Source organism: Tursiops truncatus, chromosome 21 (genome assembly GCF_011762595.2).
Source record: "Tursiops truncatus isolate mTurTru1 chromosome 21, mTurTru1.mat.Y, whole genome shotgun sequence".
In the NCBI taxonomy this organism is placed as follows: Eukaryota; Metazoa; Chordata; class Mammalia; order Artiodactyla; family Delphinidae; genus Tursiops; species Tursiops truncatus.
In genome coordinates, this window is record NC_047054.1 from 15750707 (window position 1) to 15822795 (window position 72089).

A 72089-nucleotide genomic window follows, 5' to 3' on the forward strand; every position below is an offset into this window, starting at 1 on the left:
TTGTATCTGAAAAGTCATCGCCATAATTAAGTCATGTAGGTTTATCCTATGTCATTTTCTAGGAGTTTTATGGTTTTGCATTTTACATTTACGTCTACGATGCACTTTGAGTTAATTTTCGTAAAGTGTGTAAGGTCTTTTTCTAGATTTATTTATGTGTTTATTTTTGTATGTAGATGTTCAGTTGTTCTCCACTTAGAATTTTGAAGCCTTCAAATGCAGAATGTTTAGCAAGAACTTTAATATATTTAAATGCTTCTGTCGCTATTTTATGCTGGATTTTTTTCCATAGTGACTAAATTTGTCAGAAGGTCACTAACTGTTTCATAAATGGAAAGCAGAGCTTCCAAAAGTTCATTGATGAGCTTGACACACATTTTGTCTCATTTTCAAAGAAATGAACAAAGGCTACAAGAAGCATCTTACTTTTTTCTGTAAAAAAGCAGAATAAGCTATCATCTTTTCTCTTGTTACTTAATATATTAAATATCTTTCTAGTGGCACTGGAAAAGATATGATTTAGTCACGGAGTTTCAAATGATGTTTTATCCAGTTAAAATCATTTAAATATGAATCCTATATGTATTCTATCAAAGTGCATGGCTACAAAAAATAAAGCCAAGTATTTTCACTAACATTTTCAAATAAAGAGAAAATCCTAACTGTATAATTCACCCCAGATTCTAATTTTGTACCCCGAAGTACATCATAATTTCTTCCTTACTATTACTATATGTAGTTGTGTTAAACCATTTCTAGGCATTAGATTTATCTTTAACGTTAGAGAAAGCAATACATGTTACTTATGAAAACATTTTCCACGCAGTATTAAATATAGCAGGTGTACAAACTGGTGTGTCACTTCCATCCGGCTCTACTTCTGCTCCCCCCCCAATCCCACCAGCTTCCCAACAGGATTTCCATAATGTGGCTTATTAGAAATTTTAATTGGTATGCAATTAATTAAAAGGTTAATTTGGGCACAAATGACATCTTTACAATGTTGAATCTTTCTCCCTCTATGGACAAGGTATAGCTTTCCATTTATCTGAGTCTCATTTTATGTCTGTCAGTACAGTTTTATAATTTTTTGATATAAATTTCAAGAACTTAAAATCATTGCATTATTATCTCTAGATATTTTCTACTTGTGACCTTGATGAGATTTCATTGTGAACTATAGAAAAAGAGATACTTATTATCAAGAACTGTGATGAGTCTGAGAGTTTACCCTGCTTACAAGGTAATAATTTAGGCTGCTTCAGTTTCTTGAACGCTGCTGGACATGAGGCTCTTGGTCAGAGACCAAGAACAGTTTATTACTCGAAGCAAGAGCCAGAGCCTCAACACTTCACTCTAGTTCCCTGAAATCCAATTTCCACAGGGTGCTGTGAAGAGGGCCAGGTGACACCTGTGTACGCAATTGATTGCATTTCAGCAAAAAAATGAGATTTGGAAACCCCTACTTCTTATTGCAGGGCATTAAGCATTTCTGTTGTTTGCTTTGGAAGGAGGCATTCTCCTTTCAAGACTGTAAACAAACCTCTCCTTTGCTTGGAGGGAGTTGTTACCTCTGTCTTTCAAGGCTATACAGGCTAGACAAATATCCTTGAAGAGATTTTCCAGAATGAAGTGCAAGGTAGTATCTTGTACGATGTTCAGAAATGTGAGTTTAAGTAAAATTTTCTAAATCATGCCACAGAATCATGATATACTAAAACTTTTAGTGTGTTATTTTCCATGTGTGAAAAGATTTTTTTTTCTGAGTAGAAGTGGATTGTGCAGGCAGGTGTATATTAACCAGATGAAGCGAGGAACTGAGGAATCTTGGTAAAGCAGGAATATTTGTCTTTCGTTTACTTCTAAATCCCTACTATCTATTAAAGTGCCTGACATATAGTAAGCACTCAAATATATCTGTTGCATAAACACATGAATCAAACAAACTATTCATTGTTTTTATCTTCCTGATTCCTCCCTTTTTACCTTTAAAATGTTTGTTTTCAGGAAAAAACAAAGGATTTTCCTTGAATTACTTGTAAGTTTGGAGGGAAAAAAAAGCTTTTCCAATGACCCAAGGCTCAGGGTGTCTTTCACGACTTCATTATAAACACATACACACATGTACACACAAAAAACATAATGAAGGGTGTTTAACCAGAACAATCAAAGCTGGAATGAGTATCTAACATATCATTGTAACACCATAATCTTATAGCCTGTAATTACTGAATAAAGTGATCTTTGTCAAACAAAAATTTATCATCTCATTGCTTTACTGAAACTTTTAGAGGGATGTTTATCTTTAGGATAATTTTAAAAATCTAGGTCATGCGATTCATGATCTAGCTTCTGATGCCACTTTGATAAATAGTCTATGATAAACTTTTCTTTATCTTTATGATAAAAATAAAGAAAAAATTCCTTTATTTTTAATGATTTCCCTCCATACTAATTCCTCATTCTGGCCTAGAATTCCATCAAAAATATGTCTGTTTCAAACTTATGGTTCTTAGGGGGTTATGGGTGGGGGAGGATAAACTGGGAGATTGGGATTGACATATACACACTACTATATATAAAATAGGCAACTAATAAGCACCTACTGGATAGCACAGGGAACTCTACTCAGTACTCTGTAATGGCCTATATGGGAAAAGAACCTAAAAAAGAGTGGATATATGTATATGTATAACTAATTCATTTTGCTGTACACCTGAAGCTAACAATAACATTGTAAATCAACTATACTCCAATAAAAAATAATTCTAAAGTAAAATATGTTCTTAAAAATATGTTTGTTTCACCTTGATAGTGTTTACAAAGCACTCAATGTAGTTTTAAATACAAATATCCCTCTTCACATTCATATCTCATTTATTTATACACTAAGTGTACAATTATATATAATAATAAATACAGAGCATAAACAGGCTTGAGAACATAACCAATTTACACTAACAATGCACCGACACAATATGCTGTTCATTAACTTTGTCATCTCAACTTCAGTAGGGGAAGGAGAAAGACAAAATACTATTTTTTAATAAGCAAAACCAACTGTCTCATCATGATGATCGTTGAAACAGCTTTCTTCATTGATAAAACTGAAAGAAGACCATAATGCCCGGTCAATTACATTGTCCTATTCTCGAGTATGTGCTTTGCCCCTAGTAATTTATACTTAGATATAAGTATTTTGGTTAAGTTTTTTGTTATTATAATGTTGAAAATAATTAGTGGCTTACCATGTTTTCTCTAAGATCTTATGGTAACAAGCACTTTTTCCCTCTATATTAAGCTTATTAAATTTGCTTTAATTGAAATTTCACATATATATATATATATATATATATATATATATATATATATATATATATATAGAAGCTGCATTATTTCATCATCACAAGATTCAACACTGAATGAAGAAATACATAATACTGGTTAAAATTTGTAAATGATAATAGCTATCATTTATTATTGAGCCCCAGATATTTAAAAATATTATTTCTAATCTATCCAGCAAATCTGCAGGAGGGATGTAAGCACTCTTATTTTGTAGGTGAAAAAAGTGGGAAACAATTTAGTTAAATAATTTAAGTGGATCACATAGGTAGCTGTTTGCAAATGCTGTTTTGAATCTAAATTCTGTGTTCTATATTTTCTGCTAAACATGACCGCCTTTTGAAAAGACTTTTAAGCAGAAATTTAGAGGAAAACAAATCAAACAAATCAGAAAATATCAAGGCAAACAAATTAAATGAGATTATATTGGAAATAACTGAACACATTGTGGAGACTTCTGCTTCTCCCCATGAAAAATTAACAACTATAGGAATTGCTGAGAGTAAATGACTAGACACCTGGAAAAAAAGATATGAAACTGCTTTCATTGCATTCGTCAAACTTTGAGAAGTTGTGTTTTCCTTTTCTTTTAGTTCAAAAAAATTTTTTTTTAATTTCATTGAGACTTTTTCTGTAACCTTTGTGTTACTTAGAAATATACTGTTTTGTCTCCAAGTATTTGAGAGTTTTCTAGCTATCTTTCTGCTATTGATTTCTAGTTTAATCCTATTATAGTCTGAGAGCAGACAATGTATGATTTCTATTCTTGCAAAGTTGTTAAGGTGTATTTTTTGGCCCAGGATGTGGCCTATTTTGGTGAATGTTCCCTGTGAGAGTGAGAAGAATGTTCTGATTTTCTGTGTACTGGACTGTCCGTTTCTCAGAGGGCTGTCATAGTCTCTGTAATACTGGATTCATCTAGTTTTCCTTTATCTATCTATCTATTGGTCTCACATATTTGGACACTTTCCTGTTAGGTGCACACACAATAACAATTGCTAGTCTTCTTGGAGAACTGATCCCTTTACCATTACATAACCTCCCTCTTTATCCCTAATAACTTTCCTTGCTCTGAAGAAATTAATACAGCTACTGTTGCTTTCTTTTGATTAGTGTTAGCATGGTATCTCTTTCCCCATCCATTTACTTTTAATCTATATGTGTCTTTATATTTAATGTGGGATTTTGTAGATAACATATAGTTGGCTCTGGTCTTTTTTTTTTTAATCCAGTTGATTAATCTCTGTTTTTTAATTGGTGTCTTTAGATTTGACATTTAAAGTGACTGTTGATATAGTTGGATTGATATCCATCATATTTGTTACTCTTTTTTATCTGTTGCCCTTGTTCTTTCTTCCTATTTTTGTCTTCCACTCTTTTTCTGCCTTTTATGGTTTTAACTGGGTATTTTCTATGATTCTATTTCCTTTCCTTTCATAATTCCATACAAATTATACTTATTTTTACATTTTTCAGTGGTTGCCCTAGAGTTTGCAGTGTATTTTACAACTAACTCAAGTCTACTTTCAAATAACCCTATTAACACTTCATAAATTGTACAAATGCCTTATAGTAACAAAGTGTTCCTAATTCCTCTCTCTTGTCCTTTTATCGATGTCATTCATTTTATTTATACTTAAGTGTATATATATGTATTATATATATATAACTGCATAGATTGTTGAAATTATTCTTCTTAAGAAACTGTTATCTTAGATCAATTAAGAATAAGACAAGCAAAAGTTTTTATTTTACCTTTACTTATTCTTTCTCCAGTGCTCTTTCTTTCTTTATGTAGACCTGAGTTTCTGACCTATGTCATTTTTCTTCTCTCTCAAGAACTTGTTTTACATTTCTTACAGAGCAGATCACTGGCAACAAATTTTCTCAGTTTTTGTTTATCTGAGAAAGCTTTTATTTCTCCTTCACTTTTGAAAGATAATTTCACAGGGTACAGAATTCTAGGTTGGTGATTTTCTTCTCTCAGCACTTTAAACATTTCACTCCACTTTCTTCTTGCTTGCATGGTTTCTGAGAAATCAGAAGTAACTGTTTTATTTGCTCCTTTATAAGTAAGGTGTTTTTGTCCTCTGGCTTCTGGTACAGTTCCCAGAGATAAAGCTCACAAAAATGCAGGGCTCCTCCTGTGACTGGCTCCCCTGGAGGTTTTCATTTCCAGACTTGTCCACACTGAGCCCCCAGCCATACTTTAATTACAATGTAGTCTTCCTACCTGGGGAGGGGTTCTCACACAAGTTTCTGTTCAGCAGTTTCTGCTCATGTTGGGGTTCTCTGTGTCTGCCTGTCTGTCTCTCCAATTTTGGGGGCAATGATTTGCCCTCTGGCCTCAAGTCTCTGACAGATCTTAGAAGAGCTGCTGATTTTTCAGTTCATTCAGTTTTTTACTTGTTAGGCTGGAGTGATGACTTCTGAGCTCCCTACATGCCAAACCAGAAACTTAAAGTTATGTGTGTTGTTTTAAGTTGCTAAATGTGTGGTAATATTGTTTTGCAGCAACAGATAAATTATTAACAAATTAAAACACAAACATATGACTATCTTAATAGTTATAGTAAAAGGAACAACAAAATTAAAAACTACTTTCTGTTAAAAACTCTCTACAAGCTAGCAATAGAAGGGAATTTTCTCAGTGTGTAAAGGGAATTTACAAAAATCCTGTGGTTCAGAAACGAGGCGAGTATGTTTTCCCTCTCCATTTCTATTCAACATTATATTGAAAGTTATGACCATTGTATAAAAGCAAGAAAAAATGAAATGCCTGTAAACAAAAAAGAAAGAGAAATAAACCCCGTCTTACAAAAGGAAAAAAAGTTTTTTTTTTTAACTTTGTAGATTTCTAAGCAAATGGGTAAAATTTCTCACTAAATTGCTCATTTTCAGCCTAGGCAGAGGCATACATAGATATATCTTATTTATCTCCAGAGTAGAGAAACCAGCAATGAAAGTTCTTAGTCCAACAAAAGGAACCAAGATAACCAGTATGTGAACTCATGGGATGATAGGAAAAATAGACCTAGCTAAGATAAGAACAAGGATTTGACTCACTTCATAATAATCCAGGGTGGAATTTTAGAAAGAATATTCTCTTTAAATATCTGAACACACATAAGCCCTGCTCCCTTTCAACCCTCATAAAAAGCAAACAAAAAAGCAAACAGAAAACACCAAAACCAGTTGAGAAACTCGGTGTAGACACAAACATTTCAAAATCAATTCCAGACAAAGCTCAATTTATAAAAATACGTAAAATGTGACATAGAATTATATTCTCATGATGAATTAGAATTGTTTTCTTCCCCTTCATGATTCTTGTCAAGATACAAAAGGACTGTAAAGAATGTGAATGTGGAAATAAACAAACTTTCTCTTTTCCTTGGCAGCATCCTCAATCCAATTAGAAGGAAAAGGAAGAAAGGAAAGGATGAAGTTTTTTACTTACTCTTGATAAAAACAGCAGGAAGGAGATTGGCATCAGGGAAGGTAAGTTTGGACTTAACAAGCTGATGCTCACTGCTATAATTACCTACTGTGTCTATTTTTGATCCTGCCTACTTTGAGATACTTGATATCATAATGAATTGTTGATTGTGTTTACGAACATTTCCAAGGTGCTCATTTACTACTTCTTTTCACGTGGAAATGCTGTTTTGTGTACTGAAATAGCTTGACCAGCTGAAAATAATTCTATATCATTTCAATTTAATAGAGATAGACTTTGCCTAAACTCAGTTCTATAGAGGTTTGTTGCAACTTGCAAAACCATATCCTGGAGAAGAGGGAAAAAAATCCATATTGTGTATATAATTCCCTTCAAGCACATACTATCCTGATACATTTGTTACCAGAAACAACTTTATGATTTGTGATTGGTAACCACATTTTGAAAGAAAAATGATTATCCCCCGAAAATTAGCAATAAATTTTTATCCTAAAAACCATAAAAAGCTTTGCAAACAATATATCAAACTCTGTAATATCTTCTTAATAGACATATACTGAAAAAACTAAAAATGAATTTGTACTCAAGAAGTTTTTGTCCTATTCTCTCCTAAGAAAGCCCAAAATTGAACAGAATAGGCAAGGTTCCAGGACTATTATTAAGCAACTATTACGAAGCAATTATTACCTTAGATGAACCTCTCAATAAATAACCTTTTTTTTTTTTTTTTTTTTTTGGTACGCGGGCCTCTCACTGTTGTGGCCTCTCCTGTTGTGGAGCACAGGCTCCAGACGCGCAGGCTCAGCAGCCATGGCTCACGGGCCCAGCCGCTCCGTGGCATGTGGGATCCTCCCGGACCGGGGCACGAACCCGTGTCCCCTGCATCGGCAGGCGGACTCTTAACTACTGCGCCACCAGGGAAGCCCTCAATAAATAACATTTATTAAACAACATTAGGCTGTGTGACTTGGAGAAATGCTTAGTTGTTTTAAATTTATCTATAATGAAAATTAATGGAATTAGCAATGATTGATCATCTGCTAGACACCTGGTCAGCATAAACTTCTTGTTGATAATTTTATTTCTCCCTCAGATTTTGAGGGGAATCTATTATTATCTTATTTTCACAGGTTAAATAACAGGCTCAGGGAGATTAAGGAATTTAACCAAGGTCACAGAGGTGGTCAATGGCAAAAACAGGATTTGAACAATGGTTTATCTGATAATACAACATACAGCTCTTCTTGTACACTGTATTTCCTTTTTGCCCTAAGATACAGCAAATACGGTTTCAAATTCGGCAGGTCTAACTGGACATTTTCATCAAGGAGAAAATTCCAGAACGTTTGCTGTTACACTAACTTGATGGTCTGAGAAGAACTTCATGTTGAGAGCCAGATCTCCATGTCCCAGGTTCAGCTCACTCACAAACAAGCCCTGTCCCTGAAAGGTAACTGCTGTGTTCAGTCTGCTGTTTAATGCATCCAGTGAGGTCTCACTTTTAGTTGTTTGTATCTTTTTGGTTCTAGAATATCTGTTTGTTTCTTCCTTAAAAGTCCACTTCCATATCACAGTTATTCCTTATTTATTTATTTCATTTCCTCTGTTATTTAAAATATTTAAAATCATGATTTTAATTATTTTAGATATCTTGCCATAACTCCAATATTAGAATCATCTGTAGGCTTACTACTTTTGTCTCTTTCTTTTCTCTTTTGATTATTGGTCACATTCTCTTGCCTCTTCACATGTATGGTCATTGATACTTTTTATTTTAAACCTACAGTGTATATAAAAGACTGTAGATTATTTTATTTTCTCCCGAATGGTCCCCTTTCCTTTGTTAAGCAGAGAGGATAAGAAGCTGATCACCAGGACACAATTAGAAACCAAGCTGGATCTGGGCTGGGTTACAATTATCACTACTACTCAGTCTATTTCTAGTTTGTTTCTAGTCTTCGTATGTGGCCCTCATGAATTTTTTATTGAGAGCCTGGCAGGTGTCTGTCCCCTAAGCCCCAAAGATTGCAAGACATTCTTTACTGCCTTTTTTGGGGGGTTTTCACTTAACTCTTGAGGTTTGCACCCTCACAGCTTTAAAATCTTACAGGTTATTATGAGGAGAGAACTGGCTATGTGTTTGAGGAAGGGCCTGTTCTAATTATGTCAGACCAGCTATGGCCCATCTGGTGAGAGTTTATTGATTATGTAATTGTGGTTTTATTTCACATTTTTCAGTTTACGAAAGAGTTGGCATCTCTTTACAAAATGTATCATCATTTTATTGTTCTCTCAACTGTGATATCCTTATTTTATTTTGCACATTTAAAATTATGTTTCTTGTCTTTTCCTTATAGATTGAGAATCTCTATATATTTTGAATATCAGTCCTTTGTAAGAGATATCAAATGAAAATATAATATTTCCAATTTCATGTTGTTCTTTCATTCTCTTTATCACAGTCTTTGATAAACAGAACTTCTTAGTCCTGAATTAAGTGTTCATATTAATTAATTTATTGGCTTTTTATTCTTTCATTGTTTTACTATTAACTTTTCATTACCATATTATCATAATTGTCATTGCTTTATATTATATAAATATGTGATAAAGCAACCCCTCTCACCTTGTTATCATTCCTCAAGAGGACCTTGATTTATTCATGAATGTTTATACTTACTTAATATATCTTTACATATTTAGCTTTCAAATTACACTGAAATCCTATTGGATTTTGATTGCATTGCATATAGAAACATTTGGGGAAATTTGAAACTCATTTATATAACCTTTCAAACCATGAACCTAGTATATCCTCTTATTTATTTAGAATAGGTCTTCTTAGCATCTTTTAATAAAGTTTAAAGTTTTTGTAATTTTAAAATACACACTATATTTTTAATACTCTCATAAATGGAATCTTATAAAAATATTTTTGTTGCTTTATAAAAATACATACTTATATTGATTTATTTTCACTAGTCTTTCTAAAAATTATTATTATTTTAATAAACTGTCTAAGATTCCTTTGGATTTTCTATACTGACAATTATGTCATATTTAAAGAAAGACTGTTTCTTCTTTCTAATCTTTCATACTTTATTTAATGATTTGATTTTATATTATTCCTCAAATATTTGATATACCTCACTAGTACAACCATCAGTGGCAAGAGATCTTATTCTTCTTAAATCATCTGCTCTAGAAACTTATCTATTTCATCAAAATTTCATATTTATCAGTTAAAATTGATGGGGTCAGTTTATTATATATGTTCTTTTTTCATTCTAATATTGGGCTCTCAACAAACATTTGTTAATATGTTAGTTTATTCCTAACCAATTTTTATGTCCTTACTGATTTTTGTTGTATTGTTTCTAACCTATAACTTTCTTTTTCACATTTCTTAAATTGCATGCTTAGTTCATTGATTATCAGTATTTCTCCTTTGATAATATGCAGTTGATACCATAAATTTCTCTCTGAGTACTGTTTTAGCTGCATACCATGAGTTTTTATGTTTTGTATTGTCTGTTTAAATATATATATATATATATATAAAACCTAGCTCTAGATTTGTTCTAATTTCATGATTTTTTGAATTTGTGAATCATCCAGAGGTATGGTATTATCTTTCTGTTACAGAATTTAGCCTAATTTTACTGGTTGTTACTGAGAGAAATCAATTGACATTTGGCAAAATTTGTTTATAGAATATCTTTTGTCAGGTTTCATGAGTGATTAAAAAGAACATGTATGATTCAACCATTGGGTGTGATAGCTTTTTGATCAAGTTAGCTAATTCTGTTGTTTAAATATTGTATAATCTCTTTTTCTTTTGCTTGACCAATCATATACTTAAAAGGCCATATACCTTCACTGAAGACAATTTGGGAAATGTAATAAATAAAATGCAGCAAAAATATTACTTGTAACTCACTATCCGGTGATAACATTTTAATTTTATTTTTTAATTAATCACTTAACCCCTTTTGAAATGTACTATATTATACACAGATTTCAGATACACACAGAGATAGAGATGGAGATAGAGATATAGACCACTAACCTCATCCCGTGAAAATGTGCCACCACAGCCTTAGCCAAAAGAAGTCCCGCCTGTATGTCTCTAAATTTTAGTACCTTGTCACTCTACTATTGATGTTTCTAAAACGGCTACACAGTCACTAAAGAAGACTAGTTCTCCCTATTACAGTACTTGCTTTCTGCCCGGGCAATGTCTGGATAAAGATGTAAAGTGGAACCAGAGGTTTTGGTAAACCCTATGCATGACTTCAATGAGAAACTCATCAAAGGAAAAAAGGTAGAGGTCACAATCTCTTTCTTAGTTTGAAGTCCTTTTCCCAAACAAACACGCTCTTTTCCCTTAGAGACTAACTTTGCACACCTGTGTAAGAGGCCACCTTGTTCAAATAGCAAAAGGTGTTTTTACACCTTCCCTCACTAGCAATGATTACATTACATTTGAATAACTTAAAGAGGACTCTTCAAGTTATTACTGTCATTCTTTGTCTGATGTAGATTTTCAAAAGCGAACATTTTATTAATTGGCTTGCTATCCAAAAGTAAGTTCTTTTTTGTTGTTGTTGTTCCTGTTACTTCAGTGGGAAAACATGGTTTTCCTGTCAAATTCTCACTTAGTCTCATAATAAAAGCGTTTTGTGCCATTCATCTTAAAAACCAGGTTGCTAATAAAATTCAGAATGATAAAGGATTAATTAGCACCTGTCTGAATCCTAAAGAGATTTTTATGAACCATGTTGATTTCTCTTTAGTAAGTTTGTGATAAAGCTAATGAGATGTTTTGAAGAAAAAAAATTTATTCTGACAGTTGGGAAACATAGTAAAGAAGACTTCATTCAAAGGGACTACTACAATGGGGGTTTTGCACTAGGGGAGAGAGATGGGGCTCAACTCCAAATACAGCAAGGAAAAGTGGGGACTTATAGCAGAGGGCATATTTGGGGGGATGGAAAATTACCAAAAGGGTAGGCTAATTCTTGCTAAACTGTCCTAACAGGATTCTTACTGCAGGCAGGCTAGACTGATCAGACATCACCTGGGGGATGGTGGGGAATGAGGAATTTGGTCAAGAATCCGGGATGATCAGACATCAAGAGTAGGGATTCTCTCTAAAGTGACTTGACAGGATTTTTGCTAAAACTGGACTCTACAGGGACAGAGACTGAAACCTGAGGTTGGGCCTAGTGGAGCAGAGAGCTCAGAGGAACCGAACCAAAGTTTGATCAAAGGAGAGAATTTCTGTCAGTGTGATAGTTTTATTTGCATAGAGATTGATGGCTAAGCTTGCTCCTACCTGATGTTCCAAAGAATAGTGTAAGCAGAATAAATTAATATAAATGTGAAACAGTTAAAATTCAGTTAAGACAATGACAAAATAAAAAGCCACATAAAATGGAGGGGATAGTTTTAGCAAGATTCTGTTGTATATTTGTATAATCTAGAATTGTAATGTGATAGTCCTAAAGAGAATGCTAGGGTTCATAAACTCATCCTTTGCACTTTCAAAGCAAACAGTGTTGTGACTGGATTAAAATCTAAGTTATTCAGTTCCACAGGCTACTACTTTTTATACAATAGCTGGTTAATCTTCTGTTTTCAGTCTGGCTTATTTATAACACACTGTAAACTTCAAAACATTGGGAATTATCTTTGAGCCACTCTTTTACCTTGACAGACATATACAGACATTCTTCATTGGCACAGAATTTAGTGTTGCAAATTTTTGAGAAAATATTTTTGGTAATAATTTTAAGTAACACGGATATTAGAGTCAGACAGATCAAAGTTGAGCACTTGAACTGTAATTTATTTGGTTAAAGGTTTGAAGCCAGTGATACAACCTGAGTCTTATTTTCTTCATTTGAAGATAGTAATATGAACTTATCTTGCAGGTTTATTGTGAAGATTAAGCAGCATTTTATGTATAATGTGCAGGTAACAAGACCTGACACATTGTATTTGATAAATAACTTTATTATTTTAATTTTGGCAGCAATAAGAAAGTCTTAGTCTTTATAACAGACTCGGAAGACCTAACTCCTGTATTATAGAAAATTTACTCTCTGCATTGTTCCAACAGAAGGAGACAGAGAAAAAAATACCCATCCTTGGTATTCTATTTATTTTACGTTTTGATCAGAGGAAAGGAGTAAATGCCAGGGCATCTAGCCTTTTTTCAGAATGTGTCCTTTTATTATAAACTGAGAAGGCAGTCAGTTTTCAGAACTACCATAAAACAAATAGCCATCCATTGTTACTGCCAGTTATTTTCGATTCTCCTCTGTTATTTCCATAGCCCACCTCCCTTTGGGGAAAGACTAATCCATAATAAATGTATTTCCTACACCTGAGAGGCCACACAGGTATTCACACTTTTATAGGGAGTAATATTTTCTTTTGCAGTTTCTCCCAAAGGTACTTTATGTCCTTCTAGTGCATAGCAGAAATAGTAAAATTTCAAACTCAATGAACTAAAAAAAGGTCTAAAAGCTTTAGCACTATACAAACAACTATAAATACACATTATTACATCATTTAAAATTGTTCTGTATCATTTCATGTTATTATAAAATGCCTATATTTGCTCGTATTCATATACACCACAAATAAAGTCATATAGAAAAAATAGAGTATATTAAATATGCTGTTTGTTTTTATAAAACCAAATTAGTAGGAAGTTGTAGTTTCCTAGAAAACAAGGCAAAAAAACTTTTAAACTTAAAGTTATAGAATTTTAAACAAACCTGCCAAGTGATTTTTCAGGTAGTTCTCAGATAACACTTTCAGAAAGATTTTTTCTAATTACAAATAATCAAAAATATACGTCTCAAAAGTGAGTTGACAGGTTATTGAAGGCCAAGTCTTTCAAGATTTTGCTTCTGAAGGTTACATGTGTTTCACTCTGGAAAAGTGTAGCCTAATGCATTTAAGGAGAATGATCCACACAATATATGAATAATGGTCTCCAGCCTCCCTGGAAAGGGGCTTGATAAGCTTTATATTACAATGAACATTGAAGACTTTGGTCTAATTTTTTGTCACTGGAACAATAATTGCAACAATAATTGCAAGGAAAATACAGTTGCTTATGTACCTGTAAAAATGATGTCTTCTCATATGGCTTACTGGGAACCCACATTTTAATAAAGTTATAATAGAATTAGAGGAAGGAAACTCCTAGAATAGTAGTGCAATTGGCAATTCTTATTTCATGTTGAAATGGCTTTTAAATTTTGAGATAAGACTCTTGAGTTTCAAAGTTTGGGAGGTAAGAGATGTAATAGGTTTTTATAAAAATAGAAAAATTACTTTTAGATTATCTCTGGTTTATGCATTTAATCCCAACTATGTTGTCTGAATGAGACATCACCTAAAAATAATTTTTTTAAAGTTCAACAATTTATGGATGATTGGTTCAAAATGGCATACTAAGGAAAACTGAGCTATCCATTCATTTATTCAATAAATATTTATTTGGTAACCAGTAGGTCTTGGGGAAGGTACTATAGGATATATTAAAAAACAAAAATTTTAAAGTCCCTGTTTTCATGGAATTTGAGATTATTTGAGGACTAGAGAAAAGAAATAGATTTCAAAAATAGTGATGTTAGTTATGTAAGATGAGTACAGGATTTATGGAAGTAAACATTAGAAGAAGATAACTCAAATAGAGGTACCAAGGACGTTTTTCTTTTTTTTTTTTTTTTTTGGTACAGAGTAATTATCAGATAGAAATCTTAAGCACTGATAAGAGCTAACTACAGAAAAAGAGGATGGAAAGAAATGTGTTACTAACAGAAAGCCATAGGTGAGAAAAGATTAAGGTCAGATGGTGGAAGGAAGTTTGGTTTGACAGGGGCCAGGTGTTTAAGGTGTGAGAGATGGCAGTAGAGATGCAAGAAGGACCTAAGTCAGGCAGGGTCTTGTAAAGCACAGTAAGGACTATAAAACTGAGAGCAGTGGGAACCACTGACATTTTTAAGTTAACATGACCATATTTACTTTATTTAGAAATATGTATCTAGCTACAGAATGGATACTAGGACGTAGAGAGAGAAGAATGGAGCAGAGACACCTATGAGTATGCCTGCTCTGGTGGTCTGGACTCACTTGGGGAGGTAGTATCTGTAGGTATTTGCGAGTCACTGGATGGGGTGAGTGAAAATGGAAACGTAACCAGTGGCAATTTTATTTTCATACACTTGAATGGATGTTAGTCTTCCTTGAGATAGAAAACACAAAAGAAATAATGTAATAGAGGTCGATATAGATTCGGTTTTGGACATGTTTATATTTTCTATGGGATATATAAATGAATTTGACCCATACATCACAAAATACAGGATTTAAAGCTCAGGAAAGACATAAGAAATATAGAAAACACACAGCAAAGTGGCAGACATTAATCCTGCCTTATTGGTAATTACATTAATGTAAAGGGATTAAAAACTGCAATCCAAAAGTAGACATTGACAGAATGGATTAAAAACAAACAAACACAGTATCACAGGCATTTGCATAAGTCTGAACTCATCAAATTGTACACATTAAATATGTGCAAGTCTTTGTATACCAATTATACTGCAATAAAGCTGTTAAAGTTTTTTAAAAACAAAATAATAAAGCTGAAAAAAAAAGTTTGGCTGGGAAGGGAAAAATAATAAACTAAAACAAAAATAAAGTTTAATAGGGGTCTATAGCTTAGTCTTTAGGATTGTCATCAAAGTGGAAAATAGTGTCTTTACTACCGTATATCCCTCTATACCCAACTCAGAGACAAGCAATACTAGTAATGGTGTGATTCTGACCCATTACATAAATTCTCAGGTTTCTGGTCTATATAAAGAGGACTGCAGCCTTCAGAACTCTCAGGCTTTTACGGAAAGAAGTTTTTTATATTACTTGTAACTTGAGATACTTGTAACACAGAGAGGGGGAACAAACACCATTTAAAAAATTATGCGGGTTTGTGCCTCTGTTTTTTACTTCACCCTAAAAAGTAAATACACGATGGCCTGAATGATCCAGCGACCATAATGCAAGAGGCCATTCCACTCACAAACATTACCCAGCTACCTGGTGGCTCTCCTAGAGAAGTGTGGATGATCGCTTAAAACGCTTTGGTTTCAAGGATGTTTAGAAGCTCTTCATCTCCTCCCAAAGAATTCAAGGAGACATTGAAATTGCATTTGTAATTAGTTTCCTTGGGCTTACTGTTTCCCTCACCCTATATCCTCTTACTTAAAATGTAAATTTTTTTGGAAAGTGATCTCTCGACAATTTAATGGGAATTAGTAGATGAAATCTTTTTCTTGCATGACTTTCTACACTAGGGCAACATGAAAGCACCTTAGATGGAAAATAGAGTCAGAATTGAGCTGGGTCTGGGTCAATGGGGACCACAGTAATCTTCTATTAATTCTTAAAGCTCCCAGGACTACTTATGGCCACAAATATAAACACTCTGGAGGGAAAGAATAAAGAAAGTAAGCATTCCACATTGATTTTGATCCAGGTGCATTTATATACATTTTTGAGAGGCAGTCTCAGCAGTGGCTAGAAGTGGGGTTCTGAGTCAGACTACCTTTTTTTTCCTCAATGTCCTTATGTATCTTTACTACAATACAAGAACCTTTCACATATTTTGATCCTCATAATCACCCTGCGAGGTAGGCAGGTTTCAGTTATGCATTCTAAAGAGGTATTCTATTTTTGTATTCTTACCTACATATCAGCAGAAGAGGAGACCACAAAAGCATGCATGTCGCTTGCCTAAAGCTTTTCACTGGTATATGACAGAGGCAAGATCTAATCGATTCTCAAACACTTTCTGCTAGATCACCCTGCCCCACTTGTGATTAATGTGCCCCTGGCCTCTCCTGCCTCATTTTGTAGCCCTGATTTATGTCTTTGTTTTTTATTGTGAGTAATATGTTTACAAAAAGTCAGAAAAATTATAACACTGAAGAAACGGAAACCAGAAGTGAGGTGGTCGGTGTGCAAGACTTACAGCAAGATTTTTATGTCAATTTAGCTCAACACTTCTAGTATATTCTGCCACCTAACCAGAGTGAAATCTCCTGTAGATAAAGAGAGACATCCGAGGGACTTCCAATTCATTTTGATTTTCAAATAGAGGATTTTTACTCAGGTAAACATAGACTGTTGTTACATAAATAAATAAAACAGAAGACATGGTACAGATTTTTTTTTACAAAGCATACTTCTTGGAGAAAATATAATTAAATAAAATTCTCGTCCAAAGCTCTTGTGCACTTTGAAATTTAAATTGCATGGTGAGCTTGGATTGCCAATATTTTTCATGCTGTTTCTTTCCAGAGCTGATGGTGCCTTCCATTCACTACAGACAGAAAGGGACTATGAAGCTTTAGAAGGTTATGTGCAGGTGTGCAGCTGTTGATCCCAGCCTAGAAGATATACTTTGTATAACCAGCAAGATTATCCAAAACCCAACTGTGACACCATGGTGTTAGAGTAGTTTCAGAAAGATTAGTCAAGGGAAGGGAGTTTTATTTTTTTGCTCATCCAACGCTCATGGTGCTTTTAGTTAAACACAGTCAAGAGGATAAACTGCAAAGTAATTAAGAGGAGGTCTGAACCCAGATTTGTTCAGCTTGCTTCTTAGAATAGTTAATATTAACTGACCTTTATAGTAAGATTCACTTAACTTGGCAAATGCATGAAAACTAAACTGCATAAGCTTTTCTAGACTTACACTCACTCTAGGATTGGGGAAAATGACTCAAGTCTAAGAAACATTTTGTTTAATTTTGAGATGTTTCACAAAGTCAGACTATGAAAAAAGTTGACTTTAAAAGCATGAGCCATACATTTTGTTTTTCTTGAAATACGATAATTTGAAGAAGGAATCGATTATTTTAATAAATAAAATCAGTAGACATAATTACTCCTCTAAGCATTTCTCCTGAAATGAATGGGTAGTGACAATTTGTGAGGATATTTTCATTGACTTTGTTATATTACCTGACAGTTTAAGAAACATCAGAAGATATTGCTTAAACTACTCATTCAAATTCAGCTTAGCATTGTATGCCTACTTCAGGGGCCCCCAATTCCTAGAGGCTCGGTTCAAAGACAAATAGGTGATGAACGGTTGAACCACAGAAATAGGTGGAGACAATGTCATGTCTTTAATCCAGACCCAATTAAGTTTTAAATGTTCTTTCATTGCATTGATTGAAATGGGAGTTTTCCTCCTGCCTCTCCTACACCATTTTGACATGATTCCCCGAGAAAAATCAGAAGTAGAAAGGAGCTCCCTTTATTCATGGTGATCATGCAAAAGAGTACATTATTAACATCAGGTGTGCAGCCCTGGAAAAGCATGGACCTATGTGTTTTAGCCTCAGGGAAGCATGGAGCTTGGGATAAAAAGGTTAACAGCTTAAAAAAATCATTTTAAACAAACTCCATCCTTTGTTTTCATGCTTACAAAGATGAAAGGATGTAACACATAGTCCATGGCAATCTTTGCAAAAGTCTGGCTTCTCACATCCTTATTTGTATCCATAGACTGTGAGGTCTGGAATCAGCCGGGCCAAATTCACTATCATTCACAAGTGCCAGTGATGAGCTGAGTGTTTTACGTATCAGTAATCCTCACCCCAGTGATCACGATATCCCCAGTTTTTAAAGATGAGTTAACTACAGCAGAGAAATGTAACTTGCACAGATTCACACAGCCCCAATGTTCAAAATGTGTAATTTCAAAACTCACGCTTAAAAACCACACTATGCTGACTCATCATTCTAAAAGCCCAATTTTGTAATTTGGGAAAGAGGCTATTTCAAAATGTTTCTAGTCCTCAAATTCATTGACAAATATTTTCATTTCCTTCTCTCTATCTATACACACACACACACACCGACTGTGGAGTACAGATATGTGTATCTATAGCTATAGATAAACATATATGAATATAAATATAATGTTTCTCCTTTATTGTCTCGTTTTTATGTGATTTTTTTTTAATGGGCTGTTAGCTCCCTTTTTTCTTTTTTAAAAATATATCCAGTTTATAATCATTTCACTTAAAACAGTAATTGTTAGCTTTGCTTGTTCACTCCTGGAGTCACAACTTTTCTCTTTGTCTCTGGCTTTGCATTATTTTTCCATCTGTACCACATCTCTCTTGTGCAGGAGCCAGAGTAAAGAGAAGAATATTTAAGAGGAAGATAATGAATAGGAGAATGAGAGTTCATGTTTACTGAATTTAATTCTCCGAATTTTTTAATATTATTATATATATTTTACTTTAAAGAGTAGTATAGAGCTATTTATTATAAAATGTTACCCTGAAATTTGACAATAAGTGAAAAATCTAAATGCAAAATCAACAATTTTCAACTGCTTAAATAAGAGAAAATGTAAAAAGAAAATATTTAAAACATTAAAATAAGTTAGTTTTTCAATGGTCATAAGTTTTAGAAAAGATAAATAATTCATAAAAGCTCAAGAGATTTACTTCTTCCTCTTTCTTAAACATATGCAAGACATTACTTTACTTTTGAATCAGGAAGGAATAAACAAATGAATTGCAGGACACCCAGTTGGTGTCAGAGAATTTGGTGTCAGAATGTAAATTCCTAATAGAAAATTTGTCTATAAAACACAAGAATTTACACGAACATTTAATCTTTCATTCATGGCCAATAACTTTAGTGTCAGTCACTATTATAATATTTAAATATGGTCCTTATTTTTGGAAAGAAATATTTTAATATATTATAATAATGGTTGAATCTAAAGTTATTGGCTATGAATGAAAGACTAAGTGTTCTTGTAAATACTTGTATGTATTTACATGAACAATTCAATTCTGACAGTAACTAACTGGACAGACCCACAGGTTAAGAGCAAAATCCTTCACAAGAATGCCCTTACTTTAGATGCCAGCTGCAAGTCTTGGATGTCTCCAAGCCCCCCGCACTTCAACCCAGCCAGCTACAAAAAGGGGCTTCCCACAACCCTCTCACATTTGATATTTTGCTAAAAAGACTCTGTACTCAAAAAAGCAATATACTTATAATTACCATTTTACTATAAAATATAAGAATAAACAGCCAGATAAAGAAGTGCAAATGGCAGGGTCTGTGCACAGGAGCTTATGTACCTGTAGGGTCATTGTCTATTACTGTCCTGGTTCATGGTATGTCCATGAACCAGCAAGCTTCTCTGAGTCTTGAGTTCAGAGTTTTTATTGGGAGTTCATTACCTAGGCAAGATCAAGTAAATCATTGGCCAGGTACTTGAATTCAATCACCAATCTCCACTCCCTCCTCAGAGGTCAGGCTGGCCCAAAGTTCAAACCCTTAATCATATGGTTGGTCTTTCTGGTGACTAGCCCCCATCTAGAAGCCAGATAGGTATACCCCCACCCCCATCCCCGACAAGTCACTTCATCAGCATAACAAAGACACTCATCACTCAGGCAATTCCAAGAATTTTTGAAGCTCTGTACCAGGAACTGGGGACAAAGATTAGAGACAATTTTATTATTCCACAGATGCTCATTATGTGTTCATTTTACCTAGTCTCATAATTGATATAGAACTTTTAATATTTTGTTCTGCCATATGTACTTTAATATTCTTCCATTTTTGGAAGAATACTTTACAAGGCAATAGATTCCTTATATGTTTCATATATCAGGATGTCTGTATACATCTATATATAGAAATATAGATTAGATAGAGAGATGGATGGATGGGTAGGTAGATAGATAGACTAGACTTAGATGAAAAGGAAAAGAAAGAAAAAAAAGTTTCATAGCTTCTAAATGTACAAAAATGCTTTTCTACTGGTAGCTTAAAATTATTTAGTTACAGTCAGGATGATTCAGGGTGAGACAACTAAGAGATCGGAACAGACCAAGATGCCAGGAACTTGAGCCTGAATTACTCTTCTGCTCCAACTCTAGAGATAGAGGAACCTGGAGGACCAGCAGATGTACAAGATGAAGCAACCTTGGGTGTGCCTGTTGGGCCCCTGAAGTCATGAACATACTATGAGACTCCATGTCAAAACAGCCTTGGAGAGCTTTTCAAAGCAGGAGGAGATGCCAGCACCCTCACAGAAACCAAGACTGGCATTGGAATATGGGCCATTTAACCATTAGAGGTGAAAACTGAGAGTGTTGAGAATATGAAGAATAGAAGCCTATGGTTTTCTCCTGGCCTGAGGAGAACTCGTTTTCTCACACAGTCCTGGACAACTAGAACCCCAAGCATTCTGTGATTGACTAGTATGTCAGTGCTCTCTACATAAGCAGCTGTTTGTCTGGTCTTGTCTGAAACTTTCCTCTCCTTATTCCAGCTTGTCCTCATAGTTACAGCCTGCCCTGATTGCATCTTCCCTGATTTCAACTGCCTTATATATGCTGTAATTTATCCATGAGCTAGACCATTGGCCTACCATCTTGTCTACATATTAGAATCAATGGGTAGAGCTCTAAAAACGCCCATGCCTGAGTTCATCCCCACACTACTTAAATCAGAGTCCCTGGAAATGAGGTTTGGGTACTTGTGTGTGTGTTTTTTAAAAAGCTGTCTGGTGGGCTTCCATGGTGGTGCAGTGGTTGAGAATCTGCCTGCCAATGCAGGGGACACGGGTTCGAGCCCTGGTCTGGGAAGATCCCACATGCTGCGGAGCAACTGGGCCCGTGAGCCACAATTACTGAGCCTGCGCGTCTGGAGACTGTGCTCCGCAACAAGAGAGGCCTCAATAGTGAGAGGCCCGCGCACCGCGATGAAGAGTGGCCCCCGCTTGCCACAACTAGAGAAAGCCCTCGCATGGAAACGAAAACCCAACACAGCCATAAATAAATAAATAAAGCAAACTGTCAACAAGTAAAAATAAATAAACACTATTATAAAAGCTGGCTGGTGAACACAAGTTAATAGCAACATTACGGTTAGTTTCATTTTGTTGCAAGATATCAAGCTAAATTTAACCCCACTGCTCAGTCCAGGGGGATTTGAGAATGAATAACCACAATCCATTTTTTGAAAAGGAGTATATAATCTCCCAAAGTAAGATAACGTTTTCTTTCCTTAAATTAGGGAGAGCTACACAACATCATTCAAATCAGGCTCATATGATCTTTTATGAAAGATATCAGTGGAGCACATTTTCAGAGGCCCCTACATTGCCTAAATTAGTGCAAGATCAATTAAAAAGAAAAGAATTAGAGCAATAGAATTATAGTTGTTGAAGTCAAAGATTCTTTACATCGTAATGACTAACCTTTTAACAATTAAGACTAAGAGACAGAGAATGTTTCCTAATTAGTGTATCACCTCTGATACGGCATAGGCTAGCTGGGCCAATTAGGGATGGATCAAAGAAGAATGCAGACCCCATAGAGGCAGTTCAGACTGATTCATTAATCTTGCACTCTTTCAAACATTTTTATAGGTGCTTGTCATTCTAGATTGATACCAGGTACCATTCTAGGCATTGGGGATGTAGTGATTAAGATAGAAAATAAAGTTCCAGACCTTATAGAATCTACATTCTTCTATAGCAGTCAGGTAAGAAAAAAATGAATGCTAAGTATAACAGTAGGTAATAATATGCTATGAAACACAATAAATGGATAAAGAATGATGCAGGGAGATGGTAATTTAGAAAGGGTTACTAGTGAGGATTTGTCAGAATGGGTGATGTTTGCCAGAGTCCCGAATAAAATGAGAGAAAGTCACACAAATATCTGACAGAAAAACATTTGGGGACAGAAATAACAAAAAGTGTAAAGGTCTTAAGGAGGAAATGAGCTTAGAATGTTTAAGGGACAACAGAAGCCCGTGACTAAAATATAGTGAGTGAGATGCAGACCAAAGGAAGATGCAATTTGAGAAACAGCTAAGGGCCAGTTCATACAGGGCCTTAGAAAACCAAAATACACCTGAAAAAAGAAGGAAAATAGAGAGCAACCAAGCTCCCATGTATAATTACTCCAAGTTGATTCACCTTAACATTAATTTTATACAATTTTAATGAATATTATGTATAAAGAAGAGGTACAAGCTCAAACAGATTTAGGAAATACTGGGTTGAAAAATATTAAGCATGTTTCTTTGCTGTACAACTTCTTAAGACATTTTATAATCTGATTTGTTTTATATCTAAGACAGATTTTTCACATTTATTGTCCTTGGCCCAAACACCATAAAAAGATCTGCATCAAGAAAGATAAGTAGCTAAAAAAAAAAAAAAAAAAAAAAGATAAGTAGCTGACACAAAAACTAGATCTGCAGATCTGCAGTTTAGTCTTTCTGTTATTCATCACTTGTCAAAGGAATATACAGAGACAATAGCATTTAGGAAATGAATTAGAGTATCTATAGAGAAGTTTTTTAAGGACATTCAGCCTTTAGAAGGGCTGGCTTCCCAAGTAAAACAATTCAACAGTTATTTAGTTCTTCAAATGTTTCTTCTGCCATGTTCTCCCTTCTCCTGTGTTTTCAATTACACAAAATTTAGACTGTATGGTATTGTACCACAGCTCTTGGATGTTCTTTCAGTTTAGGTAATTTCTATAGGTTTCTCAAGTTCACTAACATTTTCTTCACCTTTCTGGAGTCTACTAACAATCCCCTCAAAGGCAATCTTCATCTCTGATGAAGTTGTAGTTTTCATTTCTATTATTTCCATTTGATTTTTACTAAAAGTTTTCCTCTCTATGCTAAAATTACCATCTGGTCTTGCATGCTGTCTACTTTTCCCATTAGAGCCTTTAACATACTAATCATGGTTATTAAATTCCTTGTCAGATGTTCCAAGACTTGTGGCGTATCTGTCTGCTTTGGATGATTGCTTACTTCCTTGAGAGTGTTGTTTTGTTTTGCCTTTTTGTATGCTTTCCAGTTTTTTTTTTTTTTTTTTTTGCGGTACGCGGGCCTCTCACTGTTGTGGCCTCTCCCGTTGCGGAGCACAGGCTCCGGACGCACAGGCTCAGCGGCCATGGCTCACGGGCCCAGCCGCTCCGCGGCATGTGGGATCTTCCCGGACCGGGGCACAAACCCGCGTCCCCTGCATCGATAGGCGGACTCTCAACCACTGCGCCACCAGGGAAGCCCTGCTTTCCAGTTTTTGTTGTTGAAAGCCAGACACCTCTTTTAGAACTATAGAGACTGAGGTAAACATTTTTCACACTTGCAAATGGGCATGCCTTTATTTCTGGTAGAGTTGAGCTAATCTAATTAGGCATTGAGCTGGTTTGAAGTTTGTTATGCTATGGCCACCCTCGGGGCACCACAGTTTTAAACTTCCTCAAGAAATATGTTGTGTTTAGGGTGTGAGCTGGTTTGCCAGTGGGCTTTGTTACAATGTCCTCCCCACCCTCTAGCTTTCAGTTCTTCCTGGTGAGCTCCGCCTAAGAGAGGGTCTACCTCTTGCCTATAAGTTACATGTTACCTGCTGACCTGGCAATGAGTGTATGTGTGCTGTGGGGATTGTAGGGGTGCAACCTCTGATATTCTGAAAAAGCCTTAGTTTTAGGCAGACACCATTCTCTTAAATCCTAGGGTATTCAGACTTCTCAGTGCACTGCCCCTCCTGCAACTGCAGCTATAGGCCTGGATCCTCATGTATCTATCCCTTCCTCCACTCCCCTCCCTCACCCCACACACAGATAAAGGAATTTGTTCCACAAGGGAGTTAGTGGAGAAGGATCCTGGTGAAATTCGTCACTTCTCCTTCAGTGGCTACTGTTTTCCTCCCCCAGTTCTACACAAAGGAGACTCTTAGGATTCTTTCATTATTTCTCTGAGTGCCTAGTAGGATTCATGTAGAAAAGTTTCGCAAGAAGTTGTGGACTCCCTCTGTATCTGGGGCCCCAGGGTCTTCACTCTATCTTGGCAGGGTCTCCACCAATTTGCCAGTCACCTTAGCTGAGCTCTTCTTACTGGCTGCATCTTGCCCTGGTAGGGCAGTGCTGGCATTCCATCTTCTCCCTGCTGGTGCCTCTCTCTCTTTAGATTTTGAGCCAGCTCTCCGGTGCATTCCAGAAGAGTTGCTGTTTATCTACTTTTGAAACTTTATGATTATTGTTGTAAGGTTGAAGCTACACTCATTTTTCAGCTCTCTGCATGCTAATGTGGAAACCAGTCAAAAGGTGAGAAAGAAAAATTGCCAAGGATACTGAGGCTATACCTAGTTTATTCATCATGGAAAAACAATAGTTTTCTCATATCATATGTATCGTATCTATCATATCTGCAAGTGTCATAATATAATCAATATTATAACAATATTATAACAGTCAGGGATAAAACCATTTTCTTTATACAGTCAGCAATTTACAGGATTGGTGACCCAAGGCCTCACTGATTTTGTGGACTAGAGCTAGACAGAGTGACTATTTTTGCCTGTTTGCTTATCTTAGGGTACACAGTAAGTCTCCCTTGTGCCAGCTGTGGACTATGGATGTGCACACTTACTTGTAATTAATGCAGGGGGGCAGGTGCTCTTATACCCTCCTAGCATCTACTTAAGCCTGAGCTTATAATTATAATTAAGGTGACTTCTTTTTATTAAATTGCTCTTATTTTATTACAAGGTTTGAGTTCATCCCATAATTGGCCTTTTCTTTGGGTCTCCAATGTTCCACAAAAGATGTCCTTCAAGATTTAAGGGAAGACTCCTGATTCCTCACTAATAATCTTGGTACTTAAAATTAGAAGAAAGATAAGCAGCATCAACCCATTTATAAAATCTCCTTGTCTCAGCTTTTTCATGTTTAAGATGGACCATTCAATACCATTCATTAATGGTATTCTTTGTGATCAGCATACTTTTCAGTGGGCAGATCCACAGGCATCAAGCCTTAAGCATTGCAACTATCATCCACAGTGACCACATTTATAGGAGCAGCGTCTACTTTTCTATCCCACTAGACTATACAGGGCGTGTATGTCAATTCCACTATATAAAATAGATAACTAGGAAGGTCCTACTGTATAGCACAGGGAACTCTCCTCAATACTCTGGAATGGCCTATATGGGAAAAGAATCTAAAAAAGAGTAGATATATATATATGTATAACTGATTGACTTTGCTGTACACCTGAAACTAACACATTGTAAATCAACTATACTCCAATAAAAATTAAAAAAAAAAAGAGTATACAGGGCATTCCAGGGTCCTCACTATCTCCTCTATGAAAAGGTTCACCTACTAAATGTATCGTGTGCTGTTTCCTTTCTACCTGAGTCCTTCATGGTGCATTTTGTACCTCTTTTGTACCTGGTCCAAGATCTGATTTCCACCTTTCGTGACCTGCCATGGCACTTATTTCCTCTAATACAGTCTGTGACACTTGATTATATCCTGTCTTCTGTTCTTCTCCAAACATTTCATGGATCATGTCGTTCCAAAACTGGAGTCCCTAAGGCAGGAAGCATGTCAGTCTTGCTTTGCATTCTCATGCTCCCTTGCACGTTGTCAGGCATATCGCGAGCATGTGACAAATACTGGGTTGAAATAAGTTGAAATTTCTTTACTGAAGAGAGTGAAAGAAAGAGTGGGAGAGGAGCTTTGGTGATTGATATCAATTACATTAAGCATAATAGGGAAAAGAATGTGCCGACCATCATCATTCTCCAGAACTGGAGTAAATAGGCTGAAATTCCTATAAAAATCACCCCCGCCGATTTCCGCACTCCAGGGTTTACTTGTCTGTCCTTCTGTCTCCTGGAAGCCAAGGTTGGCACTGCACATTCCTGAGGCTCTGCTTTCTGTCTCTTCCTCATTTCTTCTCCTTTCTGTCACTGAAGATATTCCGCACTCTCACAGACACTGCTGCAGGTTCTCTTCAGTTTCAGATCTTTTCTCAATTTCCTGTGATGAGGTGTCTCCCTTCACAAGGCACGCAGAGTCGGGCAGGATCAGTTCAGCTAAGCTTCATCCCATCGCCAGGGAACTAGCAGGCTTCCAGAACCATTGTGTTGGTGATTATGTTCTGCTGTTTGATGCTAAGGGTGACTCAGAAATGACATGATGGAACTGCTCAAAATGACAAATGTGGCATCTGCAGCAGAGCCCACCACAGAGCTGTCAGTGTCATCTCCGTCCAGGCTGCTGCTGTATCCACACTGGCACCCTATTATCCTCATCTCTTGAACAGCGCACTGCCTTCATCTGGTTTACTGCTCCACATCTCAATCAGGGAACCAGTAGACAGCACGTCTCTATGATAACAGAAGCCGATGACAGCTTTTGCCACCCTCTGCCACTGAACATATGTTGGTGTAATGGAGGATTTGCGTATTATAAATTGCTACAAGACCTCACATTTATGATTGTTCCTAGTATGATATTCACTGCGAAGTCATTCAGAATTGCTTGCTGAGGTTGCTGAAGACACAGTTCTTGTCTAGCATGCCTTGTTGGACTACTGCTGAAATACTAGTCTATTTCACAGCCTAAAACATTGAATCACTTGAGTAAAAAGCATTCTTCAACACTCACTTTTTCTTTTTCGTTGGTGGACTTTAGTTGCTTGTAAAAAGAAATACAGCTGGATCTACTGTATATCCAGCTTCGATTTACTGGCCAGAACATTATCAGTTATGTTTTGACCAACAATATCATCACATCTTTTCAGAATTTCTCCGGTGGGGGGGGGAACCAACCACAAAACAACCTACTTATAGCTGCCAGATTCTAGGTCTGCTGATTTATATCAAAAAATGAGAAATTTGGCTAAATGAAACTAGATTACATTCATATGAGTTGAAAAGAGTAAAATGAATAATTCTGGTAAGAAGTTTGGATATGATTAATTTAACATTGAATCACAATTACAGTATGGCCACTTAAGTTTTAAAAAAACATTCTTTTTTTATGCTATTTCAGATAAAACAGAGTGGCATTGACTTATATATACTACCAAATGTAAAAGAGATAGCTAGTGGCAAGCAGCCGCATATAGCACAGGGAGATCAGCTCACTACTTTGTGACAACCTAGAGGGGTGGGATAGGGAGGGTGGGAGGGAGACGAAAGAGGGAGGAGATATGGGGATGGATATCTATCTATCTATCTATATCTATATCTATATCTATATCTATATATATATATATACACACACACACCACTGTAAAGCAATTATACTTCAATAAAGATGTTAAAAAAATAATAAAATTAAAAAAAAGGAAAACAAAAAAACTAAATACCTTAAAATAAATAAATAAATAAAAAATAAGGTACACATTTAAATGTAAGTTTTCCCCTGAAGAAAATGTCAGCAAGCCAATTCCTTAAAAATTCACAACATATGGTGTTTTGAGTAGCTATATTAGTCAGCATGTAAAAGTAATTTATGATTTTCATTAAAGAAACTTGAAATTTACTTATTGGACACTAATATCCAAATCCAGGAAATTTCAAACCCAGGGAATAAACGATCTTTATTCTGGAAATCCTGGGTTATAGACAGCCCTGCTCTACTGCAGTCATTTCTATCGTTAGTGGATGTCCAGGTGCCAGGAGACCTTGCCCTTCCTTTCCGGGCACATTCACTCCTGGGGGAGGCTTGGACCTTCTCTGATTACCTCATGAGGAGTTCTCTTCTGTATCCTCTGTCTCTGTCTCTATCGCTCTCTTTCTCTTTCTTCTCTCCCTTTCTACTCCTCCTATCATATGTATGTTTGCTTATTTGTACAGTTTTATTTACACACTTGAGTTCATTTTATATCCACCATTGGGTAGCTTATTTCGCTCACTTCTAACAATATATTAAGTTTTCTCTCCACTTCTGTAAATGCTGTGTGATTTCATTCAATTTATCTGCAGGATAGTGTTCCATTGAATGGATGTACATTATTTATTTTTGCAAAATAGAATAAACATGTTTACATTTTAAAAGTAATGCATGCACATGGGAGAAAGGATACTGAGCTGTACAAAAGAGAGTAAAATAGAAAGCAATCATCTCCTTTCACTGATAGTTGTACTCTTCAGAGACAACAGGGTTAACAGGCTTTAAGTTTTATGGCAGTTACTACTGTAATGGAAATTATTATATCTTTTCATCTGTTTCCCAATTTGTCAAATTTATATAGTATCTCTTCACCTTTAACCCCTCACTATGATGAGGAATTTAACGCATTTATACTCCCCTTCCTTCTCTGCCTTTGGATTTTGCCACCATTATTATCATCATCGTCTTCATCCTTATCATGATCATCATTATTACTAGTTGTAATATTTATAAACTTGGTGCTTTTCTTGCTTGTTTTTATCATTTTAAATAATCCACTTAATTGCTACTGCTTGACTTATCAAATTTGTGGAGTTCATTTTTATGTTAACACAATACTAGCTGTTATTAGAAACAAACGCCAAATCTCGGTGGCTTAGCACAATGAAAGTTCATTCCTCATTCACATCATCATCCAGTCCTTGTACTGGATATCTCTTGTAGAAAGCTTTTTTCTCCTTAAAGCTTTTATGCTTTTCTGTTTCATATTAGAGTATTGAAAGTTCATGATATTTTCTCCAGGAATTATTTTTGTCTCTTCAGAGACTTTTTTCCTATAAAAATCACCCCCGCTGATTTTGTATATAACTTTGATTTTGTATATAAATTTGTATATAATTTTGTATATAATTTTTAATAATCTGTTCCTCCCATTGTTTTAATTTTCTCTTTGACAACTTCCTGTATTTCTACAACTCAATATGTCTACACTTTTCCAATTTTTGTGGTCTTTTTTCTACGCTTGATCTTCTCAAGTTTCCTTTTTAAAATTGTCTTTAAATTCAGAATTTCTTTTATAATTTCATAATATTTCAAATTTTAAGAAATCATTTTTCTTGATCTTGGTTTATATCTCCGTTGATGTATGAAGTACCTTTTTCAGTTTCTGAATCATATACTTTGAAAAATTACTTCTGAATCTCTACCTGTTTCTTCTATACTCAATTGTTCTGTAGTTTCTTGTGACTGTCATTCATAGGGTTGCTTTTTCTCAAACATCTGTTGATTTTCATAGTTGAACATGCACATTTATAAGTGAAAATGTTTGCTAAGTGTGATTATGCTGCTTTCCTCTGCTGTTGAGAAGTCTTAGTTGCCCAATAAGCCCCTCCCTTGAATGGGGGAATGACCAGTAAATCCAGGTAAATTGAGCACACTAACAGAAGATTTTTTGTAGGGTGTGTGTTAGAGAGTGGTGCAGATTAGGTTTCTCAGAAAGCCGTCTCTGTGACATAAATAAGCATGAGAAATTGGGATTTGCTCTCAAGATTAACTCCTGTTGGGAAAGGAAACAAAATAAGGGGGTGCGAGGTAAAGGGAGAATTTGGGCCATAATGCTGAAAACTTCAGTCAACTCCACAGGGAGTTCTAAACCTAGAGAAGCCGTTCATGGTTGCCTCAAGTTGGCCAAACAGGTTGGGTCTTTATAGTCTTGTATGTACCAGTCATTGGAAGGGACAGACTGCTGGAAGAAAGGGGACATGATTCTGGTGAGCAGCTTTCTTCAGCCTAAGGTGCTTCCTCAAAAGTGTAGATAACTGAAGTCCATTCTTGAGTGACACTCCCAGCACTGGGGGAATGAGTTTTTCAATCCCAAAAGGATTGTGTCACAACACGGTATCCATTACAGGAGCATGCTGACAATTTGGGGACGTCCATATTGCACAGTAAGGAGAGCCTTGGTCTGGGGTGGAACTTTTGCTCTCTTTCTATTAGGGAGAACCAGTGTTCCATCAGGCTCTGCTTCTTTCTTGAGTCCCACCATCTTCACTAGGGATCTCCCTCAACAGGCAGCCATCTTTAGGGAGAAGGTCACAGTCTTCTTTTTGAGGTCAAAAACAATGTCTACCACCCATTCTGCTTTCATGGAGAAGGGAGACAGTTGTCTCAGAAAACTCTTTATTACATTATCCTACGATCACCCCCATGTTGCTTTACTGTTCCTTTTGTTGATTTACTCCAGAGTGGGGGAACACCCATATTTTTCTCTTAAGTCTTGGGTGATGGCTTCATCTTTCTTTAAACATTAATCCCATTTCCTCTGCTATTTTCCTGAAACTTTAAAAATATGCAATCTAGTCCTAGCACAATTTCTCATGTTTCTGCACAGCTATGTCTTTTTATTTCTTAAGCCTGCATTTTCATCCTTTTCATTCATGAGCAGGAAGCCTGTGTACTGAGTTCTCATCTCAGTAGAATGCAATGGATATTGGTTACGGTCACAGACAGATATCTCACCCAGCTCTACTACTTATGACCTACATGACTTAAGACCAATAATATAGCATCTCTGAGATTCAGTTTCTTTTTAAAGTGGGAATAATAATATGTATTACTTGGAGTAGAGGTAAAGATACAAAAATGTTTAGCACAATGCTTGGCACATAACCTGCATGCAAGAAATGACTGTTCTTTCACTCCCTTTATATCCCTCATAGTGACTGTCAGTGTATCTTATGTTCTTATGGAAAAGTAAAGCTTTGATACTTTAATATGATCCAAAATCTATCAGAAAACCAGAGTGCAAAAACCTTAAAGATTCAGTGAGGCCTGGTGTATTTTTAACGTGGCTTAACAATGTGACAGCTTAGGCAAAGGTGCTCAGCACTGCTGAGTGCTACCTTGAGATTTCACAAAATGTAAAATGTAATGGTCACCTGTAATGGTCACAGCATTTTACATTACAGCTTTCTTGCTTAACACCTTGGCTTTTAATAATGTTTTATCTTATTCTTTATAAAATTGATTGATTAAAATAAAGATAAACTAGTTATTACCTGGAAGCAGGAGGTCAATCACAGAATAAGACAAGATGTATTAGATTCAATGAAAGTTTCTCAGTTGTGCTACTTGGATGGCATGAAAGAAATATCACAGGACATGGTCAGCCGTTTTCTTGCCAGATATTTGACTTCGCTTTAAGCCACAGTCACTTCAACATTTAGCCTCAGTGTCCTCAGCTCCAAACACAGAATAATATTTTTTCTTGTATTAGTTTCCTTGAGCTGCTGTAACCTTTCACAAACTGAGTGGCTTAGACAGCAGAAATTTATTCTCTCAGTTCTGAGGCTAGATGTCCAAAATCAGTGTCAGTACTCTTGGTTCCTTCCAGAGGCCGAGGGAATATCTGTTCCATGACTCTCTCCTAGTTTCTGGTAATGGCTAGCAATGCTTGACATCCCTGGACTTACAGGTGCATCTCTCTAATCTCTGCTGCTGTCTTCACATTGCTGTCTTCCCTCTGAGACTCTTTTCCTACGTCTTCACATGGCATTCTCTTCTCTGTGTGTCTGTGTCCTAATTTTCCTCATCTTATAGTGACACCAGACATTGGATTAGGGCACATCTTGATTCAGTATGATCTCATCATAACTTGACTATATCAGCAAAGACTGTATTTCCCAACAAAATCACATTCACAGGCACTGGGGATTAAGCCTTGAATATATCTTTTGGGGGAACAAAATGCAATCCATACCATCTCCTAAACTTAGAAATTTTTTAGTGGTTATGTTAGTTAAGATGTTTTGTGTCGTGCATCATATAAACCCAAGTAAGCAAAAGATGAAATGTTGTAGGAAGGATTCTGAAACATCCCTCAACTGAGCTGGACATTATGAGCAGAAGGAAATTGAGAACAGTGGTATTAGAGGGTAATGTGAAACTCCTCTCTTCTTGTCTCTGCTTATTCATATACCTCTGCTCCATCCTTCTCTCTAGTTATAACTAACCCTCACTTTTTTCTATTCTGTGTAACAGAAAATGGTTACCAACACTTCCCAGGCTGAAGAGAAATGTCAGACAGAAAGATACTAATATGAACCCCTCTGTAGACAGGGTGTGGATTGGGAAGTAGGGAAACTCAAGGAAGCTTAGGGGGAGAATCTTGCCTATTGACCTTATTTTTCTCAGTGGAGAAGGCAGTTGACTTATTTTCTGAGAGAGAAGAGATTTTGATGGTATTAAAAAAAAAAAGCAGTTGATATTAAAGTTTTGTGAAAGTTGTTCAGAGGAATGAGAGTCAGTGATGAAGAACCATAGGATCAAGGGTGTGTTGGTGCCCAGGCTAACTGGACACCACCATGTTAGTGGACCAGTCTTCTCCTGTATGTTTCCATCAGTAATGGTCAAGAACTCCAGTGTATTACTAGGTGAGTATATAAGACTACTACTAGATGAACCCATCATCCCTGCATAAACAACACAAAGAGACATTTCAGTTCATTTATATTTGCATGGTCTTATTCATTTAAACCTGTTTTACAGTTATCTTCATAGTAAAATGGTCCGTCACAAAATTTTGACTATATAAAATTTTAGTCAAATAATTTTTTTTTGCATTTCTTTGTAGATATCTTTAACCCTTAGCTTCTAAGGAAAAATGACGTTATTTTTTCATAAGTCAGGGCTTCTGGGTAAATGGGGTTTGAGTTACCATTTTTATAACCTGAACTCACACAAAAAAAATGGTGTTTCATTTCTAAATACGTATATGGGTGCTTATTTCATCACTGGAGAAACTTAGGTAAACACCTTTTGTTCTTTCATAAATCCAATGTCTCTTTGGCAGTCACAGAGAGCAGGAGGCAGCCCAAATTCTTGCCTCACTGGTTCATTATTTTTTAATGAGATAATTAAAAATTACATTCTACCATACTGAGAAGCATGTATTTGCCAAAACTTTAGGGTTTTTTTTTCCCCTCTTTTTGGTTTGTTTGCAATAGACAGTCTAAATAGAATATAACTTAAAAATCAATTCGAAGGAAGCAGGGGCATGGTAAATTACTTTCCTATGACCTTCTTTTCTATCTTTCCTTTTTTCTTTTTTCCCTTCAGATGAACTCTTCTCCTCTCAATATTTTTTTAACCTACCTACGCTGACATCATCTCCCTTTTTCCACTTTTCACTTTTTCACTTCCCAAACAGTCCTAGTCTAAGGGTAGATCTTTCTAAAACCTCTGCCACAACTACGTGATTAAAATCTAGTGAGTTTTTCCCCTTTCTTCTCAGTAGGTACTGGTATGACCACCGACAGAGAAAACAGTGTCCGTTCAATATTTAGTGAGCGTAGTTTTGTTGATAAAGGAGGGTAGAGAAAACAGTGTCTGTGTGATGAATAGTTTTCTTTGTTATTTTTTTTTTATTTATGTTCTCTAAAGCAGTGTTCTCCAGGCAGAATATTTGATTGCAGAAACAGGAGATCTGCATTCTTCTCCTAGTGTTACACTGATTTTCTGTTCTGCTTGAGGCCTTTGTATTTATGAATGTAAAATATGTTTTAAGAATATCTGCCTTTATTGTATATGGATATTTGGCGGTTGGTCTCTTGATTGGGGTGGCAGTTTGTTTTTTTCACAGGAAAATGTGTGAATGTAGGCTTCACATATAATTGTAAACAGTGAGCTTTCCAAGAAGTCATTAGCTTGTGGGTATTAAATGGGTTGCAATTGTGGCAATTACTGGATTTGTTTCCCCCCTGAGATGATAGTTTTGGGAGTCTTGGTGAGTGTTTGAAGCAAGTGTGGTCAGCTGTCATATGGGTGACATTCTTGGGGATGTCCAGTATTTTTTTCTCACCTTCTAGCCATTGGGAACCAGACACTACCATTTTCTCACTAGGCACTATTGTTGCCTGAATCAGCCATGACTCAAGCTGCTTAAGCTGCGAGGTTTTCTTGTTTGGGGAGGATGAAGAAGGGCACTGCAGTTGTCCCCTGTGCCCCACTGGCAGAGCCGACATGGACATGGGATGGCGGCCCAGAGACTTTTCAGGGAACAGCTGCTTTAGGTTTTTGTTAACAGCACCTCCCTACCCCGATAGGCTTCTAGTATCAGAGGCCACGTTATACTCAGAATCTCTGCACATTTTCACTTGCTAAGACTTTGATCCCTTCACTGTTTTCATGCCCTTAGGGTGTGTTACCTCCTAGCGAGATCTGTCTAACCCAAGTCAAAACAGGCATCTCTGTATTCATTGTAATTTGTACGATGCTGATTCTGTACTATGGGAATATAAAAATAAGGATCTAAATGTGTGTATATATACCTACACATACTGTGTGTGTGTGTGTGTGTGTGTGTGTGTGTGTGTGTGTATGCCCCAGTATATGTTGCTTTTTAGACGATGGTAGCTTTTATTTGAAAATGATCTTAAATTTATAGAAAAGTTGAAAAATAAGAAAAAGAATACCTATATGTCTTATGCCCACCTATTTTTAACATTTTATATCCATTTGTGTTTTCTTTTCTCTAAGTACATCTGTGTGTATTTCGTAAGAATCAGGACGTTCTCTAACAGAACCACAGAACAGTTATCAACTGTAGGAAATCTGGCATCAACACAATCTTTTTATCAATCTACCGTCTGTATTCTAATTTTTCAAATGACCTGATACTGTTCTCTGTAACATTTTTTCCGGTTCAGCACAAGATCTAGTCCAAGATCAGATATGGTTTTTAGTTTTCATGTCTCTTTATTCTCCTTTAATTTGGAATAGTCTAGAATACTTCCACAAGACTCTTTGTCTTTTATAACATTGGTTTTAATAATTTTCTGACAATTAGATTCAGGTTATGAATTCCTGGCCATAGCACAGGTGGGGTCACATGATGCTCACCTGTCCTTCATTGATGATATCAATTTTGATCACTCTGTCAAGATGTTATCCAATTTCTCCACTATATAGTTAGAATATGTTTTAATGTAATTAATCCCTGTGGAGACACTGTAAGACCATGCAAATATTCTACTTCTCATCAAAATATTGCCCTGGACTTAAAATGCATTGATAATTATTGCCTGAACAAATCATTTCTGTGATGGTTGAAAAATGATTTCCCAGTTCCCTCAACTCCTTACACATCTACTAGTTGACATTTCAACATCCCACTGTAAGCAAGGGTCTTAAGTCAATTTGTGTTATTGGACCTGAGTTTGTGTGTATACATGCACACAAACAGAACTATATAATAAATAATAAATATTATTAACTATATAATAAATATATATATAAATCTATATTATATATATGTATATATAATGACATGCCCTTTTGTTTTATACTATTTGTAAGACCTTTTTGTTCTCATGTTACTGAATTGAAAAATCTCAGAATGTTCTTCCCAGCAGCTTGGCCCTAATTTCAGCAAAGATCCAATACTGAAAGCTCTAGTAAAGTTCATATTCTTAAAATATAATTCATTTTTAAAAATTCATTTGAAAACATTTAGTTGTGGCTATGAGATATTAGTAGAGAAATTAGCACTGAAACTCATTTGCTACCAGAATTAAAGAAAAAAGGCAAAACGGATTTTATCTTAGCTCTATGTTCATAAAAGAAATAAACATGACTAATATTTGGACCATTTACAAAAATACAGCTCTTGAATTTGTGAGAAAAAGCTGATACTCCTTTTTCATCAGTTATTATCTAATTTACATTGGGTGTATGTGAACCGATTTAAAAACTGATTTTAGCATTAGATATGGACCAGGAGAGGGAAAAATAAAGGCATTAAGTTAAAAGAAGCATTTCAAGCACTTGGAAAAATACTAACCCCTCTGCTTTTGGTTGATGACATGTAGATTTGCCCTTCTGTTCTTTTTGTTCCTTTAGTCATTAAAGTAAAATAAAAAAGAAGGCACTTTGTTCTACTTAATTCTGTTGAATGCTCTGTCGTCGGACAGCTAAATGTCCCACAGGCTATAAAGCATTAGTTTCTTAGCTGCTCCTCCCTTAACTCTAAAACACCTTACAGTCTCCTGCCTGTGCATCTGGGCAGCATGAAAAGAACTACCAAGGAGAAGCCAAAAGAAAGTAAAACTTTTTCTCTGAACAGAATACTTTAATGTATTAATTTGAAATTGCTCCATAGCACAACTATTTTAAGGCCAAAGTACAGAGCAAAAAGTTAATAAAATTATTTTTGTGACTATTTAGGTAAACATGTTATTTGCATTGTTGAGAGTCACCATACAAATGCACAGAAGTTCGTACTCCACACACGCCTGTCTTTTAAACAAAAGATAATTTCCCCTTGAGCAAGGACATAGAGTTGAGTTCATTACCGGAATCAAGTATGGTGCTATGGGAATGGGAGCACACTTAGGCCAAACAGAGTAGTGACTAGAGCCGGCTACCAAGAACTAATTGCTGCACTTACTTTCCTGGCTCCAGAGAGCACTAAGGAGGCATGAGAACTGTCAAGCTCTGGCAACAGCCAGTGAGAAGCTGACAGAAGAAGTGAGGGGTGCTGAAGGTTGTTCTGGATGTGAACTGGGGAGAGGATGGCACATTCTCTAAAATCTCCACTTTCACATTAGTAAGGCTGCCTCTCTCTGTCCTTAGTACTCATCAGCAAACTGTGGTCCAGGTTTGCCTTTCATAGTTGTTAGGAAGACTCAGAAGCATGAAGTGAGTCCTCTTAATGTAACTCATTGGACTGTCCACCAAGAGTCAATCTCCATTCTAGGCAACTTTCTTCCTCCTTGCCGATGTTGCCATAAGCAAAAGAAATTCATTCCTAGTTCACTGAGTTTGAGTCCTGACTGAAACTTGACCTTGTCAAATGATAAAACAAGGAGGCTATTAGACTGAGGTGGCTCTAATGTTGGCAGCCCAGGTAAGCAAACCCAAACCTAAGCCTGCAAATGCCTGCAAATGCCAGGTTGTGAAATCAAAATGCTAAGGAAAACCAAGCACGAACAGCCAACTAAGTTTTAATCTATAGCCAATCAACAATGTCTATACTTTGCTTCTGCTTTTTCTCTGTACGTCTCTCTCCAGTTTCTGTGGCTGGAGCACTACTAACCATTTCTCGTTCAGCACTGCCCAAACCCAATCAAGTTTTGCTCAATTAAACTCTTAAAATACTTAATATGTCTTTTAACAGTCTTGAGATTTTTGAAACATTGATATGAAAGATAAAGAAAAATGCAGAGCCCTGTCTTACAGGAAGCAGAGGCTTGAATAGAGCTTTGAAGGCTATCTTGGAGGCTGTGGAGGGAAGTGCCACCCTGAGCAGATCTTCAATTATGCAAATGCAGCTTAGAGATCGCAGCGAGAAAGGAATCTGTCTGAAATGCTCTATTCAAAGGAAGAAATTACTCTGTATAATAATGGAAAATGGTGTCTCTGTATCATGTCGAGCTACTTTTTATTTTGTTCCCTTGAGAATGCTTTTACTTTCTCATAAGGATTGGAATTGTTCTGTGTTTGAAAAGTGTTCCTTGCTTTTTTGAGATGTGCTTTTTTCTTTTATTTCAGTTGCATATAAGAGACCGGCAGCTGAGGACCTGAAAAGATGAAAGCTCTTTTTTCATGGGCGATTGTGAGTCTGTTATAAGTGGTGCTAAGCCAGGCCCTGGTGATAAAGGGCAGCATCATGGGCACAGGAGCAAGCCCCCTTAGACCCACAGAGGCATTCTCACAAGGGCCACTCCCTGCAGAGGAACATGCCAGAGGCTGTGTCTGTTGAATAGCTGGATGAGCAGATAGCAAACAGAAAGCCAGAGCAGGGGACACATAAGGGGACTTCTGCCCAGAACACATAACACACAAACCTAAAACTTGCAGAAATTCCAGTGAGGGCAGCTGAGGGCTTGCTGGTGGGTATCATAATACAGGCACTAATATGAATGTGACTTTTTTTTTTGGTCATGTGGATGAAGGCAGGGCTCCCACTTCTTTGTTCATTTGGGTAAATGCTTGGAAAGGTCCTTTAAATATGAATGTCATGTCAGGGTTAGGCCCAACGTTAAACAGTTTATTTTAAAACATGGCATCATGTCAACATTCACCATGCATCTATTTTTTTTTTTTTTTTTTTTTTGCGGTACGTGGGCCTCTCACTGTTGTGGCCTCTCCCGTTGCGGAGCACAGGCTCCGGACGCGCAGGCTCAGCGGCCATGGCTCACGGGCCTAGCTGCTCCACGGCATGTGGGATCTTCCTGGACCGGGGCACGAACCCGCGTCCCCTGCATCGGCAGGCGGACTCTCAACCACTGCGCCACCAGGGAAGCCCGCATCTATTGTTTTAAAATAATTTGACAGTTTAGCTGAGCTATAACCTGTAAGAACTCCCAATGAAGGAGATAAATAACAAATTATATTGGGAGTTACGGAACTTGAGGGAAGAAGCAGGAAGATGTAAGAGAATGGAAATTAGAGTATTCCAGTGGGCACCAGTGTCACCACTGAGAGTCACTGTAAGAAATGACATGTCTGGAAGGGAAGGCCAGAAAATGGGGACAACTGCACTAAGTATAAATTTCATTATAACATTTGGTCTCTGGCCAGTCTGGAATTTACACTCACCATTAATTTTCGAGAAAAGCTCACAAATTTTACCTAAAAGCAAAAATCAAATAAAAAGACAAGAAGTCTCCAATCCATTGTAAACCTTGTAATATTTCAAAGTTAAAACTTAGCCCCAAGTCAAAGGCCTCCAGAGAGATGGTCCAGCTAAACTTCAGGGTACAAACTGATGCTCATGGAAGCTGAGGTGATGTTGATGGGCTATTCGAAAGAGATTGGCTTGCTATATCAAACCCCTGCCAGCCATAATTTAAAGGGACAGAAGTCATTAGTTTGCAGTGTTACTCTCTCTGTACCAATAAAACTTGTATTTGCCTTTCTCTGCAAGCCTCATCTCTCTGTAACTCAAGATCAGCCAGTGAGTGAGACCTGTCTTAGTAACAGTGACAGCCACCAATCTCAGAGCACAAAGCTGCACACATGCATCTGGTCTTCTGAAGGTTAATCAAGTTGAGTTGTTTTCTAAGCTGCACCTTTATTCTCAGTTCTGCCTAACTGAGAAGGGCAAAATACTATGGTCCACAAAGCTTATAACATTTGTTTTCTAATGAGAACAATCATACATTTAACTCAAAAAGGAAATTGAAGTTATAGCCTCTTGTTTAACTGAATCAATCATTTGAAATTTGATCACAAAGAAATCAAGTAAATCTTTCTCTGATTTGTTTGGATGTAATCTAGCAGTCAGCTACTAAATCCCTGCCCTTTGGAGAAGAGGTAAATTTAGCTTGAAACACCCAATTCCACAGCCTGTGTAATCCAAAGCTCTCCTCATGATTTATGTGAATTACTGTGAATTTATGCTCTCATGGTCCATTTCCCCGGACTCCTGTGTCTGTGAGTGCTGCTTCTGTTATATCTCATTCAACTCTAATGAGAACTTTCTTTGTTAACTGATTTTAAAAAATCCACTTTCAACAAGCATTCAGTGAAATTAGCGTACTTTACCAAAAGTAATATTTGGTGGTTGTAGAAGGAATCTAATTCAGTTTTCCAACATCCTGACTTCTCTTCTTTTTTCTCCCACTGCTGCCTCTCCTTGCATCTCTTTTCTTTTCCTTTCTTATTCCTACAGACTCCTTTCTTAATAATGACACAGGTAGCAGAGCAATCACCTTTTTCAAAATTGAGATATAACTGACATATAACATTGTGTAAGTTTAAGGTGTAAAATCTTTATCAGATATATGATTTGCAAATATTTCTTCCAATTCTGTAGCTTGCCTTCTCATTTTGTTTCTTGTTTCTTTTGCTGTGCAGAAAAATTTTACTTTCATATAGTCCCTCCTGTTAGATTTTGCATTTGTTGTTTGTGCTTTTAGTGCCATATCCAAAAAATCATTGCGAAGACTGATATCAGGAGCATTTGGCCTATTTTTTCTTCTAGGAGTTTTATGGTATCAGATCTTATGTTTAAGTCTTTAATCCATTTCAAGTTAACTTTTGTGAGTGAGACAAGATAGAGGTCCAAGTAGCTCCTTTTCCTCCAAGTAGTTATCCAGTTTCCCAACACCATTTGTTGAAGAGACTATCCTTTCCCCATTGGGTGTTTTTATATTGTATAGCACAGGAAATTATACCCATTATCTTGTAGTAAATTTTAATGGGGTATAATCTGTAAAAATACTGAATTACTATGCTGTCCACCCGAAATTAATATAATATTGTAAATCAACTATACTTCAAGGAAAAAAAAAAAAAAGCAAGTCTCTCAAGCATACCGTGGCAGAAAGACCCATGATTAGTGATGAATGTGACAAATAGTCACTTTTTGCCCTTTACTGAGGTAGGGACACTGAGTAAGGAAAACAAAGAAACACTCCTGTGTGTTTATTTTACTGTCATGCTACTACCAGACTCACAACTCTTCTGATACCAGATGCATGGGTTTTCTACAATGTCAAGCAATTCTGTGACACCAGCTGTGTGTCCTACAATTCAATTCAGACCTGACGCTATCAACCTGTAGTTAGTGTCAGATCCCACAGGTTAAGGGTGCAGTTGCAGAAGACTGCCCCCACTTCAGATGCCAGTTGCAAGTCCCATGTTGTCACCATATTTCTGACCCACTGACTATAAATCCTGGTTCCCAAGATCAGCTCCTTCGGTTCGACAGTTTGCTAGAATGGCTCATAGAACTCAGGGAAACAGTATATATCAGTATATAATATAATAAAGGCTATGATAAAGGATACAGATGAATAGCCAGAGGAAGAGATACGTAAGGCGAGGTCTGAAAGGGTCAGGAGTGCGGGAGCGTCTGTTCCCATGGAGTTGGGGTATGTCACCCTCCTGGTACATGGATGTGTACACCTACCCAGCAGCTCTTCGAACCCCATACTATTGGAATTTTCATGAAGGCTTGATTACACAGACATGATCAGGTACGAACTCTATTTCCAGCCCCTCTCTCCCCTCCAGATAATGGGGGAGTGGGCTGAAAATTCCAAGCCTTTAGTCATGGCTTTACCTTCTGGTGACCAGTTCCCATCCAGGAACCATCCAGGAACCTACCTACTCAGAGTTGCCTCATTAGATCAAAAGACATTCCTAACACCCAGGAAATTCTAAGGTATTTTATTTTATTTATTTTTTGTTGTTTTTGCTAAATATATTTTTATTCTTGATCACATTTATTTTTTCAAATAAAGATATGTTGTACAATTTTATAAGGAAAACAGCAAGTGAAATAAAGATATTCTTAAACAGATAAACACTGGACCTATTCATCTAGAGTGAACCTGTACTCCAAAAAAGTTAAAAGAAATTCTTCATACTGAAGGAAAATTATACTAGAGGAAAACACACAAAAGAATTATAATCTACTCTCTTCAGTAGAATTAAAGTCTGCAACAGTCCACGATTTCCTTGGGTTACAAATGAACCTAACAAAAGCAGTCTCTATTAGAAACTCAACAACCACGTCCTCTAGGTAAACTACCCAAAAGCAGATAAACAGAATACATGAAGAAAACATAGTGGCGAGATGTGAGATAATTTTTTTTCTAAATGCGCTAATTTATAAGGTTGCTCTATCATTTGTATCATTCATTCTCTTTAGATTCTCTTCCTTTTATATAATTATGTAATAGTCTTTATAATCCCCATTTTCCAAACCTTCTTGTTCACCCAACACCCCCTCAACCCCATCTCTTCATAGAAAATATTCTCTGAGAAATAAAGGGAATAAAAATTCCAACCATTCCAAATTTCTTCTCCATCCAATTTTTCCTGTTAGGGAACTATTATGTGAGATAGGAGATGAAATTAATGGGTTAGATTAGAGGAACAGCCATCTTTCTCAGCTCTAGAAGGTTTTCCTTTTAACAAATGCTTTCTGGCTTTTTCAAAAGATATCATACAATAATCATGGCCCAGACATTGAATATTTATGGAAGTTAATTGAGATTATCCAAAATAAGACCCTAGAACTGGAGTAAGGAATTAGAAATTTTCTAAATAGTTTGTCCTGTATTCATGGATATAATAAGAGTTAAATTTTTTTCTCAAATTGCAAATATATAAACATCTTTCTTGATATTATTTAACAGGGAAATCTAGATTTTGTCTGCTGTTCTCTTACAATTTTTTGTCCCTTTCTCTCCAAAGCCTAGAACTAAAGCTTGTTGCTTGACTAAATTCTTGGAGATAAAGTGTATCCTAGTACACTGAAGAGGAAAATAAGGTCAGTTGCCGCTGACCTTACTGCCAAATGCCAGTGAAAAGACCATATGTAGTTGGGAGAATTGGACCCTTTAAACACTGTCCATGTTGTACTTGTAGAACCGCTGACTTATATAGTTTTTGAGACCATTTGATAGTGGAGATGTGAGAGAATCATACAAGTCAGAAACCATTTTTGATTCCAGGCAACAAACTGTGCCTCAACAATCTTTACAGCTAGTGTCTTAAAGAGATTAAAGTTCAGTGGTATGAGGCGGATAAAAAGACCCCTGACATCTAGAATAATTCCATGACACCTATGCACTTCTGAAGAAATATACTCCCCCCAAAATATAACACTTATTCAGCCCAATTTTCCAATTCATAATCCCTGATTTGTGACTGGTTAGGGGAGCATCTATTTATGAAAAGAGATCCTCTTTGAATCAGTTTGGGGAGAAGGAAGTCACTTCATATGTGAAGATTGCATGAATTTTTTTTTCTAGCACCTCTCTACTATTTCAAAGCTCCTAGGATCAAGCACCTGTTTCTGCTTTTGACAAATGTTCTATTTTCCTGCAGGAACTCTGTCTTATTTAATGCTACTAAAAATGTGTAGAACTTCATAGTTTCTCAGTAGATATTTACTGAATGAATAAATGAACAGACTCATCATTTCATTAAAGGAGCTAAGAAGCATAAGCCACGTTAATTTCTTAGATACTGGGCATCACAGACCAAATTACATAGAAGGAAGGCTGGGAGATAAGAGTTGTACCCAAATGTTATAATCTCATTGAAATCATCTGAGAAATTGCTCCTGCATTCCAGCACAGGTTTGCTATTTTGGACTTTCATAGTTCATACTCCCTGTCTTCACTTCTCTGAAAATGGATGATCTTTTATATTTCTAGATATTTTTCTTAACTCTTCAATTTTAGCTATTTCATCAGCTATTTTAAGGGGATCCTCTTCACTTATTCAACTTTCCCTTATAATGCATGCCAGTTTTTGCAGTTAGATATCCCAGATGCTACATTCTTATAAAGCTGCAAAATTTTCTTTATTTTAAAAATATTTATTCAACTAATATTCTTTATTGCATATAATGAGTTAGGTGAGGACATGGAAATATCTAGTAAGATAAAACGAGTTTTATTTATATTATCAGTCTGACCTTAAATTCTCACTTTGTATATTGTGCATTAAAATTTTTTTGTATTAAACACTTTACAAAATTTTAAATAAAACTTATTAAAAACACCATAGATCACAGCATAGCTTACCAAGCCTTTTGTAAAAATGATAGTCAGCATTTTTTTTAAAGCTAATCAAGAACAGGTTAATACTAAGTAAATAAAGTAAAATAAATGGTATATTTGTGATGCTAGTAGTTTCCAAATTAATCATATTTAATAATGCAGTATTTGAAATATGTCATGGAATGTAGTTTTTTGGGAATGGCTAGGCTTAGTTTTTTCTAAGTTTAGTTATCTTAACCATTTTTGGAAAGCTAAAAAGTACCTGTAAAAAAAAATATATCTATTGATTATAATTCCTACATCTTAATCTTCTTATCCACCTAATTCTTGAGGACTAAAAAGTAGTCAGTTTCAAACAATTTATAGCTAGATCTTATTGCACTGGGTTTGACAACTTCTAGCTCAGTGTGTTTCCCATAGGCATAGAAACAGCTAAAGGAAGTTCCAAGGAGCCAAGTCAGAAGGTTATTTGAGCTCCTCCACTTAACTTTGCATTCCTTAAGGAGGGTATTTATTGAGCCCAATTCATAAAGTGAACTTTGTGATCTAGACAACCACAATTAAATCAGGTAGGGTTATACATTGAACTATGCTCACTTTTGTATGGTAATTGTCACGTTGCGTGATAAAAATATGAACGTCTTTGTTCATTTTTCTTAATTTATATTTTTATATGGATTTAAAATCTGAAGATTTAAAGTAATTTTTAAATAATTTTTAAGATATAAAAGCTTATGTTTTAAAAATTTCACCTTTTGAATAGTGTATAGCATAAACTTACCTCAGACCACTGTATAATAAAAAAAATGAAATTATCTTGGCAAAGAAGAAAAATTGTTTCCTTATAAGACAACATGGCGGCTTATACTATATTTCAATCAGATACAATTATTTTAATTTGAAAGCTGCAGTTATCTATTATATATATATATATATATATATATGTCTATCTACTTATCTATATCTACCTATCTTCTCAAAGTTCGTGTATTTTAAAGTGGAGTTTATCAACTCTCTTTAGCATTTTCTTGAGCAAATAATTTTGAAATGTATAAACAAAACCAGATAGAGAGGAATTATATGCTCTATGAAATGCTAAAGAGAGTTAGTAAACATCACCTTAAAATATACAAACCTTGAGAAATTTGTTAAAATATACTCAAAATGCATTAAATTAGAAAATGTTTCCACAGAGAGCTAACAATGAATGGACATGTAAAGGCAAATAGTTTAAACAGTCTTTTGTCTTATTAATTGGCATGATAATGCTTTAATAAGAAAACTCTCATTATTTCCAAAACATACTTTGTGCAGTGTAGTCTATTATTTTAAACTATATATTTTTATTTGAAGTCATAAAACATGCTATGGAATTTAAATTATATTAAAATTCAAAAAGATATTCTAAATTTAACATATATTTTTTAAAAATGTGTGTGGCTAAGGAATTTTTGTTTTAAATAGCAACATAAAGTCTGATTTCTAAGAATCAAAGAGGAGAATGTTCCTAAGGCACTAAAAATAGCATTTAAAAAAATAAACTCAAATTATTAGCATGTCTGAGTTCAAATCCAAGAATGATATTAAAGAAAAAGAAACAAACAGAGAGAATAGGAGATAGTGTTTCTTGCTATATAATAGACAAAAGTAATGATTTCTAAGAAATTTTAAAAATCATATAATATGGAGAGAACTTAATCAAGCTGGTCCTTAAATTGCTCTCGACATTTTTAACAATAATGAAAATTAGTGCCAAGATACTCTAAGAAAAGTAACTCAGCCTTTGTCCTGGACTCTTTCCATAGTAAACATCAAATATTTTAGGAAGTAAGTCTGTAAGCTCTGACCATATCCGCAAGGCCACAATAATGCAGCATCTTCAGTCAGGACAGGTTTGCTCATCCTAGTGAGAGCTGGCAATACCTCAAAGGGTGACTGGCCGTTATCACCAATAACTCTTTGGCTACAAAAGTACCTTTGATGGCTAGTGATCTATTGAGGCTTTGCCTCTTCCCTCTCTCTCTTCTCCTTCTTTTTCCTCTTCCTTCTCTCTGTCATTTTCTTTAAATAGATTATACATTCTCATGGTAAGATAAGTGCAAAGGTTTCACAAGAGAAAACAAGATCTTATTCCTCACTCCCATTTCCTAGAGATAAAAATTCTTACCAGTTCCCTTTTATCCTTTCACACCTATCTTGTACTGAGATGGGTATCTATACATACACTTCCTATTTTATTTAAACCCTAATTCTACCTTATTCTGCATATGGTTGTGTACTTTTATTTATTTGCTTTTACTAAAATGTATTTTGGGGGAAGATGCCATCTTTTTAAATGTTATACATGTATTGATTCATAAGTATATATGTCATATAGTATATTATATATGTCATATAGTATACTATAATGAATAAAGCTTTATTTGTGGGGGCATATATCAAGACAGAGTAATTTTCATGTACATGTATAAATACATCAGCAAATGCATTTCAAGATGTGGAATTTCTGGTTCAAATTCATGTGCATTCTAACTGTTATAGGTGTTGCCATATTGCCTCTATAGAGGTCTTACTACTTTATACTTCTGCCAACAAGGTATGAAAGTGCTTTTCCCCACATTTTTCAAGGCAGAGTATTAACAAAACTTTTGGTATTTGCTAATTTAATAAAGTGAACAGTTCTCTTTCGTTATATTTTTACTTTATTTTCACATTATAACAGTGAGATTGGGTAACTTTTTATATCTTCTTGTTCTATTTGCCCGTTACTTTCTGTTGGGCAATTGCAAATGTCCATAATGCTTTGGCAACCTAACGCTACATCTCACTTGAGTTTCGTCCTTATATGGATATTGGGATTCCCTGCCAGAGTGTACTGGTTGATGTTCACCGAATATAGTTATGTTCATAGACTAAATTATTTAGGTTGTTTAAAATAATTCAAGGCCCATTACCACTCTTTTCAGCAGTGATTCACTGAAGATCAAACAATGCAGTTAACTTTCTAAATATTCCTTCACTTAAATAATTGCATACATTTTTACTCTCGAAGTCTTTTTAAAACTTGGTTATATCATTATTGCAATTAATGAATAATCTTAATCTTAACCCTATGTGGAGTGAACTACTGTAATGATGTGTAAGATAACCTATGTGTCATTCTGATTTTTCTCAATGGTTTAAACCAGAAAACTGACAGTTTTCTTTAATTCTTCCTCCTCATCCACCCCAACATCTTGTCTGAGCTTCTTTGATTCCATTGACAGCAGGAATATCTCAAATCCATTTAAACTCTCTCCATCTTCATGCTACTCCATTGTTCACGGTGATGTCCTCTCTCACCATCGCAGTATTGTGCGCAGGCTTCTAACTGGCTTCGCCACTGCCATTCCTGATTCTCTATTCTCCCTCCACAGGTCAGTCAGGGTAATCTTTTCAGAACACATATTAGTTCACATTCAAATGCTTTCTGTTGAACTTAGGCTAAGTTTTTAAATTTTTAGCTTAAGCTTTAAGGGTCCTACCTAACTTTCTAACTCTAATGTATCCCTTTCCCCACCCTGCCTTGCTCACTGTACACTCTAATCACACTGGAATTTTTCTCCTCTCATGCATATAAATCTCTTTATCTTGAAAGATTTTCACTTATTCTGCCTTCAGCCTAAAACCCTCAAGATCCTACTGTCTTTGTCAGGTCTCAGTATAGTGTAGTATAATGCTATAATATACTCAGAAGTAGCATAATTTCTTCTGAGAAGCATTCCCTGACTCCCTGTCTCCATTTGACATTAGGAGTCCTATATTTTTTCTCCAAAGTGCATCCCACAATTAGTAATTATATATATTTTGGGGATTTGTTTGTTTAATGTCTTTCTCTCTCATGAATGGAAGACCTAAGTTTTCTTACTCTTGTTGTTCATAGTATTTCCATTGTTTACTACAGCCCAGGTAAAGAGGCACCACTCTTTACATTAATAAAGTACATTAATAAGTTAATGACACACTTTCTCCCTTCTAACAGTCAATAAAACTACAGTTTCATAGTGTATGACCAGTCAAAAAACATTTTTTCTAAATTGTTTTTCTATAATCTTGAAGCATAAAATTTTGAAAAACCTTAATGGAGAATGATTTAAGTGATTTCTTTTTGAATGAGAATACATATACTAATACTATATTTTATAATGATTTTCAGCTTTTAACATAAGAGGATTGTACCAACATTTTGTATGTAATGATATTTGTCACTTATGTGATTTGCCAGATGACAATATCCTATGAATAAAACATTTTCTAATATTTTTTATCCAGAGTTACAGAGCACACCTATTTCTCATTAATCCCCAAAGAAAAGTTGGATGGCAGTCCAACTAAATAAGCCTTTTTTTCCTTTCTTTTTGTTCTCTAAATAATGTAAATACATTTATCATTACGGTTTGGTGTAGTTAATTATCTTTCCACTTTACATTATTTTATTAATTTGGTTTCTTACTGACTACTCCCTTGTCTGGGTCCACAGATTAATTCATTTATTAACAAGTCTACTGATACTTCTAAAAGAGCTATCCATCTCTGTGAAGACATGACATTTTACAGATGCTTATATCCTTGAGGGTGGAAAGAAAAGTCAAAAGGAAGAAAACAGAAAGAAAAACTCATTGGTCAGCAAATGACATATTCACCCGTCCCCTCCAAAGAAGTGCACTACTCTTTAACATAAAAAGTGTTCCAATAAAGTGATAAACTGAGAACAGGTACCAAATCATCTGTCTTACTCTTATCTGATGTAGAGATTTCTGTGAAATGAATGATTCATTTGTTGTTGCTGTTCATGTTGTTAAAAATTGCTTTTGGAGGTATTACACAAAGGAGTTTTTTTAAGACACTCATGTTTCAGAAAATGTAGCAATATTTCCTTAGTTGTAAACTGTGGAATAATATGGATGTTGATATTTCAGTTGTGGGAACTCTTTGTTCTTTCTATATGCATTAAGATTAATGAACCCCTAGGCATAGTGTTTCAGAGTCTTATTTTTGTCCATTTCTACAACCGTAATCAATATTTACCTCTTCATGAATTAGTCTCACTTGATATCTTAAAAATCCAGCAACTTCAGTACTAATATATAACAGCAAACTTCTTAGAATATTGCCCCTAATCCTTCCTCTGTAAATTCTCAAAAGTGTGGTCCTCCACAAGTTATTAACTTTTTCTATTCTCTTTTCAATAGCTGGTTTTAGAATAGAGCAATGCTTTGGTACTAAGAATATACAAGTGCTAGATTTTACTGAAATGGATAAAAACTAACAACAATTTATTTATATGTGAAAAAAATGTAAAGACTAATTAAGAAAAGATAAACATGAAAAATATTAAAACTTATATGCAGTTTAAAAATTATTATTGTATTGTTCAAATTACAAATATGACTATTTGTAATAATAAGTATACTATGGTAAAATGCCAGTTAAATAAATAATTTTACTGAGTTTTCCTTTATGAAGTAATACTTTTTATGATGAAAAGAATTCCTTTAGACTTAAAAAGAAAAATGTATTGTTATTTTTAAAAACACCAAATTGAAAATGTTGTTAACATAACGAAAATCACATTGGAATTCCATGTGCTTTTGAAAAATTTCCCTTTTAGTTCTGAGGGATGATGGTATCACATTAGTCCCTTATTAATATTAGCATAAATAACTACTAGCTTTTTAGAAAAATTACTTGTTCATACGTATAGCTCAGATGAAGTCTTATCTCCATTTTTAGATAGTATTTTAGCTTGTAGAATCATATTAAAAATTAATTCAGGCAGTGTAATAGTTTGCAAGACCCCAAGGACACACTTACATGCTAAAATAAGTATTAATTTAAAATATACTTTTTCACTTGAAAATTTTAACACTTATTTAAAGCTATTAACTGAAACATACATAGGAAAACCTGAAGTTCAATGGAAGAATAAATATACAAAAAGTAACAACACATCACAGGGTTTTAGAACAGACATTATTTTCAGCCGTATCAGAAGTCACATAGTGTTTAAAAATATGTCTATATTTGTATAATGGATATAATCTATATCTATCCAACTTACAATTTTTTAACTAATAACCTGTCTGTGTCACTAATATCTCACTAATAAAATGATAATAATACTCATATTAATTTAGGTAAGGCATCTAAAAGTTTTAGAGTAGCGCCAGGCATTTAGTAAGCTCTCATTAAAGATTTGCTATTATATTTATTATTTATTAGATGGTCAAAGAGTTCTCAAATAAATAGTGAGAACAGAGTTTCTCAAATCAGCATTATAATTCGGTATCAACATTTTAGCCTTCTTCCAACTGTGCTTCATGTGGGAAAGAAACAGGATTTTCTTCATCCCATTCAATGGCTTTCAATAAGAAAGGAAAGAGCATGGATTACCACACAGGAAAATGCAGCACAACCTGATAAGCTAACATGCTTTGTTGCATTTTCTCAAGTGCACCTAGTGAAGGAAAATATGATAACGTGAAAGACATTTCATGCTTTGTAAACATTTGAAAGTGGATTTTACAGGGAAGCCTGTATGTTAAATCAAAGATAGTCACTTGAATCAGTAACCACTCAGTGAGCCATTCTAAGCTGAAAAATGATTGTTGGGGAAGACTCTGCTCTGACTAACGTAGAACGCTAATGTGAGAATGAGGTATTCTTTGTATTACATGTTTAAAAAAGGTGTTAACATCATATTATGAGGAGTAACTCTTTATGTAACTGTTGTCAATGCTGATAGTAATTTGGTGGCCATATCCATCTAGCTATGCCACGTTATGGAAATCACTTATGAGCTATGGAATAAGAGCTTGGGTTTTGTTTTTCCCAGAAACTTTAAAAAAAGCTTTATGGAGATGCAATTTACAGATATAAAATTTACCTAAAGTATACAATTCAGCAGACTAAAGAATTGTGCAACTATCACCATAATCTGATTTGAGAACATTTTTGTCATCCCAGAAAGAAATTCTTTACCCATTAGCAGTTGCTCTGTAAACCCTGCGCTGCATCTAGTGGGACAATCATGTCATTTTTGTGCCTTATTCTATTAGCATGTTGCATTGAACTGATAGAAATGTAGACCTTAAGCAATGCCTCATTATTGGGATAGTCCCAGGTGGTGGGTTGGCCAAATGTTCCTTCAGGTGTTTTCCATAAGATGCTATGGAAAACCCGAACGAACTTTTTGGCCAATCCAGTATATCATCCTTTTTAATGTGTTGTTAATCAGCATTTTGTTGAGGAGTTTTATATCTGAATTGATAAAAGGGTATTTTCCTATAGTTCTGTTTTCTTGTGATGTCTTTATCTGATTTTCATATTAGGGTGATGCTGGCCTTATAATTTGGAAGTGTTCCCTCCTCTTCTATATTTTGGTAAAGTCTGTGAAGTATTCATAATACTTTTTAAAATATTCAGTAGAATTCACCACAGAAACCATCCAGTTCTGCATTTATTTTTCTGGGAAGTTCCTAAATTATGAATTCAATCACTTTACTTGTTTGTAAGTTTGCTCAGATTATCTATTTTTTCTTGACTCAGTTTCAGTAGGTTGTGTCTTCCCAGGAATTTGTCTGTTTCATATAGGTTGTCTACTTTGTTGATATACAGTTGTTCATTATACACTCTTAGGATCCTTTATTCTTTTTTTTTGGCGGTACGCGGGCCTCTCACTGTTGTGGCCTCTCCCATCACAGAGCACAGGCTCCAGACGCGCAGGCTCAGCGGCCATGGCTCACGGGCCCAGCCACTCCACGGCATGTGGGATCTTCCCGGACCGGGGCACGAACCTGTGTCCCCTGCATCAGCAGGTGGACTCTCAACCACTGTGCCACCAGGGAAGCCCATGGATCCTTTTTATTTCTGTAAAGTTAATAGTAATGTTTCCTCTTTCATTCCTGAATATAGTAATTTGAGTCTTCTCTCTTATTTTCTTAATTAGCCTACTCCAAATTTCACCAACATTTATCTTTTCAAAGACTTAACTTAGATTTTGTTGATTTTCTAGTTTTTCTCTTCTCTATTTCATTTATTTCAACTCAAATACTTATTTCCTTTCTCTTTTGCTTGCTTTGTGTTTAGCTTACTCTTTTATAAAAATCAAGTTTCTTAGGGTAGGGTGTTAGATTATTGATTTGAGATCTTTTTTCTTTTTAGTATAGGTGTTAACAACTATTACTTTCCCTCTAAGCACTGATTTTTGCTGCAACTTATAAGTTTTGGAGTGTATGTTTTCATTTTTAGTCATCTCAAAGTATTTCATAATTTCCCTGTGATTTCTTCTTTGATCCATTTCCATTGGTTAATTACAAGTGTCTTATTTAATTTCCACATATTTCTAAGTTTCCTAAATTTCCCTCTTTTATTTCTAATTAAATTACACTATGGTAAAAAAAAAACCTTTGTATGACTTCGATTTTTAAAATTAATTCAGGCTTTATGGCTTAACATATGGCCTATCCTGAAGAATGTTTCCTGTACACTTTAGAAAAACGTATGTTCTGCTGTTTTGGGGGTGGAGTCTTCTATAGATATCTGTTAGGCCTACTTGGTTTATACTATTTTTAAGACTTCATTTCCTCATTGCAGTCCTGTCTAGCTGTTCTATTCATCATTGAAAATATAGTATTGAAGCCTCTATTATTGTTGAATACCAAATAAAGTACTGTTTTTCTTCTGGCATACCAAATAAATTACTGTTTACAACTGTTACTTTTATATTTTGCATCCTGTTTTCTATTTACTCCATCTCTCTGCCTTTGCAATTTTTTCACACCTTTACTATAATTTTAGCATGGTTTCTTTGAGAGTTCAATGGTAATGCGCAAGATCATTCTACTGTCTTTACTGCTGACTCCTCATCTGAGTAGCCACTCATTCAAAGAATATTTGCTGGCACTGCCCGCCACCATCTTGAGTTGAGTGTCCTGTGAGGAGCTTCAGAGCATGTTCCGAGCTGAGGTGTTGGCTCAGCCGTTTCACGAGGAACTCTGGTCTGAAGGGCCGGGGGCAAGGCCTCTGCATGGGGCCCGCTATGAGCAAGTGAAAGAGACTAAGCACAAAGGGAAAAACGGTGGATGGGCTAGTCCTGAAGTGAGATTGCCAGATTTATGTCCTTTCCAGATGAAATGTGGATTCTCTAGCAACAGAGGGTGTGAAGAGAGAGGACCTTCAAGATGGCAGAGGAGTAAGACGTGGAGATCACCTTCCTCCCCACAATTACATCAAAAATACATCTACATGTCGAACAACTCCTATAGAACACCTACGGAACACTGGTAGAAGACCTCAGATTTCCCAAAAGCCATGTGGCTGACAGGGTCTTTGTGCTCTGGCCAGCTGTCAAGACTGAGCCTCTGAGGTAGGAGAGCAGAGGTCAGGACATTGGACCACCAGAGACTTCGCGGCCCCACGTAATGTCAATCAGCGAGAGCTGTCCCAGAAATCTCTGTCTCAACGCTAAGACCCAGCTCTGCTCAACGACCAGCAAGCTCCAGTGCTGGACACCCCATGCCAAACAACTAGCAAGACAGGAACATAAACCCACCCATTAGCAGAGAGGCTGCCTAAAATTATAATAAGTTCACAGACACCCCCAAAACACACCACCGGACACGGTCCTGCCCACCAGAAAGACAAGATCCAGCCTCATCCACCAGAACACAGGCACCAGTCCCCTCCACCAGGAAGCCTACACAACCCATTGAACCAGCCTTACCCACTAGGAGAAGACACCAAAAACAACGGGAACTACAAACCTGCCGCCTGCGAAAGGAGACCTCAAACACAGTAAGTTAAGCAAAATGAGAAGACAGAGAAACACACAGCAGATGAAGGAGCAAGGTTAAAACCCACCAGACCAAACAAATGAAGAGGAAATAGGCAGTCTACCTGAAAAAGATTCAGAGTAATGATAGTAAAGATGATCCAAAATCTTGGAAATAGAATGGAGAAAATACAAGAAATGTTTAACAAGGACCTAGAAGAACTAAAGAGCAAACAAACAATGATGAACAACACAATAAATGAAATTAAAAATTCTCTAGAAGGAATCAATAGCGAATAACTGAGGTAGAAAACCAGATAAGTGATCTGGAATATAAAATAGTGAAAATAACTACAGCAGAGCAGAATAAAGAAAAAAGAATGAAAAGAATTGAGGACAGTCTCACAGACCTCTGGGACAACATTAAACGAATCATCTTTCAAATTACAGGGGTCCCAGAAGAAGAAGAGAAAAAGAAAGGGACTGTGAAAATATTTGAATAGATTATAGTTGAAAACTTCCCTAATATGGGTAAAAAATAGTCAATCAAGTCCAGGAAGCACAGAGAGTCCCATACAGGATAAATCCAAGGAGAAATTCACAAGACACATATTAATCAAACTATCAAAAATTACATACAAAGAAAAAATATTGAAAGCAGCAAGGGAAAAGCAACAAATAACATACAAAGGAATCCCCATCAGGCTAACAGCTGATCTTTCAGCAAAAACTTTGCAAGCCAGAGGGAGTGGGAAGACATATTTAATGTGATGAAAGGAAAAAACCTACAACTGAGATTACTCTACCCAGAAAGGATCTCATTCAGATTTGACAGAGAAATTAAAACCTTTACAGACAAGCAAAAGCTAAGAGAATTGAGCACCACCAAACCAGCTTTACAACAAATGCTAAAGGAACTTCTCTAGATAGGATACACAAGAGAAGGAAAAGACCTATAATAATAAACAAAAAACAATTAAGAAAATGGTAATAGGAACATACATATCGACAACTACCTTAAATGTAAATGGATTAAATGCTCCCACCAAAAGACATAGACTGGCTGAATGGATACAGAAACAAGACCCATATATATGCTGACTACAAGAGAACCACTTCAGACCTAGGCACACATACAGACTGTAAGTGAGGGGATGGAAAAAGATATTCCATGCAAATGGAAATCAAAAGAAAGGTGGAGTAGCAATTCTCATAACAGACAAAATAGACTTTAAAATAAAGAGTATTACAAGAGACAAAGAAGGACACTACATAATGATCAAGGGAACAGTGCAAGAAGAAGATATAAAAGTTGTAAATATTTATGCACCAAACACAGGAGCTCCTCAATACATAAGGCTAATGCTAACAGCAATAAAAGGGGAAATTGACAGTAATACAATAATAGTAAGGGACTTGAACACCCCACTTTCACCAATGGACAGATCAACCAAGCTGAAAATAAATAAGGAAACACAAGCTTTAAATGACACATTAAACAAGATGGATTTAATTGATATTTATAGGACATTCCACCTGCAAACAACAGAATACACATTCTTCTCAAGTGCTCACAGAACATTCTCCAGGATAGATCACATCTTGGGTCACAAATCAAGTCTTGGTAAAGTTAAGAAACTGAAGTCATATCAGGTATCTTTTCTGACCACAACGCTATGAGACTAGATATGAATTACAGGAAAAAAATCTGTAAAAATTACAAACACATGTAGCCTGAACAATATGCTACTAAATAACCAAGAGATCACTGAAGAAATCAAAGAGGAAATAAAAAAGTACCTAGAAACAAATCACAACAAAAACACGATGTCCCCAAACCTATGGGATGCAGCAAAAGCATTTCTAAGAGAGAAGTTTATAGCAAAAAAATCCTACCTCAAGAAATAAGAAACATCTCAAATAATCAACCTAACCTTACACCTAAAGCAATTAGAGAGAGAAGAACAAAAATCCCCCAAAGTTAGCAGAAGGAAAGAAATCATAAAGATCAGATCAGAAATAAATGAAAAAGAAATGAAGGAAACAATAGCAAAGATCAATAAAAATAAAAGCTGGTTGTTTGAAAAGATACACAAAATTGATAAACCATTAGCCAGACTCATCCAGAAAAAGAGGGAGAAGGCTCAAATCAATAGAATTAGAAACGAGAAAGGAGAAGTAACAACTGACACTGCAGAAATACAAAGGATCATGAGAGATTACTACAAGCAACTATATGCCAGTAAAATGGACAACCCGGAAGAAATGGACAAATTCTTAGAAAAGCACAACCTTCCGAGACTGAACCAGGAAGAAATAGAACATATAAACAGACCAATCACAAGCACTGGAATTGAGACGGTGATTAAAAATCTTCCAACAAACAAAAGCCCAGGAACAGATGGCTTCACAGACGAATTCTATCAAATATTTAGAGAAGAGCTAACACCTATCCTTCTCAAACTCTTCCAAAATGTAGCAGAGGGAGGAACACTCCCCAACTCATTCTACAAGGCCACCATCACCCTGATACCGAAACCAGACAAAGATGTCACAAAAAAGAGAAAACTACAGGCCAATATTACTGATGAACATAGATGCAAAAATCCTCTACAAAATACTAGCAAACAGAATCCAACAGCACATTAAAAGGATTATACAGCATGATCAAGTGGGGTTTATCCCAGGAATTCTTCAATATACACAAATCAATCAACGGATACACCATATTAACAAATTGAAGGAGAAAAACCTCATGATCATCTCAATAGATGCAGAAAAAGCTTTCAACACCCATTTATAAGAACTCTCCAGAAAGTAGGCATAGAGGGAACTTACCTCAAAATAATAAAGGCCATATAAGACACACCCACAGCCAGCATTTTTCTCAATGGTGAAAAACTGAAACCATTTCCACTAAGATCAGGAACAAGACAAGGTTGCCTACTTTCACCACTATTATTCAACATAACTTTGGAAGTTTTATCCACAGCAATCAGAGAACAAAAAGAAATAAAAGGAAACCAAATCAGAAAAGAAGTAAAACTGTCACAGTTTGCAGATGACTTGATACTATACATAGAGAATCCTAAAGATGCTACTAGAAAACCACTAGAGCTAATCAATGAATTTGGTAAATTAGCAGGATACAAAATTAATGCACAGAAATCTTGTGCATTCCTATACACTAATGATGAAAAATGTGAAAGAGAAATTAAAGAAACACTCCCATTTACCACTGCAACAAAAACAATAAAATACCTAGGAATAAACCTACCTAAGGAGACAAAAGACCTGTATGCAGAAAACTATTAAGACATTGATGAAAAAAATTACAGATGATACAAACAGATGGAGAGATATACCAGGTTTTTGGATTGGAGGAATCAACATTGTGAAAACGACTATACTGTCCAAAGCAATCTTCATATTTAGTGCAATATCTATCAAACTACCAATGGCATTTTTAACAGAACTAGAACAAAAAACTTCACAATTTGTATGGAAACACAAAAGACCCCGAATAGCCAAAGCAATATTGAGAAAGAAAAGCAGAGATGCAGGAATCCTGACTTCAGACTATACTACAAAGCTACAGTAATCAAGACAGTACGGTACTGGCACAAAAACAGAAATACAGATCAGTAGAACAGGATAGAAAGCCCAGAGGTAAACCCATGTACATATGGTCACCTTATCTTTGATAAAGGAAGCAAGAATATGCAATGGAGAAAGACAGCCTCTTCAATAAGTGGTGCTGGGAAAACTGGACAGCTACATGTAAAAGAATGAAATTAGAACACTCCCTAACACCATACACAAAAATAAACTCAAAATGGATTAAAGACCTAAATGTAAGGCCAGACACTATCAAACTCTTAGAGGAAAACATATGAAGAACACTCTGTGACATAAATCACAGCAAGATCCTTTTAGACCCACCTCCTAGAGAAATGGAAATAAAAACAAAAATAAACAAATGGGACTTAATGAAACTTAAAAGCTTTTGCACAGCAAAGGAAACCATAAACGACGAAAAGACAACCCTCAGAATGGGAGAAAATATTTGCAAATGAAGCAACTGACAAAGGATTAATCTTCAACATATACAAGCATCTCATGCAGCTCAGTATCAAAAAAACAAACAACCCAATCCAAAAATGGGCAGAAGACCTAAATAGACATTTCTCCAAACAAGACATACAGATTGCCAACAAACACATGAAAGGATGCTCAACATCACTAATCATTAGAGAAATGCAAATCAAAACTACAATGAGGTGTCACCTCACACCAGTCAGAATGGCCATCATCAAAAAATCTGCAAACAATAAATGCTGGAGAGGGTGTGGAGAAAAGGGAACCCTCTTGCACTGTTGGTGGGAATGTAAATTGATACAGCCACTATGGAGAACAGTATGGAGGTTCCTTAAGAAACTAAAAACAGAACTACCATATGACACAGCAATCCCACTACTGGGCATATACCCTGAGAAAACCATAATTCAAAAACAGTCATGTACCAAAATGTTCACTGCAGCTCTATTTAAAATAGCCTAGACATGGAAGCAACCTAAGTGTCCATCAACAGATCAATGGATAAAGAACATGTGGCACATATATACAATGGAATATTACTCAGCCATAAAAAGAAACGAAATTGAGTTATTTGTAGTGAGGTGGATGGACCTAGAGTCTGTGAAGTAAGTCAGAAAGAGAAAAAAAAATACCGTATGCTAACACGTATATATGGAGTCTAAAAAAAAAAAAAAAGGTTCTGAAGAATCTAGGGGCAGGAGAGGAATAAAGACACAGACATAGAGAATGGGCTTGAGGACACAGGGAGTGGGAATGGTAAACTGGGACAACGTGAGAGAGTGGCATGGACATATATACACTATCAAATGTAAAACAGATAGCTAGTGGGAAGCAGCTGCATAGCACAAGGAGATCAGCTCGGTGCTTTGTGACCACCTAGAGGGGTGGGATTCAGAGGGTGGGAAGGAGATGCAAGAGGGAGGGGATATGGGGATATATGTATATGTATATGTATAGCTGATTCACTTTGTTATACAGCAGCAACTAACACAAGAAGGTACAAAATTATACTCCAATAAAGGTGTTAAAATAATAATAATAAAAGGTATGAAGAGTGAAGAAAAAAACCAAAGAATATTTACTACTATTCCTTGAGCTTGGGATACAATGATGAATATGGCATACCTACCATCAGGAGAGTCTAGGAGAAAGACATACATGGAACTAATAGATAAATAATTAGCATAGCTATTATTTTTGCTATCAGTAATAATACTATTATCGTATATGAGCTAGACTGGGCCTAATGTGTTTTATAAATATCTCATTTTATAATCTGGCCAGATAGTATAGTGGGTAACATCATATTGTCACGAAAGAAAACGAGACTGTGGTCGATTTACTTAAATCTTCTCTGCCTCAAGTTTCAGTCAATAATAGTTCTTATGTTATATGGTTATTATAAAGATTACAAAAGTTAATAGATTTAAGGCATTTAAAATGATGCTTGATACAGTTTAAGTACATAATACAGGTTCACCGAAATAAAGCAAAGCAAATAAACAAGAAAATTGTACAGTTTTTTAAGTGCTGTTGTATGGTAAGCCTTATAATAGTAAGCGTGAAATAATGAGACTGTTTAGAGAGCTGTTACACAGTATCATAAAGGGTCATAGAGCTCATGCTTTTTTCCTAGATGGAGGAAACACTTTTCAGTATTAATCCCAATAATGCAGTTGATCCTGTGTTTTAAAAGACTATGAAAAGAATTCAATTTTCCTTACTGTTTCCATTTGTTGGGTGCTTACTTCCATGTTTACTTAAGTATATTCAGTATTTTGCTTATATATTAACAGAAAGGTATTGTTTTCATTTTGGCAAATGAGAAACTGAAGCTCAGAGAAGTTATGCTGCCAAATCAATATCACAAACACCAGAGAGGATATGCACTGTTGATACTGAGAGAATCAACCAAAGATGCTCTCCCAGTAAAAACCTGCATTCACTCTCATAATGACATTTTACTTAGTCTGGAGGAAATATTTTTCCTCATTTAGGCACTTAATGGTAAAGATAACAACAACCAAAAATCATCAACACTGGGGGAAAGATAACATTGTGGAAAAAGGCACCAAATTCAATAAAAAATAAAAATCCAAAGCAAAAGATGTTAGAAAAAAGTCAATGAAACTATAAGTATAATTAGAATTCTTTCTGAGATTCCAATGAACCTAGTTTTTAAAATAGATTCAGATTGCTATAAAAAAGAACAGACATTTCTTGGATAATAAAATCATTATTTATTAAATGAAAACCAAAACTAACAGGGTCAAAGAGGAGACTGAACACAGTTGAAAATCAAATTAATAAGCTATGAAATTGAGCTGAAGCATTCTCTCAGAATGCAGTAATAATGAAAATAATATGAAAATTACAAGGAGAAGGTTAAAAGACAGAGGAATTATATTTAACTTGGTAAAAGTTATCTTCCAGAAACCCATAAACTATCATATATACTGTGTAAACTTTTCCATTAAAGTCAGGAATAGACAAAGATGCTATTAGCACTCTATCACAGAACCAGACATTTAAGACCATGCAAGATTAATAAAAAGTAAAATAAGGGAGGAGGCAAAACCTTAACTTTTGTGTTAAAGTGTCTGCCTAGAAATTTTAAGTTAGTTAACTGAAAAACTTGTAGGACTTCAGTTTAGGAAAGTGGTCAGATATTAGATCAACATGTACCAATTAATAATTTCCTCTGGTAGAGCAGACTAATTGGATAATGTGATGAAACATATTCCCATTCACTATAGCAATCAAGATTCTTTAAAAAAAAAAAGAAAAAAGGAGGGGGGACACTAAGCCTAACATAAAATATGCCAGACAATAAGAAGAAAACTAAAAACACAATAAAAACTATAAAAATTATAAAAACCTACCAAAAGACATGCCCAAATGCTTGGATAAATGGAGAAACAGACCATGTTTTGGTTGAGAAGAAGCTGTCAAATCTCTACAAATTAAAATGTAAATTTAGTGCAAAACCCCATTGCAGTCCCAACAGGATTTTTTATGGAACTTGACAAGCTGATTCTAACATAATTCAGAGAAGAAAATGTTCAAAAAGAACTTAATAATTTTTAAAACAGTTCAGTGAGTGAGTAATGACCCTACATGTTAGTAGATCATACTCCAATAATTAAAGCAATCAACATAGATACAGGAATATGCAAATAGATCAAGATAAAATTTAAAACTAGAGAAACAGTTACAACATACATGAAAATTTTATATTTAAAAGTTTTTGAGAATTTTGTGAAGTCCCTGAAATTCCTCTGCATTGGTAACTCAAAACTCAAATAGATGAAAGCATTTATTATTGGAAAAGCATGGAACTAAAATTAAAAGAAAATGAGTTCTAGTCTTTCCGTTGATACAATGCTAATGACCCTGGATGAGTCATGTAACTTCTTAGTCTACCAGTGTTACTGAAAAATGAGAATAATTTAAAAGTCTTGTTTTCCCAATCTTTAATGTTTTGGGGAGAATCGATTGAAATCAGTTATATAAAAATCTTCCACAATTTATAAAATAATATATGGGTGCAATACTTTTCGGACCAGAGTTTTTTTTCTCTTTCTTATGTAGGCAGAGGAAAACTAGGGATTACACACAAAATGGTAACTATTGGTAGAATAGAACATTGGCATTTACAAGGTAAAAGTCATTAGATCTTTGCAAATTTCCAAATCCATGAACAGTATTCTAAGATAAACTTTTTCCAATAAAATCCAAGTTACTGTTGTATGCAAATTTGAGAGAGGAGAGAGAAGAAAGTCAAGAGCTAAGTTTTAGAGTTAATTGGCGTTGGGACAGCCAGTTAAAATGTTGAGTAAATAACTAAATATACAACTACAGAGTTTGTAAGAGAGACCCAGTTTGAAGGTATAAAATTTGGAATTCATCAGTACAGAAGTCATATTAGAAGCCATGAGATCATCACATAGTAAGTGAGTGCCAACAGAAAAGGGAACATGCTGGAGGACAGAGGTAGAACGATTAGAAGTTAGGGAAAATGGATGAACCAGAAAAGAAGACTGAAAATACATAGCCAAAGAGGAGGGAGGAAAACCAAGAGGTTGTGGATTTTATGAAGGCAAGTTAAAACAAACAAACAAAAAGATTCAATACAAGAAAGCAATCAACTGCATGAAATGCTGCTGATAGGAAGAGTAAGATGAATATTGAAAACTGATCATTGACGTTAGCAATGTGAAGGTCATCGGTGATCTTGATAACAGTCTTGGTGGAATGGAGAGCATATTCAGCTGATTGTGGGCTTCAAACAGAACAAAAGGAGAGGAATTTCAGACCGAGAGCTGTGCTTTAAAGGGGAGTAGAAGAATGTAAAGTAGCCAAATGAAGATGTGGAATAAAAGGGAGAGTTCTTGTTTTTATAATGGAAGAATTTTTCTTAGGTGCTGATATAGAATGATACAGGAGAGAGGAAAAAGATTAAATTTCAGGAGGAGGAACAATTACTGGAGCAAGTCTTTTGAGTAGGTGGAAATTTACGAGTCTAATAAATAATTGAAAGAGTCGGCTTAGATGAGTTCGTATTGGCTATTCTGAGTTCCAAATTCTAATATGTAGAGCTATCCTGTTTCCCTCTGGCCAGTAAGTGAGCTATGGAGGAGGGAAAAATAGACTTTTCACAAATTAAAAATTACTATTTATCTAAATGTATTTGCTTTAAATTAAATTTCTAGCTGGTACACATACAGCTCTGATATCCCAATGATCTGTGAGGTTTATCAGTAGGCCTACAAGAAGAGCAAGCTGTTACAAGTATCTCAGTTGCTAGGCAAGTAGCTCAGTGTATTTGACTAGGTGACCCAATTACATTTCAAGGTGACTCACCTAATCTAGGAATACTTCAAAGTTCCAGTTTCTTGACAAAAAGAAAGAAAGAAAAGAAAAACCTCTGAAATCTCAATTTTATGAACTCTATAAGACTGATAAATACTATCAGTTAAAATATTTATAACTGTAACATCACAGTTAATACTTAACTCATTTCACACAGGATATCCATGCTAGAAAGTTATTAGTATTTGATCCCTTAAATCTGTAAAATTGAGAGTATGTTTCTTGAGATAGTGCTTTGTAATTTGTGCAAAATACAGTTTGATTATATTTTTAACTTCTTAAAATATATACCAAAATAAAAAAGAATTGCTACAGTGACATCACATAAAAAGATAAGAATGTAGATGGAAGGAAGGCATTTACCAGGTAATAGTACTTGTATTTTGCCTCCAAACTGACCAGTGCTACATTCATTACTTTAAAACAAGGGAAAAACGACATGGTTTATCTTCCAGTCACTACTACTGCATACCAAATTACCCCAAGATTTAGTAGCTTAACACAACAAGCATTTTTATAGTATCACATGCATTACGCAGGTTGGGATTGGGGTGGTTCTTTTGCTTACGGCCTCAGCTGAGGCCGCTCAGTGGAACCTAGCTGGTGGATGCGGTGGTCTAGAGCAGGGGTCCCCAACCCCCAGGCTGCAGACCGGTAGCAGTCCGCGGCCTGTTAGGAACCTGGCCACAAAGCAGGAGGTGGGGGGGCGCTGAGCAGGTGAGGCTTCAGCTGCCACTCCCCATCTCTCCCCATCACTCTCATGACCACCTGCACCATCCCCCCCGGCCATGGGAAAATTGTCTTCCACGAAACCAGTCCCTGGTGCCAAAGAGGTAGGGGACTGCTGGTCTAGAGGGTCCAAGACAGCTTCGCTCAGAAGTCTGGAACATTGGTAGGGATAGTTGGAATATTGAGCCCAGAGGGAGATTTTCAATCAGACCACCTACATATGCTCTCTCCAGCCTACTGATCTCAGGGCAGTTGGACTTGCTACATAGCAACTGATTTCCCTCACAGTGAGCATTCCAAGGGAAGCAGGAGGAAATTGCATGGCTTTTATAAGCGCCCTCAAAAGTGACTTAACGTGACTTCTGCTGTATTATATTGGTTGAAGCAGTTGCTGGCCCACTCAGATTCAAAGGCAGGGAATGCAGACTCCCCAGCTCTCAATGGGAAGAATGTCAGTGAGTTTGTGGCCCTTTAAAAAAACAAAACCACCACAAACCATCCTTAGAGATAATCAAATTAATTAATTAAATACTCTGAGTTAAAAATCAGCTACAACTTCAGAGAATTTTCAGAAGAAAGATGGGATGTAAGTCAGTTCAATGAATAAAAATTATAAAGTTAGCTTCAACCTCCTGGAATAATTCTGAAATTAATTTTATCAAACCAGTGATACCTCTTCCTTTGACAGGGATTACACACAAAATGGTAGGAATACTAGAATGATCCACAGGACTTAAGATACTTGATAGAGTCTCTATGATAACCCTGTGGAGAAGACATAAGATGGATACTATCAATATTACAATTAGGTAGGTTAGTAGTAAGTTCCCCAAGATTTGTTGTGAATTCAGAGGTGGCCTTGGAGGCATAGAAAACTTATTTGTTGCTGCCACAAACTTGGAGTGGACTGTAAAGACATAATCCAAACTCAAGCTATACTTGATAGGCTAGAACAGAATTTCTCAGAATGCATCCTGAAAATATTTGTCCAGCTGGATGCTCTGTTAATAATAGGTTTCCATATTCAATGCCTTTGGAAATATCACTCTCAGCTTTTGGAGAGTAAGAATTAAAGAAACTGTTAAATCTGAAGTACAAAAATATTTTTCCTTTATGTTATTCTGACCATGAAGCCACACTTTTGCCCCTCTTTTGTAAAATTATTCACTCACTGGGAAATGAGCATGCAAAATGTTTTGTAAAATTAAAACAGAAAAATAGAACTTAAAAATAATATCACAATTATAACCACAAGCTAAGGACATGTATATAGCTTAGCAGAAGTGAAAAAGGTAAGGAACAGAACTGATAGGAAATTCAACATGAGTACTAGGTTGTGAGTGCCAGAATACCTGACATTTCTTGCAATTTATTAGAAATATAAATCCATTAGAGATGAGTTAAGGTCACTGATCTATAATATATTGGATAGAGAATTCCTAGAGCAGCTTAATTCTGGGTTCTCCATTATAAGAAGGATATTAAGAAAGAGGCTCAAATTTATAGAAGAACAGACTCGCTGATGAGGGTAGTTAATCCACGTCACTTGAGAAATGTTTTAGTGATGAAATAGAATGCCTCAAAGGGAACCGATTCCCACTCACAGGAAGCTTCTATCACTTGGATGACAGCTCTGTCATTGGGCCCAATACATGGATTAAAATACTAGAGGTATATATAAAATCGCATAGAGATGTCAGCTCAACATTTACAAAACTTGCCCACACTGTTTCTCACTTTATCTCTCTTGACCCGCGCTTCTTTATTGTCTGATTCCCTATTTCCAATGTAACCAAACATTGTCCCTTGGCTTGCTTCATTTCACTTAAGACATCTTTGCATTCTTTTTTCTCTTGTTTTCACCCACAGTGCTGTTGGGGCATGACTTTTTTGACTTGCCCCTAGGTCCTTTGCACCACTGCTGTGAGTGGGGGGCACTCTCACCTCCACCTCCTTCCCCAGCATTGTAGAAATAATAGTACTTTCCACTTAGGATCTTCATTGAAGTAGGGTTTAGTAAAATTCTCAAATCTGATAACAGTTTGAAAAGATTGTTCTTGAATGTCTTTTCCATTTTGTATTTTAAAATATCTTCAGTGGACTGAACTTGACACTAGCTCTAATGTCTTCTCTACATCTTTCTCCTATAAGCCAGATCTATCCTCCCTAGAAAATATGTCAAAGATGCCAGCAGTTGACAACAACTTTGAAACCATCTATTCCAGGATAGGTGTTTTCCAACATGGAAAAATGAGGACCATTGCCAATAAGCAGGGAAATAAGACAATTCTAAGTCATATTGACTCCCTGACACAGCCTGATTGATTGGTGTTGCTGAAAAGACCCATGTTACTATGACCACACCAACAGAATTTCTGATGGCAAGTGTATGATTGGGTATGGATTTGGTTAGGCAATTTCCCTTTCAGACAAGAAGCACTGGACATTCATGGTGGTGAATGCTGTGCAATTTGACCAATTTCAAGTGGAATTTCCACTGGAGATCCTCTGAAGATAATGCTTATAGTTTTGACAAAGATGAAGAAAATTTCAGAAGTCTATCATCAACGTTGTCATAGAATCACTTCCTTTAGTGATTCTCACTGTTATGAAGATGCTTGCATGTTTGCTGGTTTCTTTGTGACTGAAATCATCAATGAGCCAACTGTCACTGCTATCTATCACTTATGGTTTGGACAAGATATTGAGGCCAAAGTAAGTGTGCTAATCTTTGACCTGGAAAGTGGTCATCTTGATGACCTTACTATTCAACCTTACTATTAAGGTTGAAATATTTTAAATCAAGTCTACGACTATGTGCACTCTTGAGTGGACAACCAAATAGTTAACCATTTCATCACCAAATTCAAGTGCAAGTGTAAAAGGACATTGAGATAAAAATGTTGTTTCTTGCCTCTGTACAGTTTGTGAGCATGCTGAAGTACTCAACTAAAACTCAGACCAGTACTGAGATAGATTCCTGTATATAAATAACTACATAACTCATGAACATTTTGAAGAATTGAAAGTGGACATGAAGCCTGCCCATAAAGAAAGCTTTATGCTTGACAAGTCATAGTTATGACATTATATGTATCCCCAACTCTCAGAAACTTCTGCAGGACTTCTTAAATGGTAAATAATTAAGCAAAAACATAAACTTCAATAAGAATACTGTTGATGGAGCAGCTGCCCGGGAAGCCAAGTTGTCTGGAGACAAATGAGAAAACGTTAGGAATTTTTGTCTCTGGGTGTCACTCATCTTTTCCTTGGCGTTGAAATTGATAATGAAGGCATAATTGTTCTTATCAAGTGTAACGCCATTTCCACAAAGGAAATATAGGCTTTCACTTTGCATTCTGACAACTATTTGGATTTATAAAGGTGAGGCAATGATGAAGAGAAAAACGTACTTGGAAGGTTTGACATCCCAGGCATTCGCATTCATTATGAGCCACATGGCATTGTTCAGATTGAAATCACCTTTGATGCTAATGCCCATGGTATCCTTAAAGTATCTGTGGTGGATCAGAGGATAGGAACTGAAGAAAGAATTATAACCACCAATGACAAAAGCTGCTTGAGCAAGGACAATATTGAGCAGATAGTCGTGGAGATTGAGAATTACAGCCACTGAAGTTGAGAAGCACAGAGACAAACAAGATGCCTTCAGAGACTTAAATTGAATCTTAAACATCCAATATCAAGGCCACAGGAAAAGATGAGAAACCTCAAGGAAAGATTAATGACAAAAATCAGACTTCAGGGAAACATGAATTTGAACATCAGAAGGATAACCTGCTAAATAAAGGTCTGCAAACCCTTCATTATCAAGCAGTTTCAACTTTAGCGGATATGCTAGGAAGGATGTCTATCAGCTTCCTGGGGGACAGAATTCCTTCTAAAGGTACCTCTTCTGGACCCACAAATGATAATGACTAATTTTCCACTTAGTCAAAATCTCTTGAAAAACCAAATTTTAGCAAATTCATTCATGGAAGTTAAATCATATTTAATACATAAACCATGTATTACAGTTACTGGGCCTTCTCAGCACTTGACTGTACACATGGAGAAAGTTAATACCATTGTACTTTATCAGTGTTTGTGTTAACATGTAGACAATTCATTTCATGCCTTAAATAATAATTTAAATAATTAAACAGATAAAATAATTCAATTAAATGCATGCTTTAAATAAAGCTGCACCTAAATATATATCTACATGTTTACACAAACACTGATAAAGTACAATGGTACATAGATAAATGTATATTTTTTAAATCTATTTCCTATACTGTGGATAGTAGTGCTGGGAAAAAAGGAAATTAGGGAGAAAAAGGGTGGATTTATCCTGCTTTTCTTATAACAGATATTTCCAGGAATCTTGGAAGGATATATGCTCCTTAAAGGCACTCCTAAAACATATATTTTTTTTTTTTTTTTGCGGTACACGGGCGTCTCACTGCCGTGGCCTCTCCCGTTGCGGAGCACAGGCTCTGGACACGCAGGCTCAGCGGCCATGGCCCACGGGCCCAGCCGCTCCGCGGCATGTGGAATCCTCCCAGACCGGGGCACGAACCCATGTCCCCTGCATCGGCAGGCGGACTCTCAACCACTGCGCCACCAGGGAAGCCCTAATTTTTTAGAGCATAAATTATTTAGACTAAGTTATTAGAGTTAATCCAAGCTATATATCCATCTAAAAACTATAATGATCAATGGGTATAAAGTTTATTCTTTTTTAAGTATTAAGGAATAAAAGTATGTATACTATTTATTTAATATCTGTCTAAAACCTATCAAGATAAATGGATATGAAGCTTACTCTTTTAAAGTATTAAGGAATACAAGAATACAAGCCATTTATTTAATAATTATTTATGGCCATTAGATACTATGCTTTATATCATAATTCCCTTTAACACTTAATTTAGTCTTCATAACGACCTTCAGCATTGGCTACAATTATTTATTTTATAGATGAACACAATGAGACATGGAGAGGTTAGGGTGCTTGATCAAAGTTACATAGCTAAGAAGTATTTCTTTTAGAACATAAAATCAGGCAGTTTTATTCCAAAGTTTATGTTCTTAACTGATTTCTCCATTGTCTCCCTTTGGATCATAATATATCTGAAAACAGTTGTATATATTCATGATCAATGGTCTGTTATGTAATATGATTATGTGTACTCTACATCTGTGTCTATTTCTGCCTTCCAGACCGGCAACCGCTGTTTTGATTTCTATCATCACACGTTCCTTTTGCTTATTTCTACCTTGATTCAATTAGCTTCATAAATTTAACACAGTAATTTTAAAAGTTATTCTTGTTGTACCATTTTTCAGTATTCCTAAATAGTATCTCATTGTATGAAAATACCATTATTTTTTAGTTATTCTCCTGTTTTGGGGTTTTAGGTCAGTTCCATTTTTTTAAAAAATTATGAATATAAGTGCTGTAAACCATCTTGAATATGTCTTTTTGTGGCCCTATGTTTTAGCTTTTTGAGGATCAGTACCTAGAAATAGAACTACAGGATCATAGAGTAGATACAGATTTAACTGTATAAGAAGCAGCCAGTTTTCTGGAGTCATTGTACCATGTGAAACTTCCAGCAGGAGGGCATGGGAGTCCCTGTGGCTCTGTATCCTCACAAACTTTTCAGTTTTGGACTTTTAAATTTTAGTCATACTAGTGCACGTGAAATGATACATCTACAGGTTAGTTTTTTGATTGGAAATTAGTAGAGCAGCTCCTGGGTTAACATGGTCAATTGGTAGTGTTTTATGCACCTATATTATACACACAGTTTACAAACTATAAAGTTACTGTTGTAAATATGTTAAATGTGTTTTAAATGTATATGCATATGTTTTAAAATATGCCTTATATATGTTAAAAACACTTCATGAATACGCAAATAAGGAAATTTTGAGAAAGATACTCACCAACAAAAAAATAGAATAGTTCTAAGAAGAGTAACAGAAAGAATTATATCTTGATTTTGAGGAAATTTCCATGAAGTGTGGCTTTGAACTATGGAATAATTCTGAATTATACACAATGTGCCTTTTGAAATGGAACACGCAAAACAATCCAGTATCAGAGAATTCAGCATTCACAGCAGAAGAATATCCTTGGTCCAGGAGAACCACCATGGATAAGTACAGAAAGTTGTATTTCTTTCAAGGCTCAGCTAAATGAATATATTTAAAATATATTTACTACAAAAGGAGAAGAAGGAGAAGGAAGAGGAGGGGGAGGAGGAGGGAAAGGAGGGAGGGGGAGAGAGCAGGGTGAGGGGGTGGGAGGAAGAAGGAGGAGAAGGATCTAGAAACCAGCTGCTGTCAATTTCAAAAGCTGCAAAAACCTTTCTAGGTAAGGTCAACAGAAATGTAAGAACTGCATGAGATACAAATGTTAACAGTCTGAGTTAACAGTTAAAAGTAAAAGGTACTAAAGGGAAATCAAGGAAGAAAAAAGAGAAGATAAAGGCAATAAAAAAGATTATTTTACATAGTAAAAAGAAGAACTGATTATGCAGAAATCCAATGGCTTCCCAATTCACTTGGAGTAAGAACCAAAGTTCATAACTGTCCTTAACTATAAGATTTGGTCCCCATTACCTCTTTGACCTCAGCTTCTACACATCTACATTTTCTCCCTTATTTGTTAAGCACGATTTTGCCTTGGGGCCTTTGCACATGCTGTTTGCTCTGCCTCAAATGCTCTTTTGCCTGCCATTCCCACTGCTGGTTTCCTCAGTCTTTCCAACCTTTACTCAGAAACTTTCAGTAATAAGGTTATTTCTTAGTCATTGCTTCCAAAAATCTTACACAACCCACACTCACACCACCACTTTAAATCCCCTTCCCTCTTTTAGTTTTTCCCTTTGTTCTTATCACTGCTGAATAGTATGGATAACATACTAATCTTTGGTAGAAAACTACAGCAGCAGTTAACCACACTTGGAAGGTATCTCTTCTTCTCTTCCTTTTTTTCCTTCTCCAAAGCCACCTCTGTCACCCTTAAGTTACAAAGTAGTTTCACAAAACATCTTTTAGTTTCCTAAAAATCTAGTGTTTGGCCTGGGGTTAAATGCCTACTTCCAAGGGAAGGAAAGAGACTGCCTGTCAGTTACTCCTACTATTTAAAACTATTGTTTTAAATTTAAAACAGCAGAAATTTAGAAGTGAGGAAATTAAGTTTGGAAAATAATAAACAGAATTATAGTTCAAAAGGTTCATTTTATAGATACTTAGTCATCCAATTAGTTGCTTCTAGTTTAGGCCCACATTATTTATAGTTTTGTGCAAACACTAAGGCATTTCTATAGTCAGTATATGTTGAAAGTAGATTTAAGTCCGGATTTTTTGTTTTTTTTTAAGGCCGCACCGTGCGGCATGTGGGATCTTAGTACCCCAACCAGGGATCGAACCTGTGCCGCCTGCATTGGGAGCTTGGAGTCTTAACCACTGGACTGCCAGAGAAGTCCCTAAGTCTAGATTTTTGCTTCATATTATTTCTAAGATATCAGAGTTTAGGTATGTGGATGGTGGTGGTTAGATGCACATCATATTTACAGCTAAGCTGACAAACAGATTAAGCCTTCTAAGACACAAAACATGTTTATAATCTATTTAACAGAATATCACTATGAATCTTTTAAAAACCCCCAAAATTTTAAATGTAATTACATATGTAAATCTTTTTTTTTCTAATATTAATTCTAGTTAACTGAATCTTCTCATTAAAGGTATAAACCATGTAACTATTTTGGCAAAACATCAGAAACAATGTATTTACAAGGATTTCATCTGAAATAAATATTATTAGTGAAACTTTAGGTATCAAAAAGAAATACTTGCCAGACATAAACATAAACTCTGGCTTAATTCCATTTTTATATTATATACTTATAGGAAAGAAGACCATTAAAAAGTATTTTAAATAAAGATAATAATTTGGCTTCACTGTTTTAGTAGTAGTTATTCTAATTGAATATCTGAACTATTTTTTGTGTGTTGAACTGGTATATATATTAACTAGTGACTGTTTCAAATTGATTCAGATAAAATTATAGCTTACATTTTCATTTAGGAAATTTGAGAAACCAAATCTAAAAAATCTAGAGTACAATGCCTCATCAACTATTTTGGTTGAATGTAAATTTATCTTCTGGGAAAATATTCATATTTCATAAATGTAGGCAAGATAAAATTACACACAGTGAATCTGAATCCATTAACAATAAACTCTCCTTCAGTTTCAAGGTAGACAACTATTTATAAGGAAAAAAATATGTTTGGCTCAACAAGATTCTGAAACGAAAATATCTTACTGAAAAGATTCAATTGAAGAGGAACTGATTGCATTTGTGGTACTGCTACTAGTGAGGAAGAATAAAATGTTAATTTTATCCTTTGTATCCTTTATATAAAACTGTCTAGGTTTC

The 72089-nt window shown here is 35.6% G+C and overlaps 1 long non-coding RNA gene across 1 annotated transcript; it reads left to right on the top strand.

The window, feature by feature from the left end:
* Positions 1-8123: 8123 nt before the first annotated feature.
* On the top strand, positions 8124-49002 carry LOC141277467 (uncharacterized). Its single transcript, XR_012328901.1, has 4 exons — positions 8124-8255; positions 38143-38206; positions 42802-42877; positions 48637-49002. It is a non-coding gene; the product is annotated as an uncharacterized lncRNA (long non-coding RNA).
* Positions 49003-72089: the final 23087 nt, after the last annotated feature.